This window comes from Orcinus orca, chromosome 16 (genome assembly GCF_937001465.1).
Source record: "Orcinus orca chromosome 16, mOrcOrc1.1, whole genome shotgun sequence".
In the NCBI taxonomy this organism is placed as follows: domain Eukaryota; kingdom Metazoa; phylum Chordata; class Mammalia; order Artiodactyla; family Delphinidae; genus Orcinus; species Orcinus orca.
In genome coordinates this window covers 1,570,001-1,638,007 of record NC_064574.1, presented here as the reverse complement: position 1 = coordinate 1,638,007, position 68,007 = coordinate 1,570,001, and the positions used below count along the sequence as shown (strand labels likewise).

Genomic DNA, 68,007 nt, shown 5'->3' with positions numbered 1-68,007 from the left:
TCCACATCTGGTCCCATAGGGCCCGACCCCAAGGTGATGAGGTTCAGGTGGCCCCCTTTTGAGGAGCCCATCGCAGAGGATGAGGAAGGTGCTGGCAGGTAGACACAACCACAAACCCGCCTCGAACACTGGAGCAAGGGGGCCACGGGCGGGCACCAGTCCTGCAGTCCTGGGGGCCAGCTGGGCAGGCAGGCCTCACCCTGGAGGGCAGCACACGAGCCGACTGCCAGCAGGTGGGGGGCTGTGGGGGCGGGGCCCCGGCACAGGGCGGCAGGGGGCAGTCTTGCTGGGGGGTCGCACTGCAGAGGAGGGTGGACAGGCTCAGCGATGGGGCGGGGCAGGTGGAGAGGGCAGGCGATGTGGAGCCCTGTGCCGACCGGCACCGCAGGGGCAGAAGCCAGGCCGGGGCGGCGGTGGGGAGGCGGCAGGAGACCCGGGCCCAGCAGCCCAGAGCAGAGCAGGGACTTCCCTGAAGCACAGGGCGGGCAGCAGGCCAGAACTACGCCAAAGCCCGCAGACACCATCACTGTGGACTGAGGTGGGCAAGGGTTACAGTCCTGGGGGACTTACCAGGTGCTTGGAAACCTGCCCCTCGCCAACGATCCCCTGAGTTCCCGTCCCCCAGAGTACGGGGTGTGAGGCCAGCGTTTTGGACAAGCCAGAAAGATGCCCTCACAAGCCCAGGGCTGGGGTCTGGAGGCCCTGGCGTGTGTCCCCACACCTCACGGCTGGCTGTGACTGTGTTTCTGCCCCTCTCACAGGAGGGTGGGCCAATGACCGGAGGGTCCCCTTCACAAGAGACCTGGCGCCATTGGGTGGGTGAAAGGTCCCTGGCGACCTGGGCAGCACCTCGGACAGCTCCCCGCCCTGTGAGGAGCCCCTGCCCACCAGAGCTAGGCGCACCTTCTGGGGGTCCCCTCTTCCCCTCCTGCCCCTGAGGGTCCATCAGGATCTCTGACGGAGGAGCCAGGTTAAGCCAGCATCCCTGGGGAGGGCCTGACCGGGGGAAGAAAGCCAGCCCCACCACACCCTGGAGGCCATGTCTCGGGGTCCGAGGGCAGCGACCCCCTCGCCCCCAGGTGCTCCTGTCCTGAGGCTGCCAGGCCTCTGACAGTCCACATTCTGGGGTCTCCCACAGGCCCATTTTTGGTCGCCTCCTTTCTCCACGCTCCTCGCCCAGTCCTAGTGGAAACCAGGTGCTCTTAGGTGAGGTGGGGCCTTCAAAATGGGAGGAAACGGGGTTCTGAGCCCAGCTTCCCAGGATCATCTTCCTTCAGAAGTGTGTGTTGGGACTTCCCTGGTGGCACAGTGGTTAATAATCCGCCTGCCAATGCAGGGTACACGGGTTAGAGCCCTGGTCCAAGAAGATCCCACATGCCGTGGAGCAACTAAGCCCGTGCACCACAACTACTGAGCCTGCACACCGCAACTACTGAAGCACGCATGCTTAGAGGCTGTGCTCCACGGCAGAGAAGTCACCACAATGAGAAGCCTTCCTGCTGCAACGAAAAGTAGCCCCCACTTGCAGCGACCAGAGAAAGGCTGCGCACAGCAACAGAGACCCAACGCAGCCAAGAAAAAAAAAGTGTGTGTTGTCGTTAACATGTTACTTTACTAATGAAACGTCTGCCGCACTCTCATCCGCCCTGAACTCTCTCACACGGCCCCGGGGGCAGGGCCGTCCCTGTCCCCATTTCTCAGCTGAGGACGGTGAGGCCCAGAGCAGCTCAGGAGCCCTTGGAGAGGAGGCCCCAGGGGGGCTCACTGAGGCCTGTCGATTTCGGAACCCACTCTCCAGCCACGAGGCCAGGGCCTGCCTGTGTGTGCACACCAGCAGAGATGACCGACTGTCTCCAGAAGAACTTGGCTGGGTCCTGACCCAGTCGTGGAGGCTATGTCCCACCCAAGGGCCCAAATTCTAGTGGGGTTGGATAAGGAGCACTTAGGGGGCTGCACTGGGGGCAAGGCCAGGCCCCTGCAGGAAGGACCCGGAAGGCGAATAGGTACCAGGAGAAGCGAACGCAGGGGTGGAGAGGAGGAAGAGGGGCAGGGAGGCAGGGCGGGTCTGGGAGCCCCTGGCAGCAGGCCAGGGTCACCTGAAACAGGGGGCAGTCCCGGCGTCCTCACCTACCAGCACAGTCTCTCGCCCGTTATGCCCAGGGAGGATTCCACTTTCAAGAACGATTTACAATGGCTTCCCTGGTGGCGCAGTGGTTAAGAACCCTCCTGCCAATGCAGGGGACACGGGTTCAAGCCCCGGTCCGGGAAGATCCCACATGCCACAGAGCAACTAAGCCCGTGCGCCACAACTACTGAGCCTGTGCTCTAGAGTCCACGAGCCACTACTACTGAGCCTGTATGTCACAACTACTGAAGCCTGCGTGCCTAGAGCCCGTGCTCCGCAACCAGAGAAGCCACCACAGTGAGAAGCCCGTGCACCGCAACGAAGAGTAGCCCCCGCTCACCACAACTAGAGAAAAGCCCGCGCGCAGCAACGAAGACCCAACGCAGCCAAAAATAAATAAACATAAAAAAAAAGAACGACGTACAAGAAAATAGTTTTGAGAAAGCAAGTTCAGTGCGCCCTCGTTCTCCCCACGCTGGCAGTGGCCCGGACTGTTTTCATTAACATTAGCCTGGCCCTGTCAGCAGGACGGGCCAGGCCCACCTCCGAGGGCAGAAACCCACCCAGCTGAGGTGTGTACCAGGGAGGGCCCATTCTCCCCGAGAGCGTTAGTCTCCCAGAGGCGGGGGTCTGGGTACAGTGCAGGAAGGAGGCCTGGGGTACAGCCCACTCTGCCAGACGGGCAGCCATGCAGGCCCCAGGCACACCCCTCCATCTGTGTGGAGAACAGAGCACAGCTCCCCTCCCTGCCCTCTCCTCTCCACCTCTGGCCTATTTTCAGGCATGCAGGGATCTTCCGAATTCCTCCTTCCCACAGCCAGTGGGGTAAAACCTCCGGCGGCCTTGGGGCGGGGGCGGGGCAGCTCCAAGGGGCAAGCGAAAATGGTCATCCAGGTCGGGGCAGGATGAGGGCCACCGGGGCCTCTTCTCTCTTTAAGGCAAAGCACTGGAGTCTGAGTCAAAAGCCAACTGGAAGCCATAGGCACAGAGCCCACCGATGCAGCACCCAGGCAGCCGCCCAGAACACAGAGCGCAGAGAAGGGGATGGGTGCATGCTGGAGGAGAAACAGCAAATCTTAGCGGTCATTCACACCTTAGTGAGAATTACTGTCTAAGAAATTCCAAAGGAAGGTATAGGGAGAAAGAAAGCTTGGAAAGACAATGAAAAACAGAGCTGCACAAAGTGGTCCAAGCCTGCGCCACTCCGCCCCTGCTCACCACCAGGCCTCCCTCTCTCCAAGCAAGATCTGGGTGGAAACAGCCACAGGAAGCGAAACCCAACACTTGATGTGAGCCTCTCATGCAGAAACCAGGAAAACCCGGTGTGCAGGCCCCCGGGGCCGCCAGTCCACAAGCCTCGATGTCCCTGCACCACTGGGCCACCGAGACCCACCTGCTGCTCTTCCTGGCCTCGTTATCACCCCACCCACTCTTCTTATTTAAGTAACTGTGTTTCAGAAAGAGCTTTAGAACTGCACTATTAGTGGAAAATCACTATCACTTGCCTCAAATAAACATTCACCCTGAAACGCACACAGCGCCGAAGAGCCTCCTGGACTCCGCGCCTGCCCGCGGCCAGCTGGAGGCTCGGAGTGACGCGACGATGGGTGACCAGCACCAGAGGCCCCTCCTCCCCCACCCCCAGATGCCAGGGCACCCCTACCGAGTCAAGCCCAGGCCCCTTAGTGTGGACCCCTGGCCTCCCAGTCCGGGCAGCCCTGTCCACCTGGCCCCCTGTTCCCCCCAGCGTGCTCTGCCCTCCTCCCCAGGCACACGGCCCAGGCTCAGGGTCTGTCCCCTGCCAGCAGCCCCTGCAGCACACGCCCTCCCCCGACCTCCACCACCCCTGTGAACCCTGGGCTCTCGTGTGCCACCCCCGCCCCCGCCCAGACAGGAGGGTCCATTTTCCTGGGGACCATGGCTTGTCCCCTCCTCCCCTCCCCTCCCAAGGCCTGGCAGGATGTTCCACCTGTTTCTCCCAGCAGGGGACACTCCCTGTGCCGCTGCCTCTCCAAGGTGGCAGGCAGCCCTGAAGAGGACGGAGGAAAGTGCTCCTGTCGCTAAGCGCCCCTCCGAGGACCCCCGTTCCTGCTGGAATCACTCAGGAGGAGGAGATGGGGGGCGGGGGTAGGGAGGGAAAGGGAGCCAGAGGCGCTCAGAGGTGGAGGGAGGCGGAGGGAACAGAGGCAGTGGGGGCAGGAGGGAGGAGGCAGGGAAGGAAGAGAGATGGGGGGAGTGGGGGAGACGGTGCTGAGAGGGCTGGAGACACACAGACTGTGGACCAAAGGGGAAGAATTCACCCGGAGGCCAAGGTACAGCGACTAGAAAGACACAGACGAGGGCAGAGACCTGGGCCCAAGGCAGCAGTGCCCACCAGGAGGCCACCCTGGTTCCTCCCGTGGCCAAGGCTGCCAGAGGCCCAGCTCTGGCCCTGCGGCCAGCCGAGGAGGGTCCTGCGGCTCCTGTCCGAGTCAAGCCGTCGCAGTCTTCTGGAATCCCGGTCTGGGCCGGCTCTGGCTCCGTACTGCCGGGGTGGACCCCGTGCTGGGGCCTCTTGGAGCCAAGGGACAAGGGGGCACACAGGGGGGCCTGGGGCAGGGCTGCCACCCTCGCCTCTGTGACGGGGGGGGCCTTGGTGGGGGCAGGGCTGCTCCTCCCCCCGGCTGTAAGCGGAAGAGGCAGGGGTGCAGCAGAGCCCCACCAGTGCAGACTTGGGATAAAGAGCCTTGGCCCTGGGCCGGGCGGACCTCACCCCACCTTCACCCTGCCTGGCTGAGGAGACAGCCAGGTGTGGCAGGGGTCCCATGGAGGGACACCCCAGGGCCAAAGGGGTCCCTGCCCCCAGCTCTGCAAAGCCCAGGTTCCAGGAGGAAAGTTCCTCTAAGTGGGCATCCTAGTCCAGGGGGTCCTGCGTGCCTGGGTGGGCTGGGCCCCTGCAGCTAGGCAGGAGGGGCTCAGGGCTGTTAAGGGGGACTCTGCAGGCCCTGGAGGAACTCCAGGGAGACCGGCCCCCAGGCCTGCCCCTGGCCCGGCCTCCTCTATGCTTTCTGGAGGGCAGCAGTGGGGGCGAGCCCTCGCCTTCTCCTTCCCAGGGGTAATTCGCTGGCACTAGACCCCTAGGCAGGGCAAGTGGGGGGCCAGCCTGGGTCCCCTCCCCACAACACGCCCTCTGGGACCCGGGCTGGGCCTGGGGGCAACGGGGGCTGCTCCACTGCCAGGATGTGGGCGTGGGGAGCGTGGGGGGCAGCCAGCCCGGGGGAGGGTGACTGGGAGGCTGAGGAGGCTCCTGGAACCTCAGGGAAGTCAGGCAGGGGTGCGTGGGGAACAAAAGGCCTGTGCCCGCCCCTGGCCAGGCATCGGGCGGAGCCCCTCACGCCAGGCCCTGCCTGGGACTCTGCGCTGGCCTCTGCGCTCCCTGCCTGCCCAGGTGCACCACTTACCTTGTCTCCTGGTGAGCACCTGGCAGCATCCGAGGCCCGAGGACCCCGCAGGAGAGCTGCACCTCTGGGCCTGCTGGGTCCTCGCCCACCCGTCCTTCCTTGTGGGGCTGGGCTAGCCGGGGCCAGGGAGGAGGGAGAAGGGGGTGGGAACTTGGGAGAGGGGCTGCAGCCTCATTTCCATGCCGGCCCCTGAGCGCCCCCGCCCATTGTGCGCCTGGCCAGCTCACAATCACAGCCTTTGTGGTGGCCTTGCTCCCGCCCTGGCCCTCGCCCTCGCCCCGCACTCAGGCATGGCGGGTGTCCCAACCCCCCACCTACTTCAAAGGGCGAGGGGAGGAACTCCTCCCGTCAGGCGCCCTGCAAATCTAAGCCAAGAGACAGGAACAGAGACCTGAGCCTCTGCGCTTGTGGGGGTCTAGCCGTGTTTGCACTCCGGCCTCCCTCCACCCAGTCACACGGGGAGAAGCCATAGGTCGGTGTCCTTGGAGCACGTGGAGCGGAAGAGGCCCCAGGAGGGTCCCAGCTGGGTGGGGTGGAGCCCCTCCTCCCATGGTATCAGGCACTGCTCTGTCAGTCTCTGAGCTGTGGGAGGAATGGAGGGAATGGGCAGGACCCGGGAGCTTTCCTCGGGGGATGTTGGGGGGACCTGGGCCTCGCTGCAGGAGCATGTCTGAGGTCCCTGGACCACCCAAGCTGGAGCTTGGAAGCTGTGGACCTTTCTGAGGGTACAGGGGGCCCAGAGCAGGGCTCGCCTTGGAGCCCTGTGCCCACGCCAGCGGACTGCTCCCCGCCCTCGGGCTGAAGCTCCCGGCTCCCCCGCTCCCAGGCTACATCTGCCCTGAAGGCCCCTGCCACTGGCCTCCGGCCTCTCCCCACTCCCTTCAGGTCCCAAGACCCCGTCCTCCATTCCTCCCCCACCTTGGAGCGAGGACAGGGTCAAGGGTCAAGAGGCCGAGAGCCAGCGGTTCCCAGATGTGCCGGCCCCTCCCCTTTCTAGAGGCATGACAGGCCTAGCACCCAGGAGGCCGGGCAGTGTGACGAGGAAGCAGGAGCGGAAAGGGCGGGGGTTCTCCCTGGTTCCTGTGGATTTGCTTAATCCCACGCGGTACTCGCAGGCTTTCACAGTGGCGGAGAGGAGGGGAGAGGAGAAGGAAGGGGGTCTCGGCCGCATCCCTCCCTCTCTCCTCCCCGCCCCCGCCCCTCGGAGCCACCTGACCCATCTCCAAGTTGCAGGCCCAGGCTCGCGAGGTCTTTGTGCGTGCGTGCGGAGGCGGCCGCCCAGAACCCGGAGCCCTGAGCCAACGGCCGAGCCACCTCCCTGCGCCCTTCGCTGGGAGCCGGGGAGCCCCCGCCCCCATCCGTGGAGCTGGCAAATAAATGAACCCACAAACACAAACTCTCGGTGCGCTGGGTGGGAGCGGCGGCGTGGGCAGCGGCGGAGAGAAGGTTCGGGTGCAACTGGGCTGGGGTTTGGTGAGGCTGGGCCGGGGCCCGAGGAGCCGGAGGGAGCACACACCCAAGTGGGGGCCTGGCAGCAGCAGGCTGACTCTTACGGAACCTTCAAAGGATTCAGGGCCACCAAGAAAGTCCCCACCGGGCTGGCACAGAAGGGCGGGCAGGGCAGAGGCTGCAGCTGGTCTCTCTTTCCCACCCAGCACCCACCCCCATGCCCAGGGAGGCCCTTCCCCCCGAGGGCCGAGGGCCGGAGCTCGCTGGGAATGGAGGGAGGGGCGAGCCTCGGGCCCCGCGGGGGCTTAGGATCCCAAGAGCAAATGCTGCAGGCTGCCCTGGGGACGCGCAAAACGCCGGTCTGACCCCAGGCGAGGGGGGCAACCCCCCACCTGAGCCGCCTGGGGGGAGCAGGCCTGCAAGAGGCGGGACCCTCCCCTGGCCCTGGGTGGGGCCAGCCCGGTACGAAAGGGGATCCGAAGAAAGATTCGGGGTCTGCAAACCTGAGGAGCCCTCCCCCATAGAATGCAGACAAGCTCCAGAGAGCTGGATGCCAGAGCCGTCCTGGACCTGTCCACGAAGCCAAGGGTGGGGGGCAGGCGTGGGCCGAACCCTTCGAGGGTGAGGACAGGAGCGGGGCCAGAAAAGTCCAGAGGCGACGCGGGAGGAGAGAGACTGGGGTTCAGGGGTCGGGTTCAACACCATGGACAGCAGCCCCCGCCTCGGTGGGGACCCGCCCCAGTCGCACGAGAGGCTGCGGGCGGGCGAACTGCCAGCAGGCCCGCCGGCCCCGCCCTCACCCCACCAGCCGGCGTCAGGCCTGGGCCCGGCTGCGGCTGTGAACCCACCAGGCTGGGGATCGTACTGGGCGCTGGGCTGGGGGAGGTGAAGTTCAGCTTCCCTGTAGACAAGCAGGGATTTTTCACACCCCATGCAAGGGAGAAGGGCCACTCCTGACACCAGCAAAGGGCAAGGAACTGCAGCTGGGAAGCTTCCTAGGGAGGGCGGTCCTGGTGGGTTGAGGACCCACGGGGGGTGAGGGCAGAGCCTCTCTGAGTGCCACCCCCTTCCCAGTCGGCTCTGCTTCCCCAGGGCTCCTGCAGTGCTGGAGTGGGCCCAGAGGGAGGAACAGGACCGTATTCGCAAGGTTGGGAGGGTCAGCGGGGTCTGCTCTGAGGGCAGATGGCACAGGGGCTGGGTGGGCCTGGAGGGAAGGAGAGGGGACGGAGGCCTGCTGGCCCGGCCTGGGCCTGCGGCTCCCTCACCGTCTACACCGGAACAAAGGCCCGCGGGGGAGGCCTGAGGTGGTCTGGCTTACAGAAGCCACTAGTCCTTGGCCCTAGTGGGACGAATCAGTCTCAGCCCTCAGAAGGACTCCAAGGAGAGGGCCGAGCTCAGAGTCGGGCCGTGGGCCAGGATCGAGAACACCCACCTCAGCCAGGACACAGTGAGAAGAGCGCTCTTCGGTGGGGGTGGCTACCTCCGTCCTCCAGATAACCGCCCAGTGGGCCGCGGCAAGTCCCTTTCCTTCCTCTGGGGGCTGGAGGGGCTGGGAGAGTGACGGTGCAGAGCGTGTGCCGGGGAGACAACTGCGGGCTCGAACCTGTGGCGCAGGCCGAGGGCGGGGGTGCGTCTGCGGGCGAGACTAGTTTGCGTGGAGCTGAGGCGTGGCTGGTGGGTGTCAGGGTGCGCTCAGAGGGACTGCGGCCGGTGGGCTGCAGAAGGAGCGTTCGCGTGGGTGCAGGAGGGGCGCGGGAGGGGTTGGTGTGTGTGTGTGAGAGAGGCGTTCCCGGGGGCAGACGCGTGGCCTTGGGGCGCCAGGGACGGTCGAGGGCGCTCGAGGGCGGCGTCCGTGTGAGCGGAGGAGCGCGCGGGGCGCGACGCGGCGAGTGTCCGCGGGAGGCACCGGGCGCGCAGTGCGTGTGTGCGCGTGTGCGCGGCGCGCGTGCCCCCGCAGTTCTCAAGGACACCTCGCGGAGGCGGCGGCGGAGCCGGTGTCCGGGTGACGTCACCGCGCGCCCCAGTGATAATCGCCCGGTGCCCGAGCCGGGCGCGGATACGCGCGGAGGCGGCGGCGGCGGCGGCGGCGGCGGCGGGCGGGGGACAGTCGCTCCCGGGCCGGCGTCAGCGAGCAGGAGCTGGGCGCCCGCCGCGCTGAGCCCGCGGACAGTCGGCTTCCAACCGGCCCGCGGCGTTCGGGGACTTACTCGGCTCCTTCTGCGGCGTCCCCGCGCCCTCCTCCGCCCCGGGCAGCGGCGCGCGGGGGCCCGAGGAGGAGGCGGAGGCGACGGCTGCAGCTCCCGCCCTGGACGGGTAACTGTGCTCGGGGCCGGGCGGGGCGGTCCCGCGAGCGGCTTCTCCGGGTCTCCCCGGCTTTCTCTCCACCAACAGCTCTCGCGGTTCCCGGCGCGTGGGCAGGGTGAGCTCACTGGGCTGTAAAAAGAGACTGGCTTTCATTTCTGAGCATCGAGATTCTTTTTTATAACCGCTTTCGTAGCGCGCTCGCGGGTCGGGCCGGGGAGGGAGGTACAGCGGGGGAGGCAGCTGCGGAGAAGCTCGCGCTGCGCTGTCGGAGCGGGCTCCGCGCCTCTCGGCAGCCCGCGGCAGGCGGCCGGGCGCGCACACGCTCGCTCACCCCTCGCCTCCAGCGCCTCCTTGCCGCGATTCCTCGGTGTGCCAGGTTCCGCCCGAGGGGCTTGCTTGGGCCCCCTCCCCGCTGCGGAAGGGGAAGAAGAGTGGGCTCTTCAGAGTTGGGGGCGGATCCGGGCTGGAGTCCGAGGAGAAACCGTCGGCGTGGCGCAGCACCCCCGCCCCGCGCGCCCCGTGGCGAAGACGCCGGAGCGTTCGCGCCCTTCGGGCGAGGATCCCACGCGAGCCGGAGCCGCTGCCCCGACCCCGGCCCGGCAGCTCGCCGCCCGCCGCAGCCCTGAGGGCCCCTCTGCGTGTTCACAGCGGACCTTGATTTAATGTCTATACAATTAAGGCACGCGGTGAATGCCAAGAGAGGCGCCTCTGCCGCTCCTTTCTCATGGAAATGGCCCGCGAGCCCGGCCGGCGCGGTGCCCCTCCCGCGGGAGGAAGGCGAGCCGGCCCCCGGCGGCCCCTCGCGCCGCGGACAAATCCGGCGAACAATGCGCCCGCCCAGAGGGCGGCCCAGCTGCCGGGCCGGGGACCTGGCCGCGGGACACAAAGGGACCCGCACGCCGCGGGCGTCGCGGGGCGGGTGGGGGCGACCGCGGGGGAAGTCTGCGGCCCGGACGAGGCTGCGGCCACGTGTGTCCACAGCACGGAGCGCCCAGAGGGCGGCGGGGACCGGGAGACAAAGGGAGGGTCCGCGGGGGGCGGCGGAATGGGAGGTGGGCGCCGGCGGCGGTGGTGGGGGACGCCTTGCGCCGGGGAGTTGGCCGCGCGCGAGCTGGGTTTAGGGAAGTCGGGCCACCCGGCGGGCAGGTCGGAGCGCTGTCCGCGGTGCTGGCGGTGGGTGGCCCCACGGGACAGGAGCTCCGCGAGCGCGGGGCCAACAATGTCCCGAGGGCCACTCGCCCCAACCGCGGTGCGCTGGGCAGTTGCCATGGCTACGACGGAGGGGGTGGGGTAAGACCTGAGGTCACTGCAAAGTCTGTCCTTCCTCAGTCCGCTGGGCCGCGGGGTGGGGGTGGCCCTCTCTGAGCTCCTGGAACTGCCCCTGTGCCTCGAGGACAAGGGTCAAAATGGGGAAGGGGGACGCGTTTACACCCAGGGCTAGGGTCCACACAAGGGCAGGCAGATGCGCCTGACCACATGGTGCCCCAATTCTCCTCTAGACTATGCAGGACTGAGGCACGTGAGGCTCCGCAGCCCGGGGGAGAAGGCAAATCCCTCCCCCACCATCTGCAGCCGCAGTGACACCCACTCAGGTTTGCTGCAGGCATTTTTTTTCTGTCCTCGGAGCCAGCGCCACCTGCTGGCACCCTGGCCGGCACTCCCCCCGGGCTCCTTCTGTCCCCCACTCACCCACCAGGCTCCATCCCCCCCCATCCCGACAGCATCTTGGGTCACCCTTGGGGCAGTCGGGCCTCTCTGACCAGGTCAGTGTGCCCTGCTTCCCCTCCAGCAAGCCCCCAGCCCTGACTCTGCAGCTGCATCCTTTCCTCTTAACTGGGATGAGGGTGAGGCCCTCTGGCCAGGCTCCAAGCCTGGGCAGGGGCCTTGCTCTCCCTTATTCTCCCAGCCCCCGGGCCCCAGGCAGGGAGCAGAAAATCAGCACAAAAGGAACCACTTGGGTTTCCGGCTGTGGGCCCTCCATGCCCACCCCCTCCTGCAGCTGCAGGGCAAGGGCACCTGCCTCCCCCTCCCCCTCAGCTCAGCCCTCCAACCCCTCCCTGAGACGTGGCCTGCAGGCACAAGCAGAAGCCAAGGGCCTCCATCTGCCACCCCACCCCACATCGGGGTCACTGCAGATCCCGAGGACAGAGTCCTCCAATCTCCTGCCCCCTGGAGGACAGGGAAGGCCAGAGAGCCGCAGCCCGACCATGGCGCAGCAAGGCTGGCCCCTTCTCCTTCCTTCCCCTGTGAGGGGGTGCAAACAGCACCCCCAGGGGCACCTCTGGTCAAGGGGGCAGGAGGAGCCCGGCAGGGGTCACTCTGGGCAGCCCTGGGTCTGGGTGTCCCCGCTGGGTGTGGAAGGAGGGTGGCCCTTGTCCCATCTGAGCTTTCTCCAGGGTCTGGACCAGCAGCACGGACCTTCTCTTCGAGGGCAGGGGGCTTCTGCACCCTGGTCTCTGGACCAGGAATGGGGTGGGCTCTGTGCTTGTCCACTTCCCTTCCTGGGGACTTGGCTCCTGACTGGAATGGACCTTCCAAGCGGATAGCCGGGGGGGGCTGGGGGACACCTAGGGTGGAGGAACAGCCCTCAGCATGTTTCCCAGGCCGGTCAGTCTCTGGTGGGAGTCCCTGGGAAGAAGCTGGGGGCTCTTCCCCCCTAGAACCCTCCCCCAAAGGAGGCCTGAGGTCACAGCCCACCTAAGCCCCAGTCCCATCCAGCAGGTCCACTGCGCTGCGGGGTTCTCAGGGGCTCCACTGGGCTGGCGCCGCCGGGGCTGGGCTACAGCTGGATGGCAGCCGCAGTGCAGGGAGGGCCACGTGCCGCAGGACAGAGTCCAGACCTCAGGGCTGAGCCCAAACCTGCACCCTGCATCCACCAGAGCCATGCATGTCCGCGCTCAACCTCCCTCCTCACATGCCCACACACGGACCCCCGACCCCACTCCCAGGGAAGGGCTGGGCCCCCACAGGTCCTGGCCCACAGGACACTCCCTATGGAGGTGCCAGGGAGTCATCCTGGGGATGACAAGCTCGGGTGAGCACTCAGCACATGCCCTGAGATGGGGCTGGGTACCAAGCTGGGGTCCAGCCCAGGCCTCTCCAGCAGGGAGCACCCCCAGTGTGGGGCCAGAGTGGGGTACACCAGCAGACAGCAAGGGACCCCCCCGCCCCGGGCCTGCCCAAGGATCCAGCCCTGCAGAGAGAACTTCTCTGCTCTGAGTAAAACCGAATAAACAGCAAGGCTGGTGCCACCTGTCTACAACCTCCTCCAAACACCCCCGGAGCCCCCAGCACTGCCCAATCCATCCGATGCGGCAGAAGAGGGAGGCACTGCGGGGCCGGGCAGCGGGCAGCTCAGGACAGTCCCCCACCTTGGCAGCCCAGCCTTCACCCCTGGGACCCTGGCAGCCGAGTCGGGTGCAGGATAATGACAGCTGGGGGGCAGTAGAAGTCAAGAACTGGAAGGGGTAAAGTGCGGCCCCCCTATTGCCAGTAGGGAGAGGGGGTGGTGAGGGCTCTGCCACTGTGTCGGGTCCCCATTCCAGTGGGACTAAGAAGGTGGTGGGGTCTTCTCACGCACACCCCCAGCCTCATCCCCTCCACACCCCGCGGGGCTGCAAAGCAGAGGTCGCAGAATGGGGGAGCCAGAGCCCCTGCACTCGGCCCACCTCCCTCCTCGGCTTCATGTCCCGTTTCTCTGCACAAAGAGCACACACAGAACACGCGCATCTCCCAGGGGTAAACGCGACAGGCAGCCTTGGGGAAACCTAGGCTCGGCCCAGCCCAGAGCTGGGGCCACGTTTCGGGGGGAGCACGGCCAGGTACCTCCCATCCCACCAACATTCCTACAGCCGTCCTTGTCCCCACACCAGGACACGCGCAGACTGCCTGGCTCCCTCATGGGCACCAGCAGCCCAGACAAGAATGGTCAGAGATGGGCACACACCCGCCCTCCCCAACTCCACTCCCCACCCCAGCTGGCCGGCTGATCCCCAAACGCTCACCACCCAGGGAGCTTGCAGCAGGAAGGCCGGGGCAGGAATCACCCCTGTGCTGGGGAACAAAAGCCAGAAATCATTCTGATGAGGCCCCTCTACAAGCCATTTCTGCAGAGACTCTGATCGGTGTGAGGAGAGCTGAGCCCTGTCCCCATGGCCAGGGGTGGGAAATTGAGGGAGGTGGAAACGCACAGCCCCTCTGTCAGATGACAGGACTCTGCTTACAGGGGCTCCAGGCCCCATCTCAGGTCCTCAGTCCCATTCAGCATGTCCTTTCAGGCCTCCCCCAAATGTCTGTGGGCTCCCTGATTTCCCACCCCAGGGTCACCACCTGGTGTGGGACAACACTCTGGCCCCAGAGTCCAGCAGGCTTGGCATTCCAGCCTCGCCAGGAGCCCCAGATACTCGGGGAGGGCACCTGGGCTGTCCTGGGGTGTGACCACCCTGGACCCTCCTGTTGAGAGCCCCAAGCTGGGACCAAGACCCGTGACCAGCCCCGGGGAAGTCCGGTCCTGTGAGCAGTGTGCACCCCACAGGAATGATGACCAGCAAGACCAGGCTTTGGACACTCCCAGCCCCAGGCCGTGCCCAGCTGCAGCTCAGAGAGCACAGAGGGCCAACGCTCCACAGTGGGCATTGTCTCTGTTCCACACAGCCCACACAGAGTTCTCCAACTTTACACCAGTGTAGACCTGGGTCTGCTCCTGGCCCCCTGCAGGTGCTGGCACTCACCACATGAGGGCACCTCAGAGCCACTGCAGGATTCTGCTCTGGGGACAGTGGGGGGAACCTGAATGCTCTTCATTCATTGATCAAACATTTCTGAGCCCCTTGTAGGGACCAGGCCACAAGTGCCGCCAAGGTCTGGGGTGGGACCCTGATGGGCAGAGAGGGAACCTGGCTGGAACTGAGTCTGGAACAGAGCAGGAGCCTCTTGTAAACAGCAGGCAGGAAGGTGGGCCCCCTCCGCCATCGGTCATGACCAGTCTCAGGCCTCACCCAATTCTTTCACCTCTCTGTGCCTCGGTTTCCTCATCTGTGGTTGAAGAGTGAGCTCAGACACATTCACTCAGTAAATGTTATCATCATCAACATCACCTCCATCATCACCATCGTCACCACCATCATCACTGTCATCATCATCACCATCATCAACATCATCACCATCACCACCATCATCACCGTCACCATCACCACCATCATCATCACCATCACCATCACCACCATCACTGTCATCATCACCATCACCATCATCACCATCACCATCATCACCATCATCATCACCATCACCACCACTATCACCGTCACCACCATCATCACCATCATCATCACCATCATCACCATCATCACCATCATCACCACCATCACCACCATCACCATCACCACCATCATCACTGTCATCATCACCATCATCATCATCACCATCACCACCATCATCATCACCATCACCATCATCACCATCATCATCACCGTCACCATCACCACCATCACCATCATCATCATCACCATCATCACCATCACCATCATCACCGTCATCATCACCATCATCGTCACCATCACCACCATTGTCATCTCCACTATCATCATCATCAATATCAGCAATGGCAGCCATCATTACCATCATGGACCTCACAGGATGAGGTCACTAAACTCCCTCTGGCTTGTCCTGTTTTCAGTCCTTTGGAGCAGTGGGGGTGGGCAAGCAGAATGAAGAGGATGCAGACCCACTGAAACTGTGGCCACCCATAGATCACTCAAAAGACCCATGTGCTCCTAGGAGGGTGGCCACATACTGAGGACTCAGGAAAGGCGTTGATGGGGTGAGGTGAACAGCTGAGAGTTGAGTAGTGAAGTGTGGGGCTCTCAGTGCCAGCTGGGTGTGATGCTCAGGTCTCCGACCCCACATATGACAGCTCTCACCAGGCCATTGAGGCCTCCGCCATCACTGCCCAGTCAGCCCTAGACCCAGCTGACCCTTGAAGGGGACTTCCCTGATGGTTCAGTGGTAAAGAATCTGCCTTCCAATGTAGGGGACGCGGGTTTGATCCCTGGTCAGGGAACTAAGATCCCACAAGCCACGGGGCAACTAAGCCCGTGTGCCACAAGTAGAGAACCCACGTGCCCTGGAGCCTGCGTGGCACAACTAGAGAGAGAAAGAAAACCCTCATGCCACAACTAGAGAGAAGCCCGCACGCTGCAACTAAGACCCAACGCAGCCAAAAAAATAAAGAAAACAAAATGTCAGGGGAGACCCCTGTCCTGGCACCCGAATCGCATCACCCAACCACTTTGCACCCAGAGAAGCACAGACGCCCCCGAGGCACGCAGTCCTGCCTCCTGGTTTACAAGGCACCACGGCCATCCCTCTCAGAGCCCACTTGTACCAAGTGTGCAGATGATGCCCCAAGAGCCCACGGAAGGCCCATTCCCAGAGAAACCCCCCTTTCCCCACATGCAGAGCACCCACGCCCAGATGGAGGGTCAGGTAGGACTCCTCCCAAGGGGCCCTTGCTCGTCTTGAGCCATTACCATCTTTACAACTAACCGTCAGTGTTACGGGCCCATGTGTAAGTGGAGGTGTGTGGATTGTTATGTATTCATGTATGTTTGTGTGTAATGGTTTACATACGTGCACACCATCGGGCATGTGTGTTTGCTCACGCGCACATGTGTTTTATGTATGTTACTGTGCACGTGTGTCCTCGCATGTGTGTGCGCGCGCAGAGCACAGAGGGCAGCTTGAGGGTTGGGAAGAAGCAGGGCCTTTTGGACTCCCAGCTGCTCTAACTGGAAAACCCTCCCCCCCTCCCCAAATAGCCCTCCAGGCCTCAGCTCCATCCTGACCGCCCCAAGGGCAGGCGTCCCAGGGCATAGGCACTTCTGGTGGTCATTTCCTTACTCCCCCCACCCCCTGAAGCTGGGGGTCCCTCACCAGCAGCCAGAGAAGCTGGGACCAGGACCCATCCCATGGTCCAGGGCTGCCGAAGGTCTGTCCACCTTCCTCTCCAGCCACGCCCCACCCCATCCTGGCGTCCACCAGGCCACGCCCCTCCACAGCCAGTGGCAGAAAAACTGTGACCCAAGGCGAGAGCGAAGTCAGCTCCGTGCCATCCCCTCCTGGGACCCCGGCCGCCAGGTACGGTGTGAATCGGGCCAGCCCTGAGCTTCGCTTCCGTCACACTGCCCAAGAGCAAGGCACCGGTGGGGACTGTCCCAGGAAGGCCGGGTGGGGCAGTGTGTCTTCCGGCAGCACCCACATTTACCCCCCACCAGCCCACCAGCGCCCCCGCCTCCTGTGCAGCTGGGACCCCTCGTTTGGTCCACACCAGCCTCTTCCTTCTGCCAGCCTGCTCGTCCTCTGAATGTGCTCTGTGACCCCCGGGGGCCTCGTCCCCCTGCGGGCCCAGGGTCCACCGTGGCAGGGACTGTGTCAACCAGCCCTGTCCCTTTGAAAGAGGCCAGTGACCAGAGCTCCAGAGGCTGACCGAGTTCCAGGTTCCAGTGACTGCAGGGCTTGGGGACGGTGGGAGGCCCTGGGGACCTGCACGAAGGGACACGTCCACTCGTGGTGACGGGCTTCAGTGCCTGCACCAGGCCTGCGCTTGGGCAGGAAGGAACACTGACATCGCCAGGGGGAGGTGACTGGGGCAAAGGGTGCCATTCGGCAAAAAAAAAGGGGGCGAACCATAGGCCCCGGCCACCCCCTGGAAACTGTCCTCTTCTGGGACTGTCCCAGGGCTCAGGCATGAGGCACGGACCCTGCCCTACCTGGGCCACGTCAGAACCTTCGCCAGCAGCTGTCTTCACACTGCGGGTGGGGAGAGGCTGTCCAGCCCCTGCCACCGCAGTGGGGCGCAGAGGGCAGTCGTGACTCAGGACCACTCGGATGCCAGGCCTCCCGCAGAGCTGGCAGCCAGTCTCACATGAGCAAGGAGGCACCGCAGTTCATCCCACCAGCGGGACAGGCCCTGCTGAACGCCTGCTGGCCCAGCCCTGGACCCCTGCCCCTGCCTCTGCCGGAGGGCGTCCCACCGCCTGCAGCGGCCCAGGGACTAAACCCACTTCCGCTCCCCTGGGCTACTGCCCTGAGCTTCCCGGCCACCAAGCACCTGGCCCCGGTGCTCCCGGTGCACCGGCCCTGGACAGCAATCGCCAGAGGAGGCCACCGAGGGGCCACCCGGGGGCCTCGGCGGAACAAGCTGGAGGGGTAAGATCGACCCCGAGGCCTCCCGGTCCAGAGCAGGGAGCGGGGTGGGTGGGGGTGCTGAGCATGACCTTGAGGCTTCCTCCACAGGGAGGCATGGCCAGGAAGCAGCGCCCCCAGGATGCTCTCAAGCACACTGTTCTGTCGATTACCAAACTGGGCCCAGCCGCGTCCACTCACTGGAGCCTGACGATGTGCTACAGCCAAACACATGTGATCACCTGCTGAGAGCTCCGTACAGACCTCACACGGGGCAGAGCACACGCACGCAACACATGCACACACACAACACATGTACTCAGCACATACCTACCTGTACATACACACGCGTGCATATACCGCACATACGTACAAACACACACACAACCACACATGCATACACACACCTACACACACCTACAAACGCACAGGCACGCATATACAACACACACGCACACATCTACACACATATATAACACATGCACAACCTATATATACACATACCTACACATACAAGACAATGGCATGCCTACACACCCACGCACACAACCCACGCACACAACCCACGCACACACACCCACGCACACACACCCACGCACACACACCCTTGCGCACACACCCACGCGCACACACACCCACGCGCGCACACACACCCACGCACGCACACCCACGCGTGCACACCCACGCGCGCGCACACCCACGCACGCACACCCACGCGCGCGCACCCACGCGCACACACCCACGCACACACCCACGCACACACAGCCAGCAAATGCTCGAGGAAATGGGGCAAAACGCCGGCGACAAGCAGCTCTGGGTGAAAGGTATTCTCTGTTCTATTCCTCTTCTCACAGCTTTCCTGTAAATCTGACATTTCCAAATTAAAAGTTTGAAAACAAAGAATGTGGCTTCCTCACCAGCCCTCACCCCCATCCTAGCCCCCTGGAATATGCCTCTGTGAGCAGCTTTCCCCGACCTGGGACCAGGGTCCCCTTTCGCGGCACCCGGTACCCTCTCCATCTCCAGGTGCCTAAGCCCTGTCCCAAGGGGGTGGCAGGCCCCCCAAAATAGCAAAGGGGAGTGAGGCCCTCCCCAGCCCATGGAGCAGCTCCGCCCAGGGACCTGGACGTTCTGGGGGCTCATCAAGCCCACCCTCCTGACCTCTCAACCTAGACTGAGAAATGGTACTTGCTCCCCCCTCAGTCTCTCCCACCAAGACAGGGGCGAGGCAGGCCACCCTGCCACTTCCCGTAGGCCCTGGGGACGCCAAGGCCACCACTAACCCAACCCAAGCAAACTGTCCCGAGACAGAGGGAGGGCTCGGGGTCTCCTCCCGCCAGATGGAGGTGGTGGCAGAACCGACACCTGGGAGGTGGGAGGGGTGCTTCCGGGGCTGGACGCCGCCTCCGGCCACTACTCGTCCAGAGCACTGCGCCCTGGGTCCCCGGCCTGGCTGGGCCCCTGCCGGGGAAAGCCCCTCCCCCTCAACCTATGGAACCCCTAATTTCCAAGCCAGTTAAGCAGGGCTGAGGTGACATGGCCCTCCCCATGTCACCTCACCCTGTCACCATGTCAAGCAGGGGTCGGCCCCCAGCCCCTCATCTCTCTTCCCCTCCCAGACTCCAGCGGGGCAGAGGGCAGCCTGGTCACATGAGAAACCACCACCCGCACTGCCAGCCTGCAAGAGCCCAGAGCCGCCCTGTACCTGGAGGGGTATTCCTGCGCCTCCCGGCTCTGCACCCGCTGGGACCCTCGACGGGAGCCTCGCCCTGTGTCACCACGGGGGCCAGCAGGTCGGGCACCCGTCTGGTCGCTCCCAGAGCTGCCCTCAGGAAGGCTGCCGTCAGGGGTGAAGCCAGGGCCCCCGGGTGGGTGCTGAGGCTGCGTCCAGGTGGCACCTACCCTGGACCCGCTGCCTGGCGAGGAGGGGTCCAAGTTACTAACCTGGCGCATGGCTGTTCCCATCCCCCTTCCCCTGCACCCTCCTCTGGAGGCCTTTCCAGTGCAGGAAGACGTGGTCCACCGGGTGATCGCTCAGCTCAAAAAGGTTCCCCGGGTGACTCATCCTGTCACTGAAGTAAAGACGCGGTGCAGGACAACTGCTCAAATTCCTTTTACAACACACTGGTTTCGAAAAAAGTTGAGCGTGCAAAGCTCAAAAGCAACTCCAGGATGCGGGAGAAGCCAGCGCGGGGGGCGTGCAGGGGAGGCTGGGGAGGGGGCAGGAGTGGTTTGCACACAAGGCTGGGTAGCCCACGCGAGGACTCCGCTGGTGGCCACGGCGTTCGCTGGTGGGACACGAGGACCCCGCGCCCTGACAAGAACCTGCTCGTGGGCCTGGACTCAGGCTGTTGTCGTGCCCGATGAGCCCCCCCCCACCCAACGTTTCCTGGATGGCAAGGGACCCGAGGCACAGGGCCCACTGAGGGAGAAGCCACAGGCCACCAGCAGGCCAAGCCCGCCTCTGTCCGGGCCTCCCTGTCACTGGACAGTTTAACACCCAGTGCGCAAGAGCCGCCCATGGGCCAGCCCGTGAGGACGCGGTCTGCGGTCAGACTCTCCGAGGAAACCTCTGGAGCCGGAGGGATATGTGGAGCACACTGGGCGGACAGAAGCCACCGCAGAGCTAAGACTCCCCGCGGGTGGGCTTCTGGGTGGGCTGACCGGCTGGGTTTTTGGGGAGGGCAGACAAGCAGCAGCCCTTTGTAAGCGAGATGTGACACCAGGTCCCCGCTGACCCTTCCACACCGCGACCTGCGTAGCTTTCCCTCCTCGGGAACGTTCAGGCCCGAGTGCCCCCAAAGCCAGCAGGGCGGCCGCCCTCTGATCCAGGGCTGGTGCGAGCTGGCAGCGTTGGGGGTCACCTTCAGAGCCTGTGCCATTTAAGGAACAGGTGCACAGGCCGGTTGGTAGCTGATCCTGTCACGGCCTCTGCCGCTGACTCGCAGGAAGAGGCAGGGCACCGTGTCACAGCACTGCCATCAGCGCATCGCCCACCGACCACCTGACGAGCCGGGAGCCACCTGCTCTTTGAGGCCACCCGACGGCCAAGCACACGTGAGAAACGGCTGGCAGACATGGGAGACACACGGACCTCTCGAAGTGACCCTTTTAACCAGCTCTGCAAGTAAAATATTAACCAGGGGGCTTCCCTGGTGGCGCAGTGGTTGAGAGTCCACCTGCCGATGCAAGGGACACGGGTTCGTGCCCCGGTCCGGGAAGATCCCACATGCCGCGGAGCGGCTGGGCCCGTGAGCCATGGCCGCTGAGCCTGCGCGTCTGGAGCCTGTGCTCCGCAACGGGAGAGGCCACAACAGTGAGGGGCCCGCGTACAGCAAAAAACAAACAAAAACATTAACCGGTAAAACGGGGTGAACAATGAAGTGACCGCAGACTTGCTAAATAGGTATTGTTTATTAAGGCTTGTATTCTCCTAGAGGAAGTTATCCGATGTCGTCTGTGACTCCGTACAGGCAATAACAGTTCAGAGAAAGTGACACGTTCTAAATACAAGTCTAGATAAAACGGCTTAAACTGTAACTCGGAGGGCCTGGCGAGTACAGCTTTCAGAGAGCACCTGCGCTCCGCACGGGAGGCTCTGCCCGGCTCGTGTGCGGGGCGCCAGGCAGGCGTGCACACCGCTTTCATGCTCGAACTCCCGTGGCGAGTGCTTCGGAGGCCCCTCGTCCCACAAGACACGACAGCAAATTCAGTTTCTAAAAGGTTTTCTGTTTGCTTTTTTGTACCCATTCAACAGGAAAAAAACTAGACACGCACGCTGAAATTTACAATCAGTGGCATCACCCATCACACCGTCTGGACTACCAGATCCCAGGTTTAAAGCTTAGCATTATTGGCATAAAAACGTGAAACGGCATTAGGACTCTCCAGTGAAGAAAAGGGGGAGCGAACGGCCTGCACACAACGAGGAAGGCCTCCGCACGCGGGCCTGTGGTCACCGCCTGAGTAGGAGCAGAGCAGCCGCCGGGCGCGCACGGCTGTGCAAGACCCGTGTTCCCAGGAAACAGCAGGTTCACCAAACTGGGGAGACTGGAATTTATCCTTCTGTCCAGTAGAAATCAAACGGGCAATCAGCATTCAGACGACAGGTAACAGACGAAATGGCAAAGCGGCTGACGAGGCGGTCATCAGCCTGTGACTTCGGCATATCCTGAAGGGAAGCCCTTGAACAGAACACGCTAAATGCCGGACGACGCACGGGTTCTTACGCTCGCTATTAAAGCAAAAGGGGTGAGAGACAAGAAGTCTCATGTAAAGATATTAAATGACCGTGAACATAAGAACATAATTTTCACCAATAATAATAATAATAAATCTTTGGGATGGATTAGGTTTTTGTTTTTAAGGATACTTATATTTCACATTAGGTCAGTGTGACTGATAAGCTGACGAAAACATAGTCCTTTATTGGTGAGTTCTACAATACTGTAATACATAGAAAAAATACAAACAAATGCAGATCATCTGGGCAAAAATAAACTACAAAGAACGTAAAGATGCGAGCAGTCGAGCCCTGTGCGAGGCCGGCCAGAGCCGACGCCAAGAGACAGCACCGAGCACACACTCTCCAACCGCGCCAGCCCCACGTCTGACGGTACAGAACCTGCTTCGTCCTCACTGCTTGTTTCGATTCTGCCGCTCCTGTAAAAAGAGAAAAGAAGCTTAACACAGTGAGCGAACGTGCCGCGCAGACAAATTCCCTCCAGGTCGAGGTGCTGTGGCCAGATCTGGACCCGGCTCCCTGCAGGGGCCACCGCCCAAGACAGTTCCAAGCTTCGGGGTCCTGGCCACACGGAATGGGCGCCTGATAACCGCCTGACGTGGTGGCCACCTGCGCAGGGAAGACTCCCCTGGCCAGTTTATTTCCTCCCACCAAGAGGACCACCTTTCCCAAAGTGTGTGACAAGCCTGTGACCCGCAGCTCAGCCCCTCCCCACGGCTGCCTGCCTGCCGGAAGCCATCTAGGCCTCTACTTACGATTCAGCTGAGACATGGAACAGTCCCCCCTCCTCCTGCCCCCCTCAAGCAGGATGAAGCTGGTAATGGACACTGCCGGACAGGGGTTGGTCGATGACGCAACGCCCAAACATTTGGGATCACTACACGTGTAATGTACAACACAAGCAAAACCCTCTCTTTTGCTAGAAATGGACCGCGTGTGTCTTCAGGTTCATAAGACGCCGACTCCCCCACATCCTCCATGCCGTCACCAGGGCAGGGCACCTGCGGTGCTTTTCAAACCGTCTCACCGTCCTGAAAAGCCCCAGAGCAGGTGGGTGAGCCGGGCTGGGTGGGTGGATGGCCGCAGCTCCAAGAATTAACACTGCCTCCCCACCCTGAACTCTGAACCGGAAGGATCAGGAGCTCCGTGCTCTGCATCCTCCGAGGAAGACCACAGCTACCGCCCCTCCTGGAGGGCAGTGCAAGCCTCTCTTTGGAGTTCAAAGTGGCTGCGGCTGGAGTGGTGCCGACAAGCGTGGGCACCTCCCAAAGCCCCGACTCCCTTCAACCATTACAAGGACCACCACCCCCGAGACTGTGAACAGCCTCTTCTCACAGCAAACCCAACAGAGGCGGCGCACTCCTAACCCTGTCTCTGCCCGGTTTTCCACTGAGTTGCGTGCCTATGCAGAGCTGACCCCGGACCGTGGCCAGTCCAGTCGTATGAGGGACTCTTCAGCTTGACTCTGTCACTTAAAACCTGCACTATTTTAAGCGCCCTAAGGAGTGGCTGTTTCTACATTTAAAACCCAGAGGCTTGCAGGGCTGGGTCTGACCCAGCTGCCACAAGACGTGGTGCTTCCCTAAGGAGCCAGCTGGCTTTCAGATGGACGGCTGAGATGCAGGACAGCCAGCACTCCTGCAGAAGGGCAAGTACATCTTACCTTTCAACACAACGTGTTTCTAAGCGTCATGATCATTTCAAAGCAATGGAGTCAAACTCCAGCTGATCAACAAAAGGACTTCTTGAGAGTCTCCAGGGCGGCCTTCTTGGTGGCGGTGGCCTCGCCAGCAAGCTCAGGGTTTTCAGGGAGCTGCTCCCAACCTCATCTCAGTACCCGTCCTTCTTAAGGACACACCCAACTCCTGCACGGAAAGCAGTGCCAGCTGCCGACTCCAGAACGAGCCCTGAAGACAAGCGTCCTGGTGGAAGTTTCTGGGGCAACGTTGAGACCCACCCCCACTCCTCTACAGTCCAGCGAGCTCGAGAGAGGCCACCAGGACAGCAAGAGGTCGGGCTTCCAGAACATGGATTAATGGAGCGCTGACCCCTGTGGACAAAGGCTTTCAGCCCAGCTGGCCCACGCACCTTTCCTCGCAGGCGCTCACCTGCTTCTGGAGCATTCGCTGCCCCAGGGGGAGGGAGGAGCAGCCCGGGGAGGCCTCACAGCGAAGCCCAGCGGCAGAGGACACCGGGCGGCAGAGGACAGCGGGCCGGGCCGGGCCGAGCCCGCTGCAGTCACACCTGGAAGCCTCGGGCCCCGAGGGTCTGAGGGAGGGCTGCTCCTTCCTCCGCCCATTCCTGACGCGCCAGCTCCATCACGAGGCAAGTTCTAGGTCACCAGCACCTTCAAACACCCACCAGGGCGGGGCACAAGTTTACCCCTCAGCTCATCACAACCAGCAGAACCCAGGGCCACAGCACCTAAGACGCCACACACGCAGAGCCGGCGCCCAGTCACCAGGGACGTCAAGTCTCGTGAGCATGATCTCCGTCCTGTCCCTGCAAATCCAGCAATTTGGTGTTTCATTTTATACCCAATTTCGCAGTAACTGGAAATAAGCCCTTCTCCTTTCCGCCCAAGAGTGAGAGTGGGACCAACCTGCTTTCAAAGTTTTGCAAACTGTGAGCTGTTAGTTTTGTACAACTTTAAAACCGCTACCAGCACTGTGTTCTCTGTACACCCCATTTACAAGCCTTTCTGCCGGAAAACACTCAGGACACTGAACTTCCCAGATGGGTAACGCTTTTTTTTTGTGTGTAATACAGAGGACTAAACAGGGGTTGAAAACCCACCTATTATCAACTGACATTTCACGAAAGAAAGAACATTTTAACACCAAAACAGCAGGAAGAATCTCAGGACGAACTCTCTTGAACGAAGTGGCTTTGCCAAGTGTGTCACAATGTCCTTATTTTTCCCATTTCTGGGCCAACTGACAGGCCTCTGAGCCCTGATCTCCTACAGAGCAGACTCATTCTGTGGGCTGTCACAGGAGGTTGGGACCCACTCAGAGACCCACCCAAGGGTTTTCGCTGTGACTCTAGATGCACACATTTCAGTTATGAACTGCCTGCATTCCAACCTCCCCCTCCCCTGCCCTTCTACTCTCTAGACGAGCAAACTCAGGTTTCCAAAAACTGCAGGATATTGGGTTTTCGAGAGAGAAGCAAGCAGCGAGCCCTAGACCAGAGCGTCCCTGCTGCCGAGGGCAACGCCCAGCGAGGCCCTCGGTGGGGTATCTGCCCCAGCAGCCCCGCCTGTCCACCCCAGGGCCACAAAACAGTATTTCTAAGTGTTCCTGGCTGGACAGAGACTAGGAAGCACTGTTCTAGAAAACATCATAATTCACAAAGAGAAAAGGAGCAAGTTACCCGCAGGTCCTTTACAAGAGTGTGTGCACCAGTGTTTCTTAACAACTGGAAAAGGACCCCAGGTTCCGGGGTGGTGACCACTCAGACGTCCCCCGCCCCTGCCAGCGACCCACCGCACCCCCGGGACCCACACTCACCTTGCGCACCACCTCCTCCTCCTCCTGGCGCTTCTCGTAGTGCGAGAAGTCGTCGAAGATGGAGGTGCTGTGCTTGTACGAGGCGATGATCTTCAGCACTTGCTTCGCCTTCTCCAGGGGCACCTCCTGGGTGTCACGGGAGTTGGTGACCGGCTTGTTGTCATTGTTCTCCAGCCGGATGTGCCGGAGCTGGTTGTTGGGCACGTCCTTGACGAAGATCCACTTCACGTCGAACTTGCCCTTCCACTTGTCCTGGGACCAGACCCCGGCGCTGGTGCCGTAGTCCACGGGTGACTTCATCTCAGCCACCCCGCAGAAGTGGCCGCTGCCATTGACGCTGAAGAGCAGGTAGACGGGCCCCTTGCTGCCGAGGGCGCGGAAGGCGCTGTCCAGGCGCCGGTTGCCGTGCTCCGTGCTGCACCAGAGGGAGTACTTGATGGAGCGGTGCACGTCATCCTCTGAGTAGCTCTTGATGATGAACACGCGGCCGCTCTTCAGGTTCCAGTCAAACTCCTTGGGGTTGTAGCTGTGGGCGGCTTTCAGTTTTTCTAGGACGGGGTGGGACTCCGGGCTCGGGGTGGCGCTGGGCTGGGCGCTCCCGGGAGAGTTACTGTCGCCGCTGGTCACCCCGCTCTGCCCGAATGCCGTGCTTCTGTTGCGAGGGGCGACCCAGCGGGTCTGGGGCGGCTGCTGGGGGCCCGGATGCTGTGGTGGGGCCGGAGGGGGAGGCTGGGTGGGAAGGGGCTGCACGGCCGGCTGGGGCTGGGGGGCCGCCTGGGGGGCCGGCTGGGGCTGCGGAGCCGGGGCCTTGGGCACGGGCCCCTTGTTGTCCCAGGTGCCAATGTCCATGTTATGCTTTATGGGCGGAGGGGGCAGCGCGCCCCCGACGGCGGGCCCGCTCTTCGCCTTCATCTTCGGCTGCAGTTTGGCGGGCTTGCTGGCGATGGCCGCCCACGAGGTCGGCTTCGACACCGGCATGGTCACGTTCGTCCCGCCGCTGCCGGAAAGGATGCCCGTCATCGCCACGCTGCTGACGACCGATCCCACCGTCTTGACTGCAGAGGTGGTGACATCCCCGATCTTCAGGCCCACCATGCCCTGCTCCAGGCTATTCATTCCAGGGGCCTTGTTGAGGGTGTCGCTGTGAAAGCCTGTCTGTCCGTCCACGATCGTGCCGCCCAGGGAGCTCGGCGGGTAGGTGTAGCTGTTCCCATAAGCTGAACTCTGAGCCTGCTGCCCCTGAGACCCACTCGCCCCCCAGGCCGAGAAGGCGGGGTTTTCGGGGAAAAAATTAAACCTGTGCTGATAGATGTTGTTCCCCAGGCCCCCAGGCTGCCCGAAAACAGCATCGTGCACAAAATGCTGGTCTCCGTTACTGAGCTGTCCGTAGGTGGTGAGGTATGGGATTGGAGGATCCCCTCCGGTAGACCACGGCGCTTCATTGAGGGAGTAGGGAAATCCGATGGATGGTGGGTAATAGCTGGACAGGTAGGGGTCGGCCATGGAGGGGTAACTGTTACTCTGCGGAAACAAGCACGTGATGAGTTAGACGTGTCCCGACCCGGAGGAGGCGCTGCCACGTCAAGCACGCCTACTTCAGCGCAGGCTGGTGGGGAACGGGCCTGTGCAGCACCGGCTCCCCTCCCAGCGCGCCCAGCCAGGACAGAGAGGGCGACGCCCAGACGACCCAGGGGCCACTCCAAACAAAAGGGTCACTTGCAACTGATCTGGATTCAAGTTAGGTGAAGCAATCCTCTCAGCAACCCCTCCACTGCACCTTGAAGAGTGGCCCACTTCAAGGCACTCAGCCTGAGGAACAGGTCTCTGTCCCACTGGCAATAATGCTTACGCAGGACACTGACAGCACGGACAGCACAGCGCCAAGTGAGCAAGCTTTAAGGAGGCAGCAGCCACGAGCTCAGGGCTACAGGCGTGCTGATGACCCACCTGGATGACCCCCAGGACTCCCGCCCCGCCCCTACCCCTGAGCCCAAAGGGGTCTGGCCCCCTCAGTCCCCACCGTTTCCTGGGGCTCTCAGAGGGGAGCTGGCTACGGCGGGGAGACCCTTACTGAAAATGTGCCTCCGTGTGATGGCCGGAACCCCTGGGAGGAGTTTAAGTAGCTGCAGGGCCTCCCCTTGGGGGGGGCGGGGTTCAGGAAAGCTGCCCAGGGCCGGGTTTAGACCTGGGGTCAGCAGTTCTGGGAAGACGTCTCCTTGGAGAGAGACTCACCCAGGGGTCCTGGTCAGAACTGGGCCCGAGAGCGGAAAGGCTGTGAAGGAAAGCAAGAGCGGGGGCAAACATGGAGTTCTCTGGTCCGATTTCTGCATAGTTCTCCCAAGTAACCAGAAAGTTCTACAAGCAGAGCGGCGGCTAGAGCCCTCCTCCCCGACCCCGCACCTGTCATCCAGTCAGAGGACCCGCTGCCCTGGCCGGCAGAGGGTGGCTGGTGTCCCAGGTGACTGGAGGAGGCTCTGCTTCACTGGAATGAGAACAGGGAGTAGCTCTCCGGAGCCCCCAGAAGTCCCGTGGAGGACAGGCCAGTTCCTCGGCACATCCCGGCCCAGCACGGGATGTGCTGACCCAGGCACCCTCCGCCGGTCCCCCCTGCCCCATCCTAGGATTCCTGGGGCTTCGGGAATCACGCCTCCTTCCTGCTGGCTGCTCCACTTGACGGCAGACTATTCCAGAAGCACTTTTAAAATGGAGTAATACCTATTTGCCTGTTAACACGAATCCTTGAGATTCTCAGGGGGTAGAAAAAGCCAGACAAGTGGCCGTCATCAGTGCTCTGAATGCAGGGGAGCCGCCTGAGCCACTGCCCTTGAAAGGATCTCAGTGACTCTGGCCCCCGCATTGTGGCCCCCCAGCCCCGCCTCCCTGCTTGCCTCCACCCACCCTGTGCCCGCAGGAGGGGCTGCTCTGAGGAGAGTCAGTCCCTGGGAGGCCAGGGTGGCGGACTTGCCCTGCGAGGTGGGGCAGCCCCAGGGGTGGAAGCCTCCAGCCTCTGACCTCGGCGCCCACCGGTGCCTCAACAGCACAATGGGGACAAGCCTTCTGAAGGGAGGCCAGCACTCTCCTCCCCCATCAGCTGGGCACCCACCTCGGCAGTGGCGGGGCCACATCAACGCGGCCTCCCTCGCACACAAGGAATGCACTCGGGAGAAGAGACAACCCAAGGGCTGCGTGGCATCCACACCACACAGCCACACATCCAACCGGAGCCACAGGAGCACGGCCACGGAACACTGAGCCCACGGGGCCAGCACCTCCCTTCTGACCCACGCTTCAGCCTTAAGCACAACAGGACTTCCCTTAAAACGTGAGACCACAAGCACTGTGTTAACCACGGCACGTCCCTCAAGTCCACCCCAACCTCACTATTAATGGAGAAGCCCAACACCCTGGTCACACAGACCCCATCGTGCAGATGGGCAGTTCTCAGCCACCTCCAGCCAGGACTGTCCAGGGAAAGAGGAGGTGAGCCAGCCGGCACCCCCGAATCCTTCACCCAGCCACAGGCAGGACCAAGGCGGAGGCAGCCCTGGGAGGACTCCACCCTCTCCTCCCACAACGTGTCAATGCAGGCAGGTCACTACGAGGAGAGCACCAGTGAGGCTGCAGCTCTTTACTGGAAAATCGTGAAATAACCTGGACTGCAGCTCTCCCTTGAACACTTAAATTCATACAACAAAAGGAACGAAGACGCCTCACTTCAAGTTCACAGGGTAAGAAGCTGTGGTTTACTAAGCAGATGCCGCGTGCCACCCGCACCGCCATCCCCAGGGCTCCGAGCTGGCCCTGGCCGAGCCCTCCCGACATCGTCTGTCCCCACCAGGCCGCGGGGTGCACGGCAGGCTGCATGCAGTGACCTCCGGTGCTGGGAACTGAATCCATTTTCATCCCCTTACTGGCAGCCCATCTTCTACCACATCTGCTGGGTCTCCTTCCAAACTCCAAGAGTGAAGCAGCGGAGTAACAGGCAAAGCTGCCAGGAACAGCGGGAGAACCCGTGGGGCCTTCCCTGCTGCGGTCCGCATCTCCCGCCCCGCCCCCCGCCACGAGGGCTCGGGCTACTGTCCGCAGTGCTCAGGCTGACTGTCCCAGCCCCGAGTCACAGTGAAACTGAACCGTGCCACTCAGAGAGCTGCAACACAAGGCCGCCAGGGGCACCGCAGGGTTCGGGCACTGCTCGAACTCACACCCAGCCCCTCAGAAGCCCGCCCAGCCGCGGCCTCAGGCTCTTCAGAGCCACGCTCCCCAGCTGGGCTCCTGCGACAGCAAACATGCCATCTACTTAGTTAGCTGTGCAGCCCAGGTAAAGAGGCCCAAGTTCACCTGCCAGGGACGTGGGTGCAGAAACCAAAGGGATGACGACAAATCGCGCCCTTTCTCTTAGTGCATTAATACTTCTGTGCAGAGGCATCGCGGGGCTACTCAAAGGAGCAGCATGGAACCAACTCTTTTAAGGACGATGCAGGTAAAACCGCGCCCCCCCGAAGACCACTTTCACGTGTGACACGTCTAACTGTAGCCTTTGTATAACTTAGGGACTCAAGAAAGGGAGGCTGACAGGTCTCCAAGGCAGAATTAGTCCAGTGACAGTAGAAAAGACACCCCCAAGCGTTGGACTTTCAGGGCGCCTCCTTGTGACCGAGTCAAAAGTGATAAACAAAATGGGCACTCCAAACAAAATAAACTCCAATAGTCGTGACACTTACCCCTAGATGACTTTCTTTGAAAAACCAAACAGTAAAACACGATAAACCCATAAACCTATTCTATAATTAAGTTTTTTGTACTTAAAACAAAACTTAACCAGTTTTATAAAAAACCCTCATGCTCAATGACCAAAACCACCTGCTTGAAAGTTGGAACGTTTGATTCCTGTATCCATTTTTCTGAGAAGTTCTGAAATTACTCAAATGCTTTAAGGTTCACAAACAATAAAGTGACTCAACCATTACAGTGACCAAGAAGAGGGATTGGAGGGAGAAACGGAAAGCCCAAGCCTTCAGACGCCAAGGCACATGGAACACCTCGTACGCTGAGAAGCATTTACGTGGGGGATGCAGGGGGCTGGAATAAACTATGCAAGAGGGGAGGTACCAAGGGCAATTGTGAAAGCAGTGACAAAGTGACCCAGGGCTGAGAGCAGGCCCCCCACGCCCACAGCTCCTGGGGAAAATCCTGGGGTGCGGCTGGCCGCTCGCTTTTCCTGGGCTTCAGGCTGCAGGTCAGGTCAGAGGAGACCATGGCTTCCGACACCCACACAATTTCTGCGCTTGTCTCCCCCCTTGAGGTGCGCAGCTCTGAGAAGCTTCACAGCGGTGAGCAGTGTGTCCCAATGCCACTCGGCGGCACCATCGCCGCGTCTGAAGGACGCCCCCGGCTCCCAGACGCAGCCACTGGCAACCAGTGCCCATGACCAAGTGCTCCCCGACCCCCACCCAGGCCCCCGGAGCCACTGTGGAGCAGCAGGAAGGCGCGGGCTGAGCTCCTCCAGGCTCTCTGCACGGCGCAGGCGCTGCGAGAAGGCGTTGGTGCGTCCAGCTTTGTGCCGCTGGGGGAAACGCCCCCAAACCTGACAGAAACACTGGGTGACAGCTGAGCACCATTTCCGAGGAAGGAGGCTTCAGGGTGGCCAGACAGGAGCTTCTTGCCAAGAGAGCAGAGAGGCGTAACTGTCAGCTCGACCACGCAGGACGGACGGCACGTGAGAGGCAGTGGACACGAGGTCTCGAAGAGATGCCACACTGACCCTCAAGTGGCGGACACCCCACAGCACTCCGGGCAGCTCTACCCACATCTCATCAGAGGACTCGATCAACAGCACGGCTTAAAGCAACTACAAATGATCAGCCCTAGAACCTGAAACGAGTAAATTTATACAACATTCCTAAAAGGCGAATGCTTCTCAGTACACTTAGAACACAGCTGAATTATTAAAGAGGAAAAACGAAAAAGTTGACTTTTCTCCTTTCTGTCTACGTCAGACGTGACCGGGCACGCTGACAAGGCTGTCGACAACTGAGTGCTTGAGTGGAGACGCAGAATCCCCAGTAACCCCCTCCGTCCACATGCTCGGCCTGGCATCTGGCCAGCAGCACCTACACCAAACTCAGAGGCGCTGTCTCCAAAACTCTGAGCAGGAACTTTCTGGGTCCTTGCAGTCTTTCCTTACCTTTCAAAGAAAAAAACAGAGAACGAGAAAGCAGGCCGGCCCTTAGGAGGGCGAAGTCAGGACAAGCCAGCAGCGTCAGAGCCCCACACCCTCGCCCCTGGGCCCCCACCGCCCCCCCGTGCTTCCTCTCCCCCCATCGTGTCCAAACAGCTGACTGAAGTGTAGTTCAAGTCTGCTACGTAAGGATGCTCCGGGGTGCCACTAGGAAGGAAAACACACACCGAGGGCAGGGTCCCCAGGCCTTTCTGAGGGAAGCGCACCCACCCCGAGCGTGGTACAAGTCAGCTAACGGAAAGGCACGCTTTTAAATGCTTTCCAAGTCTTCCGAAGCGCTAAGGCGTCACAAATCAGAACACCAGAGTGTCTCCAACCGGCTACTACAAACCACAGCTGGGTTAAGAAAAGGTAAGAAAGCAGCCCAGGGCTGACGGATACGCCCACGACCTCCACCGCGGTGACGGCTCCACAGGTGCGCATGCGTACCAGGGAAAGGCCACATATGAAACCGTCCTCTTTAAACACGGGCAGTTCATCTCACGTCAACACCACCTCAGTAAAGGCTAAGTGGACAGACAGGAAGTGTGCGCTCACTGCTTCCTGCCACACCAACCTCCGCTCCGGCTTCCTCACTAGCAGTCTGGGCTGGATGTCACGGCAGAGGCCACACCTAGAGGCAGTGACAATCTCAAGGGACCCTTGACTGCATCACAGCCCACGTGAAGAAACGAGTGGCGAACACAGGACCAAAGGATCCCGCTGCACACTTGGGTGAGAGGTACCGACCCTCAGTCCACAGCCTGGCTCTGCCACCAGGCACAGCAGAGCCTCTCTGGCCTTCAGGTTCCTCATCCGTACGACGAAAAGGCCGGGAAAACTAGGATCTAAGAGCCCTCCCGTGTTGCATGCTTCCTACACTCTGCAACAATTGGGCATTTCTGGAAGGTATGTTCTCAATTAAGAGTTTTCTCAATAAATTCACTCCTAAGTGATGTGCTGATTAATCATCTTGCTGACAAGTACACATTTTAACACACAAGATGAAGAGAATGTTTTAAGGCTGTCCACTGATAGCACCAACCCACCACGGTGCTTCCACGCGGCGTCTCCAGCGTGAGCCAGCTGGGACTACTCCCCTGACATCAGAAAGTCATCTACTCCACTTTTAAAGACATCCTCCTGAGTATCAAAAGCTCCTACCTTATAAAAAAAGATTCCAAGTGAAGCGACCCCCTCCCTTGAATTTCTGGTTAAAATCCACACACAACACCTGCTAGAGCAAATCACGTAAGAGAAATAAGTAAGTCCACTTAACTTCCTGCCATCACCTCTGGCTGCAAGCCCGTCACTGAGCAGCCCCTTGTCCTGCCCAGAGGAGGGGTGGGCCCTCAGGGGGCCCCCTGAACAGGGTCTCTCAGGCTCCTCAGCTGCTGACTTGCCAAGTGCAGCAGGAGGAGAAGAATGGAGAAAAGTTCTAAGACGTTCTACAGAAGGGCAGACTAGCTTCATCCCACAGGGAAGAGGCAGAGCCTGACTTTGCTCTAAAGCAAACATACACTGTGCATTTTAAAAGCGGCAGATCTTTTGTTTAAACCTCAACTCCAACTAGCCCAGTGGTTTTAACCAGGACAGTTTAGCCCCCCAGCAGATGTTTGCTGAGGCGTTTTTGGTTGTTATGCGGAGGGTGGTACGCAAATACTAATGACATCTCACGGATGAAGGCCAGGGACGCTGCTCAACATCCTACAAGGCCCCCCAAACAGCGAGCCTTTCTGTCCCCAACCCCCTTAGTGCCAAGGCTGAGAAAGCCTGCGACACCAGAGAACAGGTGGCTACATCTCACTCAGGTGCCGCCTTGAGCTCTCTGGGCACCATCTAGTCTCACCCTCCCCACAACCCTATCAGGAGCCGCCTCTTCCAACTGTCCTAAGAAGATGAAGCAAGCACAGAGGGGGCAAGCCATCGAAGAAGCGTCACAGTCAGCAGCGGTGTGAAGAGCCCAAGGCCGCAGTCTCACTCGAGTCCTGCTCTAGCTGCTCGAGACCAAACGTCCAATCATCCAGAGCTAAAAACAGTCCCCGGAAAACTTCAGAGCACTCCGCACACCCCCGCTCTGTCTAACGCAGTGCATCACTCACCCACCAGTGCTGAGGCCGACGAGAATCCCGCGTGCCTGCCAGGCGCGTGGGACACCATTTCCTCCAGAGAGAAAACCAGCTTCCCCGCACGCATGCCCCACCTTCAACGTGAAGCTGCTCTTCAATATAAGCCTTTGTCAGCCTCTTCCTTTATTTCTAGTACTTTATAGTCTGCTTCTCTGTTGTTTAGGATAATAAAGTCAGAAATACGCTAATAAAGGTTTATTACAAACCTCAATCAAAATAAATGTAAAAATGTTAAAAAATAAAAAAACAAACTCACCTGGTTTGACTGTCCAGAAAGGTAGGGCTCAAAGTCATTGTCATGAACTGTATCCTTCTGATGCAAAGAACCATTTTGTACTAGAATGAGAAGTTGCAAAATATTACCTTTGAATTTTTTTAAAGTTCCTTTTAATCACAGAAATTAAAGATAGTCAAGTTTATACCCATCAACTTCTACTATAAATCACTTTTACTTAAAAATGGGCACAGACATTACAGAACTGATACTTACACAACTAATTAGAAAGCTGATACAAAACTTTCAATAACTTAGGTTACGTTTCTGATAAAAATTAATCGTACTTTGGTAGATATTGACAAAATATAGGTGCAGACAAAATACTGCAAGGAACTCGTAACCAGGTTTTGGTAAAGATGATGTGGGCTGAGATCTATGTCTGCCAGACAGAGAACGGTGCTTCCTAAAGCCTGGCTATGTGGGCAGCAAAGCTGGGAAGCTGCAGCTGAGCGACGCTTCTTAACTGGTATCTGGCTGTGCTCTTATTTTCCACTGTCACCACGCTCAGCCAGGAAAAGAAGGGAAAGGTAAATAAGTGCTGGGCCTTCTCCAATCTCAAAACATGATAACCGTATTTGGTTACACCCGAGTAACACACACACTGGTTCAAAACAGTCTTCGGAGTAAACATGAAGCGACACCAGTTCTCCCAAGACGGAGTTTTGGGGGTGGACCCCAAGCCAGAGCATCCCAAGAGGCTCAAAAGACTGGGGTAAGGCGCCAGCGTACAGGGCCAAGGGCCAGCAGCCGCCCCAGGGCCAGCCCCACACCTGGGGCCGCAGACAGGCAGGTCGCTGGGCCCCCGGCCTCCTTCCCTTCCCCCACCCCCATCAACCAGCCTGCCATGGGAGGGAGAGATGGAGTTACTCTCACCACCGATTTGCTTGCTTCTCCTTGAAAACTCCCTGCTTCCGACCTGTTACGTCTCCCCCAATATCACAGCCTAAGGTTTCGTCTCCCCAAAGAAGAGGGAGAAAAACTCCGCGGTTCTGGCTGCCGCTTCCAAGACCTCTCCTCCCCCAACACGCGCGCCGAGCTCTAGGCGAGCGCCGCCCCCTCCGCTCCCGGCCCGCACCGCCATCCGGACTCCGCTCACCTTTATTATCTTGCCCTTTTGTTCTCTGCTTCGCCGCAGGCCCAGACGCGCGAGCGGACAGCACCAGGGGGGAGGGGAACACAAAATTACCCATGAGAACCCCTCCCGGCGGGCGGCGCGCTCCGGCCCCAAAGGGCCCGCGGTCCCGGGCGACGTCGGCCCAGCCCCGCGACGCCGACCCCGCGACCCCGACCCGGGCCCCGCGACCCCGGCCCCCGCGTTCCCGCTCCGCGAGCGGACCCCGCGACCCCGGCGCCCGGCCCCCCACCCCGGCCCCACCGCTACCTGGGGGTCCACGCTGGTGGCCGACATGCTTCATGAACAGCCGGCGCGGTGCGGGGCCGGGGCGCCCGCCGGCTCGGGCCTCCCCGCGAGGCCGGGCCTGTCACCCGCGCTCTCGCGGCCCCGGGCCCGCCGCCTCCTCCCCGGGCGCCGTCCGGGCGGCGGCGCCGGTGGCTGGGCGCGCGGGCCGCTCGCGGGCGGGCGCGGGACGAGACGCACTGACGAGGCGCAGACTTCAATGGCGGCAACGGCGGCGGCGGCAGCTGCAGCGGCGGCGACAGCAGCGGCGACTACGGTGGCGGCGGCGGCAGCGAGGACGAGGCTGCGCGACGTCAGCGAACGCGGGGCAGGCCGGGAGGTCGACGAGCCGCCACGCGCCGCGCCTGCGCGTCGCCGCCCGGCGGGATGGATCTCACACCCGGGTCCCAGTCTCGCGCGGCAGGGCGGGGCGAGCCTGGGCAGTCACATGGGCGTGTCCAGTGGCGCCGCGGGGACCGCCCAGCAGGTGTGCATCTGTCGGACCTCGCGCCAGCAGGCGCAGCGGGGGCGATGATGCTGCTGCCGCGTGGCGTGCAGGCGCAGACTGGTGCAGGTTGTGAACTTGGTGGCACCACCGCGCTGGTTCTCCAGATGTGAAGAAACTCGAGCCAGCGAGTGCGGCCACCCACCGAAAGCCACTTATAGCCAGGCTGCAGTCCACTCTACCCCGCAGCTCTCCCCCAAACGCCCCTCCAACAACCCCTGGAGGGGCGCCCAGGCTCTGAGCTTTGCGGTCCTCGGGGCAGCTCCTCCTGGGCTTCTGCAGCCTCTGTCCCCGCGTAGCCTTCGACTCGAGGTTCCCCGAGGGTGCTGCTGTGTGAGCGCTCTCTTGGGTCTCCAAGGGGTTCCCCAGTTTATAATCATAGTTGCATGTTAGATTCTTGACCACAGGGAGGAAAAGAGTTCATCCCTGCACTTTGCCCTAGTCCAGGACCTGCTAGGTGCCTTTTGGTCTCTCCTCAGAGATGGACAGCCCCTTCCTGGCTCCACCTTCCTGCAGGGAGACCACTTCTCTCTCCCCACTCACTCCCAGCCCACCCCACACCAGGCCCCCGGCCTGGCTGCTCCCCGGGGCTCCCGCGCCCCTTCGGCCACTCCCCAACATGGCTTCCAGGTGGGTCTCTTTTCTTCTTTTCTGGCTCTGGCAGGTGTAACATCTTCGCAAGGCCCAGACCTGCTGAAGGTTGAAGGCCTGGAATGCCGGCTCTCTGCCTCTGTCAACACATGGCCTTCTCCCTGTGTTCTGCCTCTGAGTCTTCCTCCGCTTATAAGGACACCATCATCGGATTTAGGGCCGCCTTAGTCAAGTATGACCTCATCTTAACTTCATTCTATCTACAGAGACCCTACTTTCAAATAAGGTCACACTCACAGGTATCCTTTGGACAGGAATCTGGGGGGACACTATTCAACCAGTACAGGGATCACAAATAATGTCAACTGAAAAATTTGGAGGTGAGTTACAGGGGCTGAGCAGTGGAAGGAGTAGCCCTGGAAACCAGAGGCCTGCGGAGGTATGGCCACACAGGCCTGCTGGCCAGGGAAGGGGCAGGCAGGATCTGATAGCCACCACCTGGGCCCACCCTGGGCTGCCACCCTGCCAGCTGGGAAATCTGGCAGTGGTCCTCACTGATCTCAGGGAGAGGGGGGTGTGAGGGCCACTCAGAGCAGGGAGCATAGGCCCCCAGAGGCCCAAGGTGGGGACTCTGTGGGCCCAGCGCAAGGGGCTGAGGCTCCCAGACCAGCCCCGGGGAAGCCTTTCCTCTGCCAGGCCTGAGGACACAAGAAGGGTGGAGTCACGGAGTGTGGAGCTGAGCTTCCTTTTACTGCAGAGGGTCACTGCCATGGTCCAGCCGTGAAGGGAATGGGAGAAACTGCCCCGGCTCCTGGCACAGGGAGGGGGTGTGGGAGACTCATGTGACACTGATCAGCTCAGGCTTTGGAGCAGCACGGGGACCTCTGAGGCAAGGGTTGCCCGGCCCTGGGTCTGTGCTGGGACCAACGGGCTCTCCCCACTGCCCAGAACACTCTGCTCCTGCCCTCCCCCACCTGACCCCTGGTCACCCTTCAGCTTTGAGGAGGAGCCGGGTCCATGCAGGCACGTAGCTCAGGGGTCTCCTGCCAGGTGTGTCCAGTGACAGAGGGAGCCCACCCCATCCGGGGCCTTCCACCCTCAGGCACCCCCTCCCTGCTGTACGCAGCTGGGGTGGGATTGTCTAAACATTTCCAACATTGATTTAAAGAGGTTTGATTTTCTATTGGTTTCACAGGCACGTAAGCACGTGGTGAAAAACCTCATCTAGGACTTCCCCAGTAGTCCAGTGGTTGGGACTCAGCACTTTCACTGCCATGGCCCCGGGTTCTATCCCTGGTCGGGGAACTAAGATCCCAGGAGCCACATGGCACGGCCAAAAAGACGAACAAACAAACCAAGAACACCTCATCTATGTACTGAAAGGTACAAGGTGGGAGGCAGAAGGTCCTTCCCAGGCTGTCCCAGCCTCGCTGCCCCTGATGCACGTGCACACCAGTGCAGGGACACCTAGAGGGAGGTTCCTGCAGGCAGATCACTGGGTCAGAGAGCACACCCATTGGCCACCTGCGTGATGTTAGATCCGGCAGGGGACCCCCAAGAGAGGCCTCTGGATGCACCGGCAGGGAGACCTTCTGCCGAGCTGGGAGTGGGGCCTAAAGGGTGCTGGCCCTGAGTTCAGGTGACCACCTGGCTGGAGCAAACTGCCCCCTGGGGGTTGGACAGGGCTCACCCAACAGCTGGCCTCCGGGGGCCTGCAAACAAAGACACCTGGCCACCCGAGGGGTGATAGAGGTGCTCGTGCTGGCGTCAGCCCCTCCCCGGTCCCTTTCTCACCTAAACTCTCGGGGCTCATCCTTAATCAATGGCCTCCTTCCAGAAACCACCCCCTCTGCACTTTCTCTGGAGCTGCTTCATACGCCACAAACCTGCTCACTTTCTCGGGCTTCCCTGCTCCCCAGCTCAGGAGTAACCTTGACGTGCCTCCTGTAATTTACAGCACTTTACGGTTTTGAAACTGCCCCTCCGTAAGTGTCTCATTGGGTCACTAATTCCGTAAGTGTTCATTGAGCACTACTGTGTGCTCTGCATGTGTGGGGTTCTGGGGGTACAGGCGGTCCCTACCCCACAGAGCCCCTGAGGTGGGGGGATGCTTCACAGCCTGCAAAATGCTGATCGCTTGATCGTTCATTGAGGGGAAGGTTCAAGGGCAGAGGATGCACCTCATGCTGCCCCACGACCCAGAGGGGAGAGAGATGGGGGGTAAACAGGGCACCTTGGATCAGAGCTCAGATGGAGCCAGGAGGGGTGCCAGCCTGACCTGGGGAAGGCCTCTGGGGCCCATCCCAGAACTGAGGCTCAGGACAGGCAGAGCCTCGCCAGCTAGGCCTGGGAGCCAGGGCGCAGAGCTGACTGCCCACCCACTGGGAGAGGAGCTCCTGCAGCCCGGGCCATGCCCGTGTCCACTGCTGAGTGCTGGGAAGACAGCTCGGTGTAGGGGAGGTGAACCATCTAACAGGTAGAGAGCAAACTGGTGAGATAGAAGCAGCTCTGGGTTCCTGGAGCTGGTAAGCCTCCCAGAAGAGAAAGCTTGCCCAGACCACACAGCTAGTCTGGGGCCGGCTGGAGGCACCCCTGGGCCCTGCCGCTTCCCCGGGGGCCCTGCAGCACCCCTGGCCCGTGCCGGTCATGCCTGTCAGCTCCCACCCTGCTTCTCCAGGAGCTGCACTTGTGTCTGAGCTCCACCTGGTCAAGGGCACCTTCGGCCTCAGCAGCGAACCACCATCTGTCCCCAGAGACAGTGCCAGGGGGTTTGGGGCCCGGATGTCTCACAGCTGTGGGAGCGGGACGCACCCTGCCGGGTGGTTGATACAACAGCAGGGATTGAGTCGCTCTGCAGCTTCGTTCAACTCGGGGGACATCGACCTTGGCAGTGAGAGGATGCAGGTGAGCTCCCGGCGCAGCGGGGCCACCACAGTGCCGGCTGCAAACCTGGGGCCTTGTTCCAGAAGCAGGAAGAGGCCTTGCCTCCCTTCCCTCCGCGTCTCTCGGACCTGTGGCGGCAGTCACTATTTATTATTTGCTGGTTAACGTCAGGGGCTCTCACAGAGGAACACAGACTGTCGTAGACACCTGGGGCCCATCCCTGTCAATCAGTGTTCCTCTGTGTTCACCCCTAGACCCCCGCTGGGGCAAGGGTCAGTGATGGTCACTGGCTGGGGGACAGGGAAGTGGGCAGCCAAGAATCGGTCCTAGGGGAAGGGATGTTGGGAGGCCCCAAGTCCCTGCCACGTGCCCCTTTGTCCCACTGGATGGTACTTTACAAAACGTACATTCAAAGACGAAGTATTAAGAATGTCGAGATGGTGACCACAGAGCTTTAACCCCCAAGCACCAGCTCACCGCAGTGCGGGTCGGATGCCGTGAGGCCCCAGGACGCCACAGGGACTCTCCGCTAGAGGTCCACGAAGATCGGGGGCCCCAGCAGCAGCGTGGCAGCACTAGGAGAAGGGGCAGAGGGGCCAGGGTGACAAGACCATGCAGGATGTATCAAGGGCTGCGTGTGGCCTGGAAGGGGAGGGGCCTCGATGCCTGGGCCAGGTGCCTGGGGAGGGTAGGTGGGCGGGGCGGGAATAAGGGCGAGCAGGGCCAGCCCTGGAGAGGGGCCCGGCACCGGGAGGGGTCCTGGGGGCAGGTAAGGAGAATGGCGCCGGACAGCACAGCCCTCCTATGGGAGGAGGGGAGCCCAGGGCCTGCAGCGACTGTCCTGGGACGGGCAAGGCTCTCCGCACGGCTCACCCGCTGTCTCTTTGCATGCCAGCATCATCCCCCTCTGTCCGGCGACACGTCCCGCTAAACTCTGGCTGGGGTGGGCGCCTCACCTGGCCCACTCAGAGCCTGTGAGCCCCAGCCCAGGACAGCAGCTGGGTCCCCAGGGATGCGATGCTTCCCGGGCTGCTGAGCTGTGAGTGCAGGAGCTGTCGGTGGTCACTCAGTGGGCATTCTGGACTTTGCGGGACTGAGACCAGAAGGCCACTGCTCAGCCTTCCCTCCTTTCCCTTCCCCGGGCCATAATTCCAGTCTGAGGTCCCCCGAGCCTCCCAGCTCAGCTTCAAGGGGTACCTGGGCTTGGGGAAGGGGCAGGAAGGAGTCAGGCTAGCTGTGCCGAATCCTCTTCAGGGACCAGCCAATCATCCTGCCGGGCCTGGGGCCATGCATGCCCAGGAAATCATCTGATCTAACAAGCCCAGGTGATGCAGACTGGGGTGCAAAGGCAGCCCCGAAGCTGCGGTCCAGGCGACAACGGCGCGCAGGCGGGTCCAGCCTCAGCCAGCGGGGAGATGCTCAGGAGGGGGCCGGCCGCTCTGGTGCTCGCTCTCCCCACGCGCCCCCTTCTGGCCTCTTGCGGCTCTGCCCTCGGCTCTGGTCACAAGCCCGGAGCCAGAGCCTGGCCCAGCTGCTGGGGATCCGCAGAATCCAAGGCCCCCAGCAGGGGTGCTCATAGCAAGGACCCTCAGGAGCACCCCCAACATCGGCGCCTTGCCCACCCTCTCTGGCTGTTTCCTGCCGTGACCCCCAAATAAAGCTCTTCCACTCCAGTCTTGGTTTCAGGGTCGGCTCTGGGGGCCCCACTCCAGCCTCAGGGGTGGAGGTGGCGTAGTATAGAACATCCTTCTCTAAGGGTGAATTTTAAAAGCCATCCTTTCCCTCTCCCTCCGCCCCTCTCGCTCTCCTTTCCACAGATCTTTATGATACTCTGGCCCAGGCACCGTCCTAGGCTCTAAGGACCCCACCCCCAGAACCGCAGCAGACGTGGCTCCCCCCAGCCCACGCGACCGCCTTGGTCTGTCTGTGCCCAAAGGCAGTGCCGGTTGCACCCAGCCTGTACTTCGTCTGACTCCCGCTCGTGGCTGGAAGGACGGGTCCTCGTCATTGTCAGCAAGTGGGGTCCCAGGTGGAGCTCGGGCCTCCAGGCAGGGTCTGTCTGCAGAGGCTCTGAGGGGGATGTCTCTGTGGACACGGCAGGAGCCGGTGCTGAGGATAGGGTTGGGGTGTGGATCCCAGCCCCAGGTGCTCTGCCCCGCCCTCCCCAGGCCCTCAGCCCGCGCCTGCTCTGCTGTGCTCACCTGGCGCCCTGTGGTCACCTGGAATCCTTGCTCTGCGGACACAGGTCGGGGTGTCCCTGTGCCAGCCAGGTTCCCAGACCCCTGGGTGGGGTGCTTGTGGAGCTCTTTTCTCAGCCAGAAGAGAGGTGGGGGTGTGGGAGGGAGGGGGACCCTACTCCCCCATCTCAGAGGAGTCTGTGGTGCCCCCAGGCCTGGGCAGCAGGCCCAGCGGCTGAGCACTGAGCCTCCTGGAAACTGCAGAGCCCGCAGGGAGCCCTGAGGCCCAGATCGGACCAGAGCTCGGCGAGCACCCCTCCCCCGCTGTATGCGGACTCAGGTCTGGGCCTCAGAAGCCTCATTCCAGGGGAATAAGTCCAGCAGGTCTAGCCACCTGCCCAGGTGGCCCTGGCCCCGCCATCCTGAAGGAAAGCCAGAGCTCGTTGGAACGGCTGCCTCCGGGGGGTGTGGCTCTGGGGGAGGCGGGACCTGTGATCCTGCTGGTCCGGCCCCCCACCGCTCTTGTCATGCCTTCTCGGGCCAGGCCCCATCCTGGTGTGGTAGGGAGGGAGCCCTCAATTTGAGGATATTCCTGTCCAACCCCAGCTGGTTTTGAACCTTTTCGGGAGAGTGGGGATCTGGTCTGAATCCAGGAGCAAATTGTATGGGGTCCTGGGTCGTCTTTGGGCTCCTGTCTTTAAACGGATTGGGGTGACCTGGAGGCCTCTACCTGCCGTCTCCCACCTGGCATCGTCTTACCTGGGGAGATTTCATTGTAAAGACTCACAGCAAAGGTGGTCAGGGTGAGCCATCGGCGGCATCGACAGATATCCGTTCATGTTTAGAAACTGACATACAAACAACAGCAACAAAAACCTGGTTTGTGCCCATTAAAAAAAAAAACAACTGGCACATAACATTAAGTGAGGAAAACGGGCAGACACACAGGGCGCGTTTGGAAGGAAACAGTGAAATGTAAGAGCCGTGCTCCCAGTGGAGGGGAGGCTGATGGCTAGTAAGAGCCATGCTCCCAGTGGAGGGGAGGCTGATGGCTGTTTTCAGTTGCTTCTTTTGAAGTAATTATAGATTTACAGAGAGTTGCAAAGAAATCTGTGAGGCTCCAGTGAGCTCCATGCCCAAGCAGCTGTCGGGCAAGGTCGGTTCTGGAAAACTGGCCCTGGTGGTGCCAGAGCTGTTCGGATGGTGACTTTTACTTTCTTTATGTTTTCAGTATTCTTGATGTTTCTGGAATAAGCATATGATAGTTATTTTTAGCTCCTGATTTCTTTTTATGTAACTGTATAAGTAAGACACGAATAATTCCTTGTGTCAAGAATTTCAGCCATGGCCACCGACAAGCACAGAGGCCGAGGCTGTTCCTCCTCCGAGATGCCCACGGCTCTGTGGGCGATCCTCCCAGCCCCTCCTCTGTGCAGCCACACGCTTGGATGTGCTCGCAGAAATACCTGCTTCCAGGTGGGGGGGGGGCAGGGGGCGGGGTTCCCTTAGCTCAGGCACTGGCCCTCCTTCACGGGGAGACTCCACCACAGGGTGGGGTGGTGCCTGGAGGATGCGTGTTTGGAATTTCCAGGAGTGAGGGAGGCTGTTTCTCCCCTCCCCACCCCCAAATTTCAGGATCCGAGGGAATAGACCTCAGATGTGCACCCAGGGGACACCGCCCCTGCTGCCAGGGCCACCTCAGAGGGTCCTCTGAGCCAGCCAGTCCCCAGGTCCAGAGGATTCAGAGCAAACCTGGGGGCTGCGGTTTCCCTCCTGAGATAGGAGCAGCTGGAGATCCAGTACCCGGGGACCCTTGTCCTCGTCCCCGGCCACCAAAGGGTGCGGGTAGGGCGGGGCAGAGGGCCGTCCCCGGAGAGACCCACTGAAGGGCCCCCAGGACGGGCACACCTGCGGTTTGTTGGAGTGGCAGAGGTCACGGTGTTTCTGCACAGGTTGGGAAACCGGAGAAGAGAGGGCAAGGGCCGGGGGTCCCAAGGCGGCTCACTGGGAGGTCCCAGCTGGGGCCCATCCGTCTCCACCTGCCCCCAGGACCCTCTCCTGGGAGACCCGGCCTTCCAGTTGCCCGAGCGCCCCTCGCCCAGTGGCGCCCCCCACCAGCCCGGGATAGGCAGCTCGGGCTCAGGAGCCTGGGAGGGGCACAGACATCCGGCCACACCCTTTACCAGGCTTTCCTGCAGGGAACTAGATGGCTCCAGGCCTCTGCTGGGAGAGGACTCCAGGGACTCCATGGGACCCTGGCCACGTGGGGCTGAGGGCCAGTGCAGCCAGGATGTCAAAGGTGTCTCCCTGGGGGCAAGAGTGCACCCCACTCCCAGGACTGGGGTACGGGCCTGGGCTCCAGGCTCCTCGCTCTGTGCCGGGCTCGTGCAGCTCCACGGGGGGTGGGGGGAGGGTCGCCGAGGGGACACGGGTGCTCCAGGCCCGGGTGGGGCCTCCCTCCGCCCACCCCCCTTTGTGGCCCTCCCTGGGCCTGCCTGGCCCTGGGGTCCAGGCAGGGTCCCCACTGAGCCTGTTCTTTGCTCTGCTCTTGGGAGCAGCAAGGACCTTTGCACTCCGGGGAGGGGCTGTGGGGGCAGGCCACACCGTCCGGTCTTCCTCTTCGTCCCTTCCACCCCAGAGCCCTCTGTCTTAGGGACCCTGCTCTGCCCACTGGGGTTCCAGCCCTCCACCTCCTTCCCTAACTGTTGGGTTTGGGGGCGCTGGGGCCCCTGGGCTTGGGCTGATTGGCAGACCTGTGGCTGTGACCAGGCTTGAGGGCAGCCTGTCCAGGGAAGGGGGCACCCACATGGCCAGGGGCTCGGGCTGGGGCCTGGAGCAGCCCCGGGACCCCCAGACCAGGAGCCAGGGCACCCTGGGCTGGTTGGGCTGCACACCTAGCAAGGAGGGGGTGGCGGGGAGTCCGGACCTGGGGAGGGGGGCCAGCTCTAGGCACCCGAAGGAGCGTCAGGTACAGGGAGCTGGAATTGTGGACGTGCCCCAAACGTCCCTGGCGTCTGGGTTACAGCGCCTCAGGGAGTCTAGTTCAAGTGGGAATATCGACCTCACCACATGTGGCTCCACCTTCTGGGCCCCTGGGACGCTGAGGCCGAGGGAGGGGACAGAATCTTCAAGGCCGGAGGGCAGGAGCTGCTCCAGGGCCCGCTGAGGGCCTGCGACTCCCGCCCAGCTGGAGCAGGGGTGACTCAAGCCCCTTTCAGCGCCAGGGTTTGGAGCGTGAGAACATCCAGGGGAACCAGTCCAGGGCATAGACCCAGCCCTTCACTACACACCCCTGCATCCTCGGCTGACCCATGTCACCCCTGTAGAGGGAGCTGCCCTCCCACCGCCGGGCAGCACTGACTGTGTAGTTTAGATCACCTGGAACCTTCTGCTTTCAGAGGCCCCACTGGCACGCCGCCCAGGAGCTCGGAGCTGACGAGAGCATCACCCACCCCTCCTCCCCTCCCCCTCCCCCTCCCCTCCCCCCATCAAGGTCCCAGAGCCAGTACCAGCCCTCTGCTGCCTTGGGTGGGTCTCCATGCTCCGGCCCCTCCCCTCGTGCCCAGGGACCCTGCCTTCCCCTGCAGAGCAGAGTGAGAGCCGCAGCACTCACCGTGGCCCCCGGAGCCCTGTGACACTCCCTCTGCAGCGAGCATGTGACACAGGCTGCCGCGCTGGCCCCTTCCAGAAAGTGGTGGGCCCCAGCGGCCCCCACCCCCAGTCCCCTGGCTGCTCCCCCACCCGGGGCGTCTAGGGGGCAGGACCATGCCTGCCCAGCCACTGTTGTCCCCAGGCAGGGCCCAGGGGTCAGGAGCCCTGGGGAGGCTGGCTGAGCACATTCCAGAACCAGCTGCCCAGGGGCCCATCCCTGCCACAGAACTTGTCACGGCTGCTGTCTTCTCTATGGGGTCCGAGGACGGGGCCAGGTGCTGGTGCTGTGGCCTGGAGCCCAGCCGCTGTGCAGCTGGCGGTCACCCCGCTTGGGGGCGCCACCGACCCCACTCTCCGGGCGGCCACCTTCAGGGCCAGCGCCCCGACAGTGCCCTGTCCTGGGGAGGCCGGGACCACATGGACGGGCAGATCCTGGGCCAGCTGCGCCCCCTGGCAGAGGAGGAGGAGGAATACGGGGCCGGGGACGCCCCATCCGCGAGGCCCGCCTTCCCGGGGATGGGCTCCGAGGAGCTGCGGCTGGCCTCCTTCTGTGACTGGCCACTGAGCGCCGTGGTGCCGCCGGAGCTGCTGGCTGCCGCCGGCTTCTTCCACACCGGTGAGTCCCAGGGGCCTGGGCGCCACTGCAGATCCTTCTGGACTGGGCTCTACCTTCTCCACGGCGTCTGCCCCCGGGACAGGGAGGGTCCCCACAGCCCTTCCATGCCTGCCCCCGCCCTGCAGTCTCTCCTGTGCTTCCGACCTACACGCGCACCTGGGGAGAGGCCAGACCAGCACGGAACAGTTGGACCCTGGGCTGGGGGGACAGTGATGGGACGGGGGAGCCAGGAGGAGGAGAAGGGGGTATGCGGGCACCGGCAGGGCCCCCGGGAGTCCAGGGACAGGCTCTTGGAGGGCTGGTAGTGGGATGTGCCTGTAGCAGCCCCTGATCTGTGGTCTGTGCACCAAATCTGTTGATCGTAGGGGGTGAGGCAGGGGTGAGGGTCTCGGAGGTATAGAGATGAGGGTCCGCATCCCCCGGTGGAGTCATGAGCCCCTAAGACCAAGCCTGGCAGCAGACAGCTCCCCTTCTTTCCATCGCTGGGAATCCATCCTGAGGAGGGGGCACCTGGGGCAGAGGTGCGGGGTGCGAGGCACCAGGGCTCTGCCCCCACCTTTCCATACATACTGTGGACACCCCCTGCATCCCTTTCCCCAACGTGCACCTCGATCCTGGCAAGTACCCAGACATCGTTACCCCTATTCCACTGTCAAGAAAATGGGGTACATGTGAATTCTGAGGAGAATGCTGGGCAAAGGGGTGGCAGAGGCCAGTGGGAGCCTGCAAGGCTCACGAGCAACCCCAGAGAGCCCCTGCCCCAGAGGGAAAGGCCACCTGGGAGCGCCCAGCCCTGGCCTTGGGGGACACACAGGCTGTGCAAGGGGCCAGGCGAGGTCAGGACCAGTGTCTTGACTCCATCCCAGGCCAGCAGGACAAGGTGAGGTGTTTCTTCTGCTACGGGGGTCTGCAGAGCTGGGAGCCAAGCGACGACCCCTGGACCGAGCATGCCAGGTGGTTCCCCAGGTACAGGCTCCACGGGCCAGCCTCCCTTCCCCAGTCCCGGGGGTGTCGAGTCTCAGGGACCGGGGTGGGGGGGACTCTCTGGGGACGGCGCTTCTGCTATTTCTCCCTTGATGTTCAAGGGTCTGTCTCCAAAACAGCTTCCCAGCAAGCGCCCACCACCCCGGAGCCCCAGCTGCCCCCACAGGGGTGGGGGAAGCGGGGGCAGAAGGCGGGACCCCGGCCCAAGGCGTCCACGGGGCCAGACCTGGCCGGTGCGGGGGGTCCTCTGACAGCCCCAGCCCACTGCCCACTGCCCACGGGGCTTCCGAACTCGCTTTCCTCAGGTGTGAGTTCCTGCTCCGGACAAAAGGAAGGGACTTTGTCTGCAGGGTCCAGGAGTCTTGTTGCCACGTGCCGGGCTCCTGGGTGAGTTCTGCCTGCCCTAGGGCTCTGCGGGGGTGGTGGTGAGGGTCCCCCCGACCCCTGCTCCTCCGCCTACTTGGGGCACAAGTATTCTCTGGCTCCTTCCAGGACCGTTCAGAGGAACCAGAAGACGCAGGTCCCACCACCCCCTCAGGTGAGCCGGGACACGCAGCCTGAGCCTGGCTCCCTGGGGCACCTCCCTCCTGCACTGTGGCCGAGCCGTTGGGTACCCCCCCCGACAGGACATTAGGGAGAGTGAAGGGTGCTGCCTGGGCTTGCTTCACGGGGGCTTCACACAGGCACTGCATGTGTGTCCGGGGCTCTGCTACCCCTGCCTGGCCTCTGTGCGCACAGCCAACCCCGAGGCCAGCACGGGGGCGTGGGCGGGAGAGGCTGCCAGGCACTGGGCAGCCTCTGCCGGGGCGGCAGCCAACCACGCGCGAGAGCCGACGGGCCTCCATCCCCAGCACAGAGGGGCCGGCAGCACGGAGCTCTGCTCTCAATCAGTGCCGGGCGGGGGGTGGGCGGGGCAGGGATTGAGGGGCTCCAGGGTTCAGGTCCCGACTGTGCTCTCTGAGCCTCAGTGCCCTGAACTGTGAAATGGGGCTGGTGCCAGCCTCCACTGGGATTAAACAGGGGTCTGTGTGTCGCCCCGGGAGCAGCGCCTGGCACGTAGTCGGGTTCTGTCCGTGGCTGCTTTGGTGATCAGGTTTCCATCTTCCCGCTGTGGCGGCACCTCTGACACAGGCCCTGGGAGCACAGCCCTGACTCGGACATGGATGGAGTGGCTGTGATGGCCACAGGGCCCCTTGTGTTGAGGTGACCCTGGTGATGTGCCATAGTGGCGGGCCGCTGCCTCTCTGCCGGGACCCCGAGGGCCCTGGCCCCTGCCTGCCCTCGGTCCAGCACCCCTCGCCCTGCCTTGCAGATGCTGGGGGCGACCAGCAGCGGCCCGCCTGGAGCCAGTGCCCAGCAGTGCAGGCCGTGCTCCGGATGGGCTTCGGGCGGGGCCAGGTGCAAGGGCTGCTGCAGCGTAAGTACCGCCAAGGGGTGCCGACCGGCATGTCCACGTCGCAGCTGGTGGCCGACCTGCTCCAGGAAGAGGACGGGGGCCAGGCAGCAGGGGCCAGAGGTACCTCCACCTCTCTGGACCCCGCCCACCTCTCCTCTGGACCCCGCCCACCTCTCCTCTGGACCCTGCCCACCTCTCCCTGCTCACTGCCTCTGGGCACAGCCTTCCCTCGCCGCCCCCCCCCCCCCCCGCCCCCGCCCCGGGGCCAGCCCGCAGCGTCCCGAGCCACGGCGCGAGGGGCTGGATGGGCCAAGCGTCCTGGTGGAGAGTGGGCTCTGGGATCCTGGCGCACCGTAGGTGAGGGAGCGGGCTGGTACTAGGGCTCACCTGTGGCCTGCTATCTCTGGCCAGGCCTCGTGTCCCCTGGGGACCTGGGCCTCACCCCTGTTCTACCTGCCCACAGCTCCTGTCCACCCAGGGCCCGAGCTGCCCACGTCCGGCAGAGAGGCCCAGGTGTCAGGCGCCAGGGAGGCAGGTGAGGGTGAGGGCCCACCTGGGGTGGGGGCGGGGCCAGCCCTCCTGCATCCCGCGGTGGGGGGCGGGCACTCCCGGTCTGGCCCGCCTCCCCATCGGCCAGTACAGAGGGTGGAGGTCAGGGTGTGGGGCGATGTCACAGGTCCCCGCTGTGGAGACCCAGGTGGAGCCCAGGCCGAGGGGGTGCCGGTGGCTCTCGAGGCCCCAGGAGCCCGGGACACCGGCGTGGAGAAGCAGCTGCAGCGCCTGCGGGAGGAGCGGACGTGCAGGGTGTGCTTGGACCGCGCTGTGGCCGTCGTCTTCGTGCCCTGTGGCCACCTGGCCTGTGCCGAGTGCGCGCCCAGCCTGCAGCTGTGCCCCATCTGCAGGGCCCCCATCCGCAGCTGCGTGCGCACCTTCCTGTCCTAGGCCAGGTGAGCGCTCGGCCTGCACAGTGACCTCAAGCGCCGGCTCCTGAGATCCTGCTGCAGGGCCGATCCTGACAGACATTGCTAATCAACCCCATACCTTCCCCTGACGCTCAGATATTTGCTCTGAATCCTTCTCAGCACAGCACCCTGGGGGGCCACTACCACTCCGCTTAAGCGCATCTCTGCCTTGGTTTTCCTAGCGGTCAAGGGGGATAATTCCTCCTGTCCAGCTGGGCATACGTGGCAGCGGCCAGGCCAAGGGGAGGACGTCTTTGGAGGCACGTGAAGAAATGCACGATGCCCTCGTTAGGAGAAAGCGCTGGGGTCTGCCTGAGCATAAGACCCCGATGGGGATCTCAGCCTGGGATCTGGGGCCTGATGGAAATGCATGGTGGGTGGGGGAGGGGTGCGTGACCCTCTAATGCTCATGTGGGGGCAGGAGCCGTGGCCTTCTCAGGGTTCCCAGAGGCTCTGAGCCCCAAGGTCCCTCCAAGAATCCTCCGGGGGGAGAAGTGGCAGGGAAGGGAACTCCCTGGGGGCTGAGGGTCCCCAGCCGGGGGGAGAAGCCAACTGGAGCTGCCGCTTCACCCTCCTCCCCACCAGGAGCTGTGAGCACTGGCCCCACGTGGGCACCCACTCGGTGGCTTGCTGAGCACGGCTGAGCTCGCGTCCAGCACTGACCAGTCCAGCGTGGAAGATGGAGCTGCAGGCGGCTTGGCGTGTGGGGTGGGGGGCCATTTTGCCTGTGTGGGTGCTTTGGAAGAGTCAGAATAAAGTGTGGTTTTCCCTGGATGGTGCACAGCACTCTGTTCCAGAACCACCAGCCCCCTCTCCACCACCTTGCCCCAGGCGTCTGTCCCCACCCCCACCCCGGCCTCACCAGTAGGGCAGGTGAGGCCAGGCCCATTCCAGGCCATTCCCACCACCCCTTACCCTTCCCCCTTTCCCTTGTTCTTATCTTTTCAGCATTTTAAGGACTTTTAGAATGGACTAGCCTTGGGCTGCTTCTGAAACTGAACTTGTAATTGTCCCCCAAGGTCTTGCATGGTAGGGAAGGTGGTCTGGAGGGCAGGTTCCTTTCTATCCTCTACTTGTGGGCACCTTGGGATACACTAGGACTGTTGCATCCCGGGGGCTCGAACAGTGCCCTCTGCTGTCACCAGGAAGCCCTGGCCTTGTGGGCTCCTGGGCAAGCCCAGCCCTCACCCCGGGGGTCCCACCGGCCACAGCACCTGGGGCCCTAACCCTAACTCCCACCGCGCTCAGAGGGAGGTCACCATGGGCTCACTGGACCCTCGTGCTGGGGTCACTCTTTCCCCGTCTTGCAGGCCCCTTGGCCAGCCCGCCCCCCTCCCGCCCCAGCACGGGTGTGTGCAGCCCCCGGGGGTCTGGCTGCCCTGGGGAGGGCATCTGAGGGACGGGGCTCCTTGGCCAGCAGCCCCAGGCCTGCTGTAGATGGAGTGCATTCCCAGTGCTACCGGAGGCCAGGGATGAGGTTTTTTCTCGTATCTTTTTTTTTTTAGAAAAAGGAAACAAACTCTTTAGAAGTTGCAGCCGTCCCAGCCTGGTGCTGGCCCTGCCACCCTGGCTCACGTCCAGTCACCAGACCCTGGGGGCGCCTGCAAGGCCACGGGGGCGGGAAGGTCCGCTGCCTGGAGGCTCCTCACCGTCAGCATGGGTCACCGAAGCTGGAGGTCGTGGGGGCGGGTGGGGGGCGGGATGGGTGCTCTTCACCTACGCCACCGGCCAGCCTGCGGGGCAAGGTGGGGGGTGAGCAGGGGCAGAGAAGCGGAAGGAAGGCGCAGTCAGCGGGGCTGCTGTGCCCTCGTCCGTTGGAGAGCAAATGGGACAAAATCCAAGAAGGGGAGGGCTTCCTGGCCTTTGGAAAAGGGCGCGGGGAGGGGCCGGGCTTCTGCGAGGCCCGGCCAGGACCGGGGCTCCCCACGCAGGCAGCTGGGGGCCTTGTCCCTGCAGAGCTGACTCTGGCCGCAGACATCTCGTTGGGGTTTGAGCCAGGGGGCTGGGAGCGGAGTGAGGGGCTCACCCTAGGTCCTTCTGGCTGCCCAGCTCCACGGCCAGGGGGAAAGCCCAGAGGCATGTCCAGCCTGGCCAGTTCTCCCAGCTTGTGTGCCCAGGTCATCAACTCCCATATACCCAGCCCTGGCTCAGGGGTCTGAGCGAGGCCTCTCCTCCATCACGGGAGCTGGATGCCTGCTACCTCTGATGGCCCTTAGCTGACGTGGGGCCTCACTTATAGGGTAGAAGGGCTGGGGGGCTACCAAGAGGGTCAGGGTCCCCAGGGATGGCCACAGGTGTGGCCCTGAAGGGCAGGCTTGACTCTGAGGGCCTGGGTGAGACGGAGGAAGCACAGCTCTACCAGGAGAAGGACCACAGCCACCTCTGCTGACCCCGACTTTCAGGAATCCATGTGGGCCAGGGTCCATGGCAAAGGCTGCTTCGGAGGAGGGGGGCCAGTGGCCCAGGCACCCCCACTGAGGCCTGGGGTGGTCAGGGCCGTGGACACTGCTTTTCAAGAGGGAAGAAGTCTGATCCTCCAAAAATAGGAAACCAACTCCTCAAATTTCCTGCCACCGTGAGACCCAGGAAAATCGCTCTATCGCTCTCCTGGGTGGTGGCCTCGCAGCGTCCCCTCAGCCCCGACTCCCACAGACTCTGCTGGGCACGGGGGCCGAGCCCCAGAGCCTCTGCACCCCACACCCGGCCCAGAGCCGGCACGGAGCAAGTGGGAAAGTGGGGGATGGACAGACAGATGGATGATGGATGGACAGGCAGGCAGACGGATGCCTGGTGAGGTTTCCCCAAGGAGAGGAGCCTGGTGGCTATGCTACCTGGATTGGCCAGACCAGCGGGGCAGGCTCTGCGGCCGTGCTTACAGGCACGCCTGCTCCAACGAGAGGCTGGAGGGCTTTTCACTGACATGGCAGAGAGGAAATGGGTCAAATCCACCAATGAAATCAACTGAAAGAAACCAAGACCCAAATAAAACAAACCCAAACAATGGATGGGACGGCAGAGTGGAGAATGTTCCCAAGTGCAAACACTCAGGAGGTGACGCAGAGGTGGGAGGGGCCGCGGGCTGCCCAGACTGGAGAGCAGAGGGTGAATTCCCGCTGGGTGCAAAGCTTCAAAGGACGCTGGTGCTCTCAGCGGGGGGCTGTCCCAATCACAGCGCCTCAGAGCTGTGTCTGCACAGCACATGGGCGGCCGGGGCTTGCTGGGCAAAGCTAACACGTCTCTGAGCCCCAGTGCTGGCTCCCGTCCTAAAACGTTTTAATGTAACCAATACAGGAAGCCCCTTCTGTTTCCTCCCAGCCGGCTGTGGGCTGAGTGATGGTTTGGGCCACCCAGCACCAGGACCGAGGGTAGCTGGGGGCTGGTCCAGGACTGAGTCTGGTCTCTGAAGGACACGTGGACCGCCTACCCCACGGCCACCTGACCTCTGGGAACAGAGGCTCTGAATTCTGATTCAGATCCCAGGGAAGGCTCTGCCCACAGGAGCTGTGGGCCCCCTGGGTGCGCCCAGCCCTGGCTCACCCCGGCGAGACCCCGTCTGAGCCTGGGGTGGTCAGGGCTGGCGAGGGCACCCGAGTGTTGATGCTGCAAATCAGAGGAAACGTCAGCAGGGTTCACGGGAGGGGGACGTGCGAACTTCCCTCAGATGCATCCCTGCTAGCACTGGGCCTGAAGGTGGGCCACTTCCCAGCTGCAAGGGGGCACGGGGCAGGGGGACTTTCCTCTGTAGGTCAGAGCTCAGCCTTCCGCCTGTGACATCTGTGGGGATCGTGGGGGGCAGCTCCGCAGCACAGGAGCCCTCAGACTGGAGGAGCTGGGGTGCACTGACCCCTGGTGCCCAGAGCCCAGGGCCTCCCCTGTCTCTGCTCAGGCCAGGACCTCCGTGGCACGGGGACCCATTTAAGAGGCCAGGTCCCAGGCCTCTGTGGCCAGCCCTCAGCTTCTCTTTCCCTCCCCCACTGCCTGATGGGGCCAGCAGGTCACTAACAGCATTCTGCAGGAGGCTGGTGGTCGCACACTTACAGCTGTCCTCCTCCTCGGTGACAATGCTGACCACGTGGCAGGCACAGATGAAGCCCACAAGCTGAAAGACATGGAGACGTCACTCAGGGTGAGGCCCCGGGAGCCACAGAAGCATCATCGTGGGGCGTGGGCCCCAGCGCGTCCTAACCACACAGCCACTGCCCCTCCTGGCCTCGGTGTCCTTGTCTGTAACACTGATCGAGGGGAGTGATCTGCCAGCCTCCTTAGCTCTGGAGTTCCAGGCGGCGTCCACTCCCCAGTGGGGCTGACCTAGCCCTTGCTTGAACGGGGAGACGAGATGCAGAGAGAAGCCCTGGGAGACACATGACTGCAGCCTGAAGGTCCCCCAGGCTGACCGTGACCCCACAGGCTGACACCCCTGTGACAGCCAAGCCATCCTCCCCAGCACCTCTCGCCGTAAGCAGACCACTGTCAGGTTTCTCCTCCTTGGGAAGCCATGGTAGAGAAGCTTCGAGACAGCCAAGCTCACGGTGTGCACGGCAGCGCAGGGGAGACAGACCGAGGACTTGGTGCAGCGGGCGACTCGGGGCAGAGTGGACGGGGCTGGAGTTGAGGGCCTGGCCTGGCAGATGTTCATTAGCCAGGCTCCTCAGAGGATGCTCGGACTTCAGGGCAAAGAGGACAGGCCTGCATTAAACCCCCACAGAGGCCCGGGCACCAGGGCCACTGCAGCAGAAAGGGCTCCCGCTGAGATGGGGCAAGGCCGGTACTGCCCACAGCCCGGGTGATGGTAAGCATGGGGGAAGGGGGAGTTATTCCCTGCGTGGTGTTTACTGCATCCTCTTTGATGAGAACGAGGGGCCCAGCCCTGACCCTCTGCTGGGGCTGGCAGACAATGCACAGGGCGGCCCGGAGTGGGCAGCAAAATGCATCTTGAAGCCACAGGGTCTCGTGGAAGGCCACAGCCCCGTGTGCTCGCAGGACCCCTGGAGGGGCAGCCCCGCCCCAGCTCATCCTGGAGGGGAGCCTCTTCCACAGAAGCTGGAAACCTGAGAGGTGGCCCAGGACAGCAAAGTCATGCCCTCTGGCCTCTCTCTGCCCTGTAGGTCAGCCCAGCATCCTCTGGGGCATCACCTATTGTCTTTGGTCACCCCCATAGCAAGCAGTGGTCTCGACCCTGAGGACATAGCACATAGTGAGGTTCCAATAGTGGTGGGTCAGAGGTGCCCCACCTGCCCCTCCACATTCCCCACCCTGCATGGTGTGGCCAGTGTCCACCAGCGCCCTCCAGCTTGGGTTGGCCCATGCGGAGCCCAGCAGGAAACTGGGGGGGGGAGGGGGAGAAGAAGGGCTCGTATCCCCCAGCCCCTTCTCTGCCAGCACAACTCCTGCCCACCTCCCTTCAGGCAACAGCTCAGCCACGAGCCCCAGGGGAGGGGGATATCCCGTGGGGTCCCCGACACGGCACCTATGCTTAGAACAGCCCCTTCACCTGCCCCCGGGAATTAACCTGAGCCGAGTGCCTCATCACTGTCTTGCTGGGACCCTGACTGATCAGGAGAATAAGCAGAAAAGAGGTCTCATGGGGGGTACCTGCCATGGAGGAGCTGCAGCGGGTCTTCTGAGAGAGGGTGGTGGGGTCTGTCTGTGGGGCAACCACAGCCGGGGCGGGGGGCAGGGGACAGGAAGCCAGCCAGTGGTGCAGCTTTAGGGGCAAAGGGCCACGGGAAGGAGAGACTGGCCTCCCATCAGCAGTGGCAAGACCTCAGGGGGGTTACTCTCACCGAAGAACAAGCCCAACAGCCTCCCTTGACGCCCCACATGCCTTGAAGGAGGAGACGGAGCTGGAAGGGCTCGGAAGCCCGTCCTTCCAGGCGGCAGGTCGGGGGCCTCCTCTGTGCCTGTCTCCCTGCCATTGCAAGGCAGACCTGAGCCGCCTCCCGACGCCCGAGAGCTGGCCGAGGTGCTGAAAACGCCTTCGCAGCCCCGCGCGGTGGGCGGGGCGCTGGGGGACACCGCCCCACCTGCCACACCTCTGCCCGCCCACCGCCCCTCCCAGGCCCCCTCGGGATCCGGCCCAGCTCCTCCCTGAGGCTCTCAGACCTGCCCGTCCCGCCCCCCAGCACCGGCCGACTGTGCAGCCAAGGGTCTGCTGCTCCTGGACCCTCAAAAGCAAGCAGCAGAGGGCTGCCTGGTATCTAGAAGCCGGCATTTCACTGAAGACCTGCTGTATAGCACAGGGAGCTCTACTCGATATTGTAATAACCCATACTGGAAAAGAATCTGAAAAAGAATGGATATATGTATACGTATAACGGAACCACTTTGCTGTACATCTGAAACTGACACAGTGTTGTAAGTCAAATATACCCCAATATAAAATAAAAATTATATTAAAAAAAGGAGGGCTTCCCTGGTGGCGCAGTGGTTGAGAGTCCGCCTGCCGATGCAGGGGATACGGGTTCGTGCCCCGGTCCGGGAAGATCCCACATGCCGCGAAGCGGCTGGGCCCGTGAGCCATGGCCGCTGGGCCTGCGCATCTGGAGCCTGTGCTCTGCAACAGGAGAGGCCACAGCAGTGAGAGGACCGCGTACCCCCCCCCAAAAAAAAGAAACCCCCATCCCTGGGGATGAAGGATAAAAGTGAGGAGTCTGTCTCTGCCATCACGTGCAGTCAGAAACGCCCAGGAGAATCCTCCTTTGTTCTTTTCCGTTTGCTTCCTGTTACCTTTTCACAGATTCTGTACGTGATTTCAGAAGCTCTGACCTGTATCCTTGGCAAGCGGTTCTTTCTCCTTTCGAGGAATGCACCCAGGTTCCCAAGTATTTTGGGAAAACCAGAGCCCTCTTTTTGCCTCAGTGAATGAGCCATGGTGGGAGAGAGAATGTCCCAGCACCCGAGGGACCGGCAGCACCCAGATGCCCCAAAGTCTGGATTTCTGCAGGTCCTGTAAGAGCAGGAGGGGAGGGAGCCCTGGGAGCTCGAGAGGCACCTGAACTGTCACGTGTTTTCTGCCAGGGAAGGCCCTAGACCTGGCATTCAGCTTCCAAAGTCAGCTGTTGGCGCAGAGCATCCGCGCTATAAACCCAGCATCCAGCCGGACACGGTGCTGTTGGCCTGTGAGCACCCAAGCAGGCAGGAGCCTCCAGGTCTGACCAGCGCCCTCCAGTGGCCGCACCCGTCCTGCCCGAGCCCTGGAGTCAGCCGGGGCGGCCAGCCACTGGCCCAACCCGCTCCGGCCCTTCCCGTCTGACCACTTCTCTGGAGCTGCAGACAAAACACCCCATGCTCGACTAAGTTTGAATTTCAGATACAGAATGAAACCATTTTTAGTACAAGTAGCTCCCAAACGTGGCAGGGAACACGCTTACACTAAAACTTGCTGTTTCTCTGAAATTCACATTTCACTGGGCGTCCTGTATTTTTACTCGCGGAATCTACACCCCTACTCTCTATGCCGCGGGAGCAGAAGACGCCAGCGTGCAGGCCAGGCTGGGTCTCCCCCGCCCCTGGCCCCCACGGTCGGATTGTCGGGTATGGAAACAGACGCTCTGACTTGGAGGAGGCTGTGGAGAAGCTCCCAGGGCTCCTCCCCTGCCATGCTGCCTCCAGGGTGGGGGGTGGGGCTGCAGGAGCCTTCACCTTGATCCCCCTCACGGAGGGTCCTACCTGCCTGCCCGACCCCACTGCATCATCAGAAGTTTCAGGTTCTGTCCCCTCGGTTCATCCTCACGCCAGCGCTGGGGTTGGAATTGGTTCTCAGCCCACTTTGCGGAGTGGGTGGCCCAGGCCACACAGGTGTGGGGGGGGTGCGGTTCCTTAACCTCTGGGCAGGGACGGTGTGAAGAGGGGCTCCCCGCCCCCTGCAGAGGACCTCCTCTGCCTCCACAGGAAAGGCTGAGACAGGGGCCCACAGCAGGATGAGCCCCTCCCCCCGCCCCACCTCCCCTCCCCCGCACTCACCGCCACCAGGATCTGCAGGGCGCTGTGCAGGGCCTCCACGTAGCCATGCTCCAGGGTGCAGCCGATGCCTGGCACCAGGGCCTGGCTGTCCAGGGGACCCAGGCTGGCCGCCGGCTCCTTGTGCACGCAGCCCGGGCCATGCTCATGCCACCAGGAGTGGTGCCGGGAGAGGCTGAAGGTCAGGAGCCCGCTGTCCTGGGGGAGGGGTGGGGGGTGGGGGTGGGACCAGGTCAGCACCAGGGACAGAGCCAAACCCCACCCACTGCGGCCCAGATGGGCTCCCTGAGAAGGGCAAGGGGTACTCTGCCCTCCCGCCTCCCCTGCCCCGGCCCCTTGGGCTCCAGCCGTCGGGAGCAGGGGGCACCAAGGCCCTCCCAGTCGTTCCCATGTAGGGAAGGCCTCCCTGTGCTTGCCATGGGCCCCGGCTCACACCCCGTCCTCCAGGAAGGCCTCCCTGCCCAGGACAGACCCCCAGGACACACTCTAACGGTGCCCTGGGCCCCTCCTTCGCATCTCAGGCCAACGCTGCCGTTTCAGGTACATCTGAACTAACCTCTGTCTCCCCCACTGCTGCCCAGGTGTGGTCCCAGGAAGCAGGGGCCATCTGCCCCACTGCCCACCCGTGCCACCCCACTCCTGGCTCTTAGACTCCCCTCTGAGCTTTGGGCAAAGATGAAATGCAGTGCTTCGTGTGAAGTGCCTGAATCAGCTGCATAGGCAGGCTTTGCTCACACTGATGCTCCCAGAACATGGCTTGGGTGAGGTGTCCCCTCCCCTGCAGGGGGGACCTGGGGACTTTATCAGCATTTGAAGGAGCAGCCCAGAGGGTGGGCAGGGGCACGGCATCCCCTCTGCCTGGCCACCCCGGCAGTGTTCCCGCCTGCGCCCTTCTGCAAAGGCTGGTCTCTCTGCTCCTGCTCCGCAGCCCTGACTCTCCTTCCAGGTGCTGCCCAGGTTTCAGGCCCCCTCCTCCAGGAAGCCTTCCCTGGTGCATCTACTACCAGCTGGAGACCACCTGCCAACCAATGCCCGCAGCCCCTCATCCATCCATCAGATCACTGATCTTTCCCCAAAACTTTACTGAGTCGCTGCTATGGGCCAGGACTGTTCAGGGTGCGAGGGAGAGAACCATGAAGAGATCCGGCCTCTGCCACCATCGGGGAGCCGCGCGATAAACAAGCAAACACATCCAGTGCCCCCGGGCCCTCGCCAAGATCCCCTCCGTTTGCGTGAGTTTCCCATGACTTAACTCACCTTTGAGAGGCCCCCCACTTCCAAGTAGAAGCAGATAATGAAGACGTTCCAGGTGACCCAGGCGGCCGCCCACACTGCGTACTGTGGAGACAAGAGAGGGTGGGGGAGGGGGTGGGGGGGAGGGAATGTGACTTTGCACCTCCCTCTTGGAGGACAAGGCCTCTGCAGCGTGGGGGGGCTCTGCTCCCCGAGTCTGGAGCCCAGGATGCTCCGTTTGGCAGAGGGTGTCCCTGAGCCCACCGGGACAAGGCTCCTGCCCCAGCAGGGCCGGGGAACACCTAGGAGATGGGGAACAGCGGGCTGGAGGGGGCCAGCACAGAGCACACTTCCCGAGCTTGGTGTCCTGGCCCAGAGGTGCCCGTGGCCCATGCCACATGAACCAATGACAAGCAAGGGCAGAGCACCCCCAAAACCCACCCCAAAGATTGCCCCCAAGAGCTGCCTGCAGCGGGGAGGGCTGCCAGCCGGCACCTGCTTTCGTCAAGTTTTACTGAGACGCAGCCCCGCGCATTGTGCGGCACTGCTCAGGCTGTGTCTGGGCCATGACAGGGCTGAGTACCTTCCACGAGACTGTGCGGCCTTTACAGGAGGGTTTGCTGCAAACCCTGATCCAGACCAATTATTCTGATCTGTACCGAACGAAAATGCTACTCTGCTCGGCGCAAAACTTTCTGCACATCGTCTGAGCTTCTCCAGAGGCAGGACGGTCGGGGGCATGGGACCACGGGCAGGGAGCGGGTGCTGAGACATGCTGGGTTCCAGTTCCGCCTTGGGCCCCTGGCAGGTGCTCTGCAGCTGTTTCCCAGAAGCAGCCCGGAAGCCACAATGTCCAGGTCAGAACTCAGACGTCCAGGCTGTGGGAAGGTCCGAGCCTGGGGGTCTGTGCGGCTGAAATCCGGGCCTTTCTAGGTTTTCTCATGGCTTCCAGGAAAGTACTGCCACTGAAGCCCTCCATGTCGGTCATCCCGGCCCCCCTGCCCACAGGAGAAGGGCCGGAGCAGAGCGGACTCACCACCACGATGTAGCGAGGCCGGTACTGGATGGTGCCGAAGAGCCCCAGGATGACCACGACAATGTGGGTGAAGGTGGCCAGGATGGGTGCCCACTGGTAGCCCAGGAAGTCGAACACCTGCCGCTCCAGGGCGGTGACCTAGGAGCAGGGCAGGCGTGTGAGGGGCGGCGGACCCCTGGGAGCCCCAGGTCCCGCTCCTGCCTGATCGCCACCATCCGGCGCCCACTGTGGTCTCGGCTATGCAACAAAAATCTCCAAACAAGTCGACGGGCCTGGAAGCATCGCCACTGGGGTGCCCCTCTTGGAACAAGCCCCCGCCCTCAGCTTCCTCACCTGCAGAACGGGAACACGCGGCCGCTCTAAATTCGGGGGCTGCAGGGCCAGACAGCAAACGTGGGGCAGGAAGGCCAAGCGGGACACTGGGCTCCTTGGGCCCCCAGACCAGCACCCTCCCCGTCTGCGGGGCTCTCTCACCGCTTTGGGGCCTCTCTTTCCAGGACGTTCCCACCGCTCCCCCGCTCTGTGGATGCCAACCCTGCAGGCTCGGCCGACAGAGGACCGATGCCAGGGGATCAGATGTGCCTGCCGTTTTATACGCAGGGGAGATGGACCAGATCTGAGCTCATTCATTCATTCATTCACTCATCATGTTTGTGGGGCCGAGCTCATCACCAGGAGAAAGTACGACCGAAGCCACTGCACCCCAGATGCCATCCCATCTGTGTTCACGGCAAGGAAGGTGCGGCGAACAAGGGCAGAGAGGACCAGCACATCCCAGAGGACGGTGGCAGAGAAAGGACAGCAGATCAGCATGGCCCGTGGCTGCCCTGCACAATGTCCCCGTGGGCCACCGTGCGTCCAGCACTCATTGCCACGGCCCGTGGCTGCCCTGCACAATGTCCCCGTGGGCCACCGTGCGTCCAGCACTCATTGTCACTGCAGAGGCGAGAGAGCCATCTGGACCCAGAGCAGGTGGGCTCGGGGGCCATCCACTGAGCCCGGGGGTGGGGGGGACTCTGCAGGGCGGAGGAGGGAGGGGAGCCCCTCCCAGCAGGCAGCCTCAGGCGGGCATTGGAGAAGCCAGACTTCTCACAGCCGGGCGGGGGAGGTCACCGCATGCCCCTCCTCAGGACTGGATGGTCTGAGGCCAGCACAGCAGGGCTGGGACAGAGGGGAGCGGGCGGGACGGGGCTGCGAGGGGTAGCCTCCCTCCCACATGGCCCGCCGGCACTGAAGGACAGAGCCCAGCCAGGTGAGCCTTTGTGGACTGGCCCTGTGGTCACCAGGCCGGCTGGCCACAGAAGCCCCTACTGCAGCCCGGGCGCTCGGCCCTCCCCTGACCACCCTCCTCTCCTCTGCTCCAGGCCTGTGTCCTGGAGCCCTCACGGGACCCCCGCCAGCCCCCAGGAAACAGCTGCTGTGGTGCATCCTGGGCACTGCCCAGCCACTGTGGTTGGCCTGGACCAGGTAATAGCTATTTCCAAGAGGTCTCGGGGAGGCGGCATTCCAAGCGTGTCCTCCGGGGGGGCTGGGGTCTGCCCTAGAAGACAGCTGGAGTGGGGAGTGGGGAGGCGGGAGCAGACCCACAACAGGGCATCCCATCAGGCAATTTCTAGCGGGATGGCGTCCCGCAGAAGGGTGGCCAGACAGGACCCCCAGGGAGAGGCGCCAGAATGCTCTTCCCTGACAGGAGGAAGCACACAGTAGGTACAGAGCCGCGGCGCAGAGTGGAGACCTTGGCAGTGAACTGGGCCAGCTTCAGGGCACAAGGATGAGCAGTCATTGAGCCCCCTCCCCAGTCCGCTGGACTGTGTCCAGGGAAGCCTCTTCCCTGGCGGGTGGGCGCCAGCAGCCCCCCCAGGCCTTCGGGGACACCCCACTTCAGGGATGCCCACGTCCTTTAGACAAAGTCTGAGCTCCCCGCGTGGGCTCGGGCCCTACCACCTGCCCCTCCCCCCCCAACAGACCCTCACTGCCACGTCCCCAAAACCCTGCAACTCTCAACTCCCAGAGCCACACTCCTGCCTCACCTGGGTCCTCCGCATGCAGCTGTCTCTGCGGGAGCCCCACCACACGCACTTCTCCCCAGGTGCCTTGCATTCTCACACGCCTGCGACTCAGTCCACTCCGTGTCAACGTCAGCAGCGCTGACCCAGGACAGCAGGAGGGTCTGTCTGTCCGTCTGTCTACAGATGTCGCCTGGGCTAGGCCACTGCCTAGCCCCGAACGAGCCTCCTCGCCCATGAGGGCTCAGCTGCCCCATCTCGGCGTGGCCCCTGGTGCCCAGAGGAGGCCTGCACATTGAAACTCCTCAATTACAGATTTTGGGCAAGGAGACAGGCATCTGAGGGCAGAGGGCCTGCCTCTGCTGCCTCACGAGAGCCCGGCCCCGCCTGACTGGGCAGTCGTGGGCTGGTGGACTCGACCCCACGCTGGCAGTCTCCACGGAGGACGGCCACGTGGGCCCTTGGCCGCAGATGAGGGCAGGGAGGGTGGATGGGCCAAGGTCCGAGGTGGTGCAAAAGGAGGGGGAGGGGCACACGTGAAAGGCCTACACTGTGGTGGGAAGCTCCGTGGGGCAGGGAAGAAGACATGCACATCCACACGCACACACATGCACACACACGTGCACACACACGCACACACGAGCACACATGTGCACGCACACAGCCCTCGGGGCACAGCTGGCCAACAGCACCTGTTCCAGACACAGAATGAAATTTCAGTCTTAGCCCCAGGCCTCCCCTTGGTGCCCAGAAGCCCCTGACCAATGGGCAGGGACGCCTGCCCTGCTTGAAGTCGCCCGGGGTGCCATGCACGGGGTGGGGAGGCGGAGTGAGGGTGCCCCAGGTCCCCTTCCTACCCCACCCCGACCCATCACCGGCCGCCGGCACTGTCCTGTGAGGTCCAGACTCAGGGCCAGCCTGGCTGTGCATCCCTGCTGAAGTCTAAGTCTGAGGGGCGGCCCCCAGGGTCTGCTTGCCAGAGAGACCCCACAGCTGGCACGGTGGGGCTGGTGGGGGTGTCTTTTTCGTTTCTAAGCCAAGGTACTGGAAGGCTCAGCTCTCTGCAGTGCCCCAGTGGCCTGCTCACTGGTCCCAAACCCCTCGCTGGGCCCTGGCTCCCATCAGAGCCAGGGCCCAGCCTGGGAAAGGGCCTCAGGGTGCTGCAGCTGGCTCAGAGTATTCTTCAGGGAGAGGGCTCTGAGATGTTCAGGCCTTTGTCCCATAGCTGGGTAACAGGAAAACTCTCACGCTTGTCAAAAAGAGAAAAGAAAGCAGAGGACTCCCCACAGGGCTTCCCCCTCGGCTCCCCCGCCCCGCCCCCCACAGGGACCAGAGCAGTGGGCGTCAAACCTCTTCCTGCTCCGCTGCCCCCTGCACCCGGCGGAGGAGGGACAGGTGCACGGCCGGGACAGAGGGCCGTTTGCAGCTGTCCGCTGCTCTTAGCTGTGGCCACTGGCCGCATGGGGACATAGCTCCGTCCCGGCTCGCCTGGCTGAGACTAAAGAGTCTGCAGGAAGCCCCCATCTAGGGAAACCCTGCTGCCCTCAAGTCTAGATAACCCTTCCCCCACAGCTGCGGCCAGATCTCCAGAGGCCTGTGGTGGGCTCATCTGTGTACCATCCACCACAAGACAATGAGTGACACCGCTGCTCCAAGGCCCGGGATGGCTCCCTATTGCCAGTGGAGCAGCCCCTGGGCCCTCATGCCTTCTGCAGGCCCGGGCTCTCTCTCAGCCTTATCTGTCCAGCAAAACCCCCCAGACCGCCCACCTCCCTCCTCACTCCCCACCACCCCTGCCCGTAGCTTCCGCAGCACTGAGCCTGCTCCACAGGGAAGCTCCAGCAGCTCCTTCCTTCCTCCAGGCGGGCCTGTGTACCTCTGCCCCCTGCCAGCATGGACAGAAGCCCTGTCCCCAGGCAAAGGACAGAACCCGCATCCGTGCATGGCCGTGGGTGCAGGAGGACTTCCTACTCACAGCCTCTTTGAAGCAAGCCCCTTCCTCCTCCGTGGCCCTCTAGCTCCAGAGAAAGCACCCTGCCAGCTGGGTTAGGAGCACACCCAGGGATCTTGGACAAAGCAGCATTTCCCTTTTAAGACCAGGGACCCAGGGGCTCACCAGCAACTCCTCCCCAGCCCAGGGGCCTCCACCTTTGTTTAGCCCCCACCCCCTAGGCAGCAGGAGCTCCTGAAGCTCCAAAGGCAGAACTGACACTTGGCAGAGGGATGCCCAAGTCCTCCAACAACGCTCTGCATCCAGAGGACCCAGCTCTGCACGCAGGCCGGACACAAAAGACAGGCAAGCACAGCCCTGAGCGGACACGAAAGACAGGGAAGCACAGCCCTGAGCACAGGCGCAACCTCTTCTCTGCCCCGGACTCTCCAGGCCAGGGCAAAGGGGAGGGGCCTCCTCCTCCAGCTTGGGGCGTCAGGGGTGGGCACGGCGGGGCTCACACACCCCTACACAGACACACCGGCAGACATGCAGACAGACACACACTCCCAAATTCACAAGCACCCTGGCCGCCAGGGGCTGTCAGGTCTCAGAAACTGGACTCCGCCGCTCACTCATTGCCTAGTGCTGGCTTCGGAAAGGGAACACACACAAACACACACACACACACGCACACACCCTCGCAACACTCCTTGCGCGCACAGCCGGGGCCACACATACCTTCCGACACGTGTGGACACCGCGCGCAGCGGCGCCCCTTCCCAGCCGCGCGCACGGGACTTGGAGATCGCGGAGCCCGGCGCTCCCGCCGGGAGGGTTTTGTACCACGACAGGCACTTCCAACGGCTCCCCAGCACCTGCCGCGTCTCTCCGGACCCCGCGGCCGCCCCGCCCCGCGCCCCCAGCCCGGACTCCGCGCGCGCGCACACAAGACGGGGCGCGCTGGGGCGCACGGAGGGGCCGTCGGGGTCGCACATAGGGCGCTGGCTTCCCACCCCACCCGGACAGCGGGGAACTTCGGCCGCAGAAGCGTGCGGGTCATGATGGACCAGCTCGTGCACAGTGACCAAGCCACGAGGTAGGTGCTGTCCTGATGGACCAGCTGGTTCCCTGTGGCAACTCCCGCTGGGCACTCTGTGCATGAGACACGGGGTTCCAGGGGTGGGCAGTGGTGCAGGACGAGGTCCCTGTTGCCATGGGGACACAGCCATGCCCAGTCGGGAGCCCCCAGGGGCTGTCGCGGACCCAGCGGGCAGGGCTGACTGTGGGGATGGCGTCCGGATCCCCCAATGCGCTGGGACTGCCGGGCCCGAGGAGGGGTCGTCGCTCACCAGCTGGAAAGTGCAGAGGAAGATGAGCGTGCAGCGGCCGGAGCAGCAGCCCATGGTTCCGGCCCGGCCCGCCGGCGCCGCCTCTGCGAGTCTGGACCAGGTGCCACCAGCGCGCGGGACACCCGGCGCCTGGGCCCGCAGCCCCCGCCCTTCACTTTCCCCCACTCCCGCCCCCCCCAGTCCCCGGCCCCCGGCCCCGCCCCACTCTGCAGCGTCCCTCCCCCCCATTGCAGGGCTCCGCCCCGCCTGGCCCGCGATCCCAGGTCCCCGAAGTCCCTGCCCCCCCGCCCCCCCCCCCCCCCCCCCCCGCTGCAGTCCCGCCTCCGCCCCACAGACTCGAGATCACGGCCGGCCAATTCCCACCCCGCAGCCCCAGCCAGTCCTCTGTCCCGCCCTGCTCGGCAGCCCCGGGTCCCCCAGCCCAGCCCCGCCCCGCCCCGCCCCTCCGAATAACAGCTGCGCAGCGTCTCTCTCCCTCTCTAGCCCGACTCGCAGCCTCTGAGGGCTTGTGCCAGCTGGGGAGGGGGCGCGGGACCCCTTCTTAAAGGGGCGATGGCGCAGCTTGTCAGGCGGCGCGGAGCTGGAGGGGCTGCGCGGTGGCCCCAGGACAGACCCGGAGCTGCTGCAGACCTGCCCCATAGAGACCAGGATAACCCCCAGGATATCCTACCTCGACCCCCGCACCCGCACCTCCCGCGCTTGCCCCGGGCTCTCGTGTGACCCACCCACCCAACCTCCTTCCTAATGGGTCCCCGGGCGCACTCCATCCCTGAGGCATCCTGGACTAGGTCAGGAGCTCCCAGGTCCCCCTGCAGGGGTGAAGACTCAAGAGGAGGAGGGGCAGGCTAGCCTACCAGGAGCTCACCTGCCCAGGCACTGCGGAGGGGCGGGGAGCGGGGTGGGGGGGGGGGGCTGCAGGCCAGGCCAGGGTCAGGCCTGAGGGGGAGGTTCCCTGGGAGACCCTGGGCTGTAGGCAGCCTTGGGGCACGGGACCTGTGCTTGGTGGAGGGAGGGCTAGATGAAGACCTCCATGCGCAGAGGTGTGGAGGTGGGACTGAGCAAGATGTAGGGCCGATGGTGGGAGCGAGGCAGATAAGGTGGGGGCCGGAGATGTGGGCACAGGCTGGCTTGGGCTTTACCCCACTGGTCATAGGCAGTCGCTGGGTTCTATATCAGGGTGACCCATGGTCAAGTGAGTCTCGTGCTGGGATGCGGGCTGTGGCCCTGGTCAGACCCCGGGGGGAGCAGGACCCAGACAGAGTGGCCAGCGAGGGGCAGCCCAGCACGAGGCACTTCAGCCTCGGGCCGCGGGTCTCGGCTCCAGCAGTCCAGAACCAGAGGGTCCCAGCCCCGTGGTGACGGTGGTGACAGGGCGCCTCGCCTCCTGGCAAGGGCATTTGCAGAGAGGTTGCTGGACATCGGGTCCTTGGAGCTCTGGCCACCCCGTTATCGCCAGCCCCCTTCCCAGAGGAGGGACGTGAGACCAATTTCCCATGGCAACCTCAATTCCTGACCCCACTCATGTGAGTTCACAAACTACCCGGAGTTTTCCCCTCCGTGATTTTGGTTCCCCCGCATGCATTTGCCCACCTGTGCCAGGATGCACGGGTCATGGCTGTCACCGCGCTGTCTGCAGACAGAAGCCTGACAAGCACCTGAGAAGAGAAAAGCCACTCAGAGCCGTGAGAGAGAGACCTCTTCACACCCACCAGGATGGCTGGAATCCACAGACAGACACAGCAACTGCTGGCCAGGACTCAGAGAAACCAGAACGTGCGCACACTGCTGGTAGGGGTGTAAAACGGTGCAGCCGCCGTGGAAAACAGTCTGGCAGGTCCTCAGAGGTTAAATATGAAGTTACCATGGGACCCAGCAGTTCTACTCCCATATATTTACCGCAAAGAAACCAAAATGTCCACACAAGTGTTTCAGCGGCCTTGTTTATAAGGGCCCAGAGTGGAAACAACGCAGGCATCCCCGAATGGATGGATACATTGTATGGCTGGACCACAATATATATCCAGCTATATAACAAGGTATCTAGTTACTGATACCTGCTGTGCCGAAAACCAACGTTGAAAACCTTATGCAGGGGGCTTCCCTGGTGGCGCAGTGGTTGAGAGTCCGCCTGCCGATGCAGGGGACACGGGTTTGTGCCCTGGTCCGGGAAGATCCCACATGCCGCGGAGTGGCTGAGGCCATAACATGAGAGGCCTGTGTACCGCAAAAAAAACCCAAAACAAAACATTATGCAGGTGAAATAAGTCGTTACAGGCCAGCGACTCCTCTTCAAAGCTGCTGCCAGGTGGGGGTGGAACGGGGCTAGCCTCCCCTGCCGGCACCTCCTGGAGGCCTCCTGGGGGCCTCCTGGGCATCACCCGCTCCGGAAGGACTCGGACACTGACCTGATGTGTGGAGCTCTGCACAGGGTCAATGGCGTCCATACGCCTGGGGCGTGCACGCTGTGTGGCCAGGAGGGACCCCCGGGCGCAGAGCCACCCGTTTTACAGATGACAAGCCTGTGTCTCTCCCTAGGTCCCCTCTGGACTGTGAGATTTTACTAACACTGCACTTCATATTCCTCCTGGCAGAGGGTTACGGCTCTTGGAGGCTGAATGCTGCCAATTCTGCATCTTACATAGACCCCCAGATGGAACTCAGTGATCGGAGGCCCCCCTTGCCTGAGCCGGATCGGGGCAGCAGGAGACTGCAGTGCTATGTGAGTCATGCGCAGAGAACAGAGGAGGGCTATCTCCAGGCCCCAGCAGGCCGTCTGAGGAGCTGGGGGACAGACGGCAGCCTGACACCTGGGCAACGCTGCCGGGTCACCAAGGTGAGGCCGGGAACGTCCACACTGCCCACAGCTGAGCACAGACAGCAAATCTGGAGGAAAGCCTGCCCCGGGGATCTGCGGGCCGAGGTGGCACGGTCGGGGGAGGTGCCCCTGGTTTCCAGGATGCTCTGCGGGTGGGACTGAGTCCCTGGGGGAGGAGCAGTCTCACCCAGAGAAGGCCTCCAGGCAATTTGCTGTGGCAGCTGTAAGTTTACTACAAACTGGGCGGGGGTGGGGTGGGGTGGGGGTGGAGCTTAAAACAGCAGAAGTTTATTCTCTCCCAGTTCTGGAGGCCAGAAGTCCAAACTCAAGGTGTCGGCAGGGTCACGTTCCCTCTGGAGGCTCCAGGGCGGGACCCATCCTCGAGCCCAGCTCTCGTGGCCCAGGCGTCCCTGGGCTTGTGGCCACGTCACTCACATCTCGGCCTCCATCTTCACACGGCCTTTTCCTCTGTCTGTCCCTCCTCTTCTGTCTCCTGTAAGGACACATTGCGGCCTCACCCAGGTAATCCAGGAGAATCTCATGCGAGATCCTTAATTCAATCCCTGCCGAGACCCTTTTCCCAAATAAGGTCCTGTTCACAGGTTCCAGGCAGTAGGGATGTATCCTCCGGAGGCCAC

At 62.4% G+C, this 68,007-nt stretch overlaps 3 protein-coding genes across 5 annotated transcripts; 1 reads left to right on the top strand and 2 right to left on the bottom strand.

The window, feature by feature from the left end:
• Window positions 1–20,894: 20,894 nt before the first annotated feature.
• YTHDF1 (YTH N6-methyladenosine RNA binding protein F1) lies at window positions 20,895–35,590 on the bottom strand. Of its 3 annotated transcripts, none has more exons than XM_033410246.2 (5): window positions 35,259–35,590; window positions 34,974–35,001; window positions 33,857–33,936; window positions 25,255–26,775; window positions 20,895–22,161 (listed from the first exon to the last, which is right to left on the bottom strand). In XM_033410246.2, the coding sequence occupies exons 1-5, from the start codon at window positions 35,283–35,285 to the stop codon at window positions 22,135–22,137; spliced, it is 1,683 nt and encodes a 560-aa protein (XP_033266137.1). In that variant the 5' UTR covers window positions 35,286–35,590; the 3' UTR covers window positions 20,895–22,134. The 3 variants fall into 3 exon arrangements, with proteins under 3 accessions (XP_033266137.1, XP_004282393.1, XP_033266138.1); XM_004282345.4 differs by having other exon boundaries at window positions 34,974–34,998; XM_033410247.2 differs by lacking the exon at window positions 35,259–35,590 and adding an exon at window positions 33,574–33,752 and having other exon boundaries at window positions 34,974–34,998.
• A 9,604-nt stretch (window positions 35,591–45,194) lies between these two features.
• On the top strand, window positions 45,195–49,018 carry BIRC7 (baculoviral IAP repeat containing 7). Its single transcript, XM_004282400.1, has 7 exons — window positions 45,195–45,696; window positions 46,563–46,662; window positions 46,986–47,067; window positions 47,173–47,218; window positions 47,993–48,196; window positions 48,540–48,611; window positions 48,714–49,018. The coding sequence occupies exons 1-7, from the start codon at window positions 45,195–45,197 to the stop codon at window positions 49,016–49,018; spliced, it is 1,311 nt and encodes a 436-aa protein (XP_004282448.1).
• Window positions 49,019–50,689: 1,671 nt separating this feature from the next.
• On the bottom strand, window positions 50,690–64,608 carry NKAIN4 (sodium/potassium transporting ATPase interacting 4). The gene is made up of 7 exons (XM_004282401.1): window positions 64,555–64,608; window positions 59,267–59,404; window positions 58,255–58,335; window positions 57,001–57,195; window positions 53,077–53,137; window positions 51,915–51,999; window positions 50,690–50,771 (listed from the first exon to the last, which is right to left on the bottom strand). The coding sequence occupies exons 1-7, from the start codon at window positions 64,606–64,608 to the stop codon at window positions 50,690–50,692; spliced, it is 696 nt and encodes a 231-aa protein (XP_004282449.1).
• Window positions 64,609–68,007: the final 3,399 nt, after the last annotated feature.

Bases quoted from the DNA above. Each gene is read 5' to 3' on its own strand.
- BIRC7 (XM_004282400.1), top strand. From the start codon at position 45,195: ATGCCTGCCCAGCCACTGTTGTCCCCAGGCAGGGCCCAGGGGTCAGGA. The intron at 45,697-46,562 runs GTGAGTCCCAGG...ACTCCATCCCAG, and splicing joins CGCCGGCTTCTTCCACACCG to GCCAGCAGGACAAGGTGAGG. The intron at 48,612-48,713 runs GTGAGGGTGAGG...CCCATCGGCCAG, and splicing joins GTCAGGCGCCAGGGAGGCAG to TACAGAGGGTGGAGGTCAGG.
- NKAIN4 (XM_004282401.1), bottom strand. From the start codon at position 64,608: ATGGGCTGCTGCTCCGGCCGCTGCACGCTCATCTTCCTCTGCACTTTC. The intron at 59,405-64,554 runs GTGAGCGACGAC...CCCTGCTCCTAG, and splicing joins TCCTCTGCACTTTCCAGCTG to GTCACCGCCCTGGAGCGGCA. The intron at 52,000-53,076 runs GTAAGTGTGCGA...GGTTTCTTTCAG, and splicing joins CACCGAGGAGGAGGACAGCT to TTGATTTCATTGGTGGATTT.
- YTHDF1 (XM_033410246.2), bottom strand. From the start codon at position 35,285: ATGTCGGCCACCAGCGTGGACCCCCAG. The intron at 33,937-34,973 runs GTGAGCGGAGTC...TTCTCATTCTAG, and splicing joins AAAAGGGCAAGATAATAAAG to TACAAAATGGTTCTTTGCAT. The intron at 26,776-33,856 runs GTGAGTTTGTTT...TTGTTTCCGCAG, and splicing joins TTTCTGGACAGTCAAACCAG to AGTAACAGTTACCCCTCCAT.